Source organism: Coregonus lavaretus (genome assembly GCF_964263955.1).
Source record: "Coregonus lavaretus genome assembly, chromosome: 6".
Classification (NCBI taxonomy): domain Eukaryota; kingdom Metazoa; phylum Chordata; class Actinopteri; order Salmoniformes; family Salmonidae; genus Coregonus; species Coregonus lavaretus.
Genome location: NC_139993.1, coordinates 17,298,252 through 17,370,340, shown reverse-complemented (window position 1 = coordinate 17,370,340; position 72,089 = coordinate 17,298,252).

Sequence of the window (72,089 nt, the reverse complement as noted above, 5' to 3'; positions counted from 1 at the left end):
GACACTGTTTGAGTGAAACAAACGTGAAACATTTATTTTAGCCATTTCGCATGAAAACAGGGTCCAAAATCATTGTTTTTCGTTCAGCACTGGAAGGACAGGCGCGATCTACAATAGGCAAGGGTTTTTAAGTCTGCAAGTACGTTTCAAGCTGAGTTCCATGAACATTGTCCAAAATCATGTTTTAGGCCAAATCCCCAATGCGACCAGTTCAGCATATGACAGGAGACACTGTTTGAGTGAAACAAACGTGAAATATTTCTTTTAGCCATTTAGCATGAAAACAGGGTCCAAAATTATTGTTTTTCGTTCAGCACTGGAAGGACAGGAGCGATCTACAATAGGCAAGGGTTTTTAAGTCTGCAAGTACGTTTCAAGCTGAGTTCCATGAACATTGTCCAAAATCATGTTTTAGGCCAAATCCCCAATGCGACCAGTTCAGCATATGACAGGAGACACTGTTTGAGTGAAACAAACGTGAAATATTTATTTTAGCCATTTCGCATGAAAACAGGGTCCAAAATCATTGTTTTTCGTTCAGCACTGGAAGGACAGGCACGATCTACAATAGGCAAGGGTTTTTAAGTCTGCAAGTACGTTTCAAGCTGAGTTCCATGAACATTGTCCAAAATCATGTTTTAGGCCAAATCCCCAATGCGACCAGTTCAGCATATGACAGGAGACACTGTTTGAGTGAAACAAACGTGAAATATTTCTTTTAGCCATTTAGCATGAAAACAGGGTCCAAAATCATTGTTTTTCGTTCAGCACTGGAAGGACAGGAGCGATCTACAATAGGCAAGGGTTTTTAAGTCTGCAAGTACGTTTCAAGCTGAGTTCCATGAACATTGTCCAAAATCATGTTTTAGGCGAAATCCCCAATGCGACCAGTTCAGCATATGACAGGAGACACTGTTTGAGTGAAACAAACGTGAAATATTTATTTTAGCCATTTCGCATGAAAACAGGGTCCAAAATCATTGTTTTTCGTTCAGCACTGGAAGGACAGGCGCGATCTACAATAGGCAAGGGTTATTAAGTCTGCAAGTACGTTTCAAGCTGAGTTCCATGAACATTGTCCAAAATCATGTTTTAGGCCAAATCCCCAATGCGACCAGTTCAGCATATGACAGGAGACACTGTTTGAGTGAAACAAACGTGAAACATTTATTTTAGCCATTTCGCATGAAAACAGGGTCCAAAATCATTGTTTTTCGTTCAGCACTGGAAGGACAGGCGCAATCTACAATAGGCAAGGGTTTTTAAGTCTGCAAGTACGTTTCAAGCTGAGTTCCATGAACATTGTCCAAAATCATGTTTTAGGCCAAATCCCCAATGCGACCAGTTCAGCATATGACAGGAGACACTGTTTGAGTGAAACAAACGTGAAATATTTCTTTTAGCCATTTAGCATGAAAACAGGGTCCAAAATCATTGTTTTTCGTTCAGCACTGGAAGGACAGGAGCGATCTACAATAGGCAAGGGTTTTTAAGTCTGCAAGTACGTTTCAAGCTGAGTTCCATGAACATTGTCCAAAATCATGTTTTAGGCCAAATCCCCAATGCGACCAGTTCAGCATATGACAGGAGACACTGTTTGAGTGAAACAAACGTGAAATATTTATTTTAGCCATTTCGCATGAAAACAGGGTCCAAAATCATTGTTTTTCGTTCAGCACTGGAAGGACAGGCGCGATCTACAATAGGCAAGGGTTTTTAAGTCTGCAAGTACGTTTCAAGCTGAGTTCCATGAACATTGTCCAAAATCATGTTTTAGGCCAAATCCCCAATGCGACCAGTTCAGCATATGACAGGAGACACTGTTTGAGTGAAACAAACGTGAAATATTTATTTTAGCCATTTCGCATGAAAACAGGGTCCAAAATCATTGTTTTTCGTTCAGCACTGGAAGGACAGGCGCGATCTACAATAGGCCAGGGTTTTTAAGTCTGCAAGTACGTTTCAAGCTGAGTTCCATGAACATTGTCCAAAATCATGTTTTAGGCCAAATCCCCAATGCGACCAGTTCAGCATATGACAGGAGACACTGTTTGAGTGAAACAAACGTGAAATATTTATTTTAGCCATTTCGCATGAAAACAGGGTCCAAAATCATTGTTTTTCGTTCAGCACTGGAAGGACAGGCGCGATCTACAATAGGCAAGGGTTTTTAAGTCTGCAAGTACGTTTCAAGCTGAGTTCCATGAACATTGTCCAAAATCATGTTTTAGGCCAAATCCCCAATGTGACCAGTTCAGCATATGACAGGAGACACTGTTTGAGTGAAACAAACGTGAAATATTTCTTTTAGCCATTTAGCATGAAAACAGGGTCCAAAATCATTGTTTTTCGTTCAGCACTGGAAGGACAGGAGCGATCTACAATAGGCAAGGGTTTTTAAGTCTGCAAGTACGTTTCAAGCTGAGTTCCATGAACATTGTCCAAAATCATGTTTTAGGCCAAATCCCCAATGCGACCAGTTCAGCATATGACAGGAGACACTGTTTGAGTGAAACAAACGTGAAATATTTATTTTAGCCATTTCGCATGAAAACAGGGTCCAAAATCATTGTTTTTCGTTCAGCACTGGAAGGACAGGCGCGATCTACAATAGGCAAGGGTTTTTAAGTCTGCAAGTACGTTTCAAGCTGAGTTCCATGAACATTGTCCAAAATCATGTTTTAGGCCAAATCCCCAATGCGACCAGTTCAGCATATGACAGGAGACACTGTTTGAGTGAAACAAACGTGAAATATTTATTTTAGCCATTTCACATGAAAACAGGGTCCAAAATCATTGTTTTTCGTTCAGCACTGGAAGGACAGGCGCGATCTACAATAGGCCAGGGTTTTTAAGTCTGCAAGTACGTTTCAAGCTGAGTTCCATGAACATTGTCCAAAATCATGTTTTAGGCGAAATCCCCAATGCGACCAGTTCAGCATATGACAGGAGACACTGTTTGAGTGAAACAAACGTGAAATATTTATTTTAGCCATTTCGCATGAAAACAGGGTCCAAAATCATTGTTTTTCGTTCAGCACTGGAAGGACAGGCGCGATCTACAATAGGCAAGGGTTATTAAGTCTGCAAGTACGTTTCAAGCTGAGTTCCATGAACATTGTCCAAAATCATGTTTTAGGCCAAATCCCCAATGCGACCAGTTCAGCATATGACAGGAGACACTGTTTGAGTGAAACAAACGTGAAACATTTATTTTAGCCATTTCGCATGAAAACAGGGTCCAAAATCATTGTTTTTCGTTCAGCACTGGAAGGACAGGCGCAATCTACAATAGGCAAGGGTTTTTAAGTCTGCAAGTACGTTTCAAGCTGAGTTCCATGAACATTGTCCAAAATCATGTTTTAGGCCAAATCCCCAATGCGACCAGTTCAGCATATGACAGGAGACACTGTTTGAGTGAAACAAACGTGAAATATTTCTTTTAGCCATTTAGCATGAAAACAGGGTCCAAAATCATTGTTTTTCGTTCAGCACTGGAAGGACAGGAGCGATCTACAATAGGCAAGGGTTTTTAAGTCTGCAAGTACGTTTCAAGCTGAGTTCCATGAACATTGTCCAAAATCATGTTTTAGGCCAAATCCCCAATGCGACCAGTTCAGCATATGACAGGAGACACTGTTTGAGTGAAACAAACGTGAAATATTTATTTTAGCCATTTCGCATGAAAACAGGGTCCAAAATCATTGTTTTTCGTTCAGCACTGGAAGGACAGGCGCGATCTACAATAGGCAAGGGTTTTTAAGTCTGCAAGTACGTTTCAAGCTGAGTTCCATGAACATTGTCCAAAATCATGTTTTAGGCCAAATCCCCAATGCGACCAGTTCAGCATATGACAGGAGACACTGTTTGAGTGAAACAAACGTGAAATATTTATTTTAGCCATTTCGCATGAAAACAGGGTCCAAAATCATTGTTTTTCGTTCAGCACTGGAAGGACAGGCGCGATCTACAATAGGCCAGGGTTTTTAAGTCTGCAAGTACGTTTCAAGCTGAGTTCCATGAACATTGTCCAAAATCATGTTTTAGGCCAAATCCCCAATGCGACCAGTTCAGCATATGACAGGAGACACTGTTTGAGTGAAACAAACGTGAAATATTTATTTTAGCCATTTCGCATGAAAACAGGGTCCAAAATCATTGTTTTTCGTTCAGCACTGGAAGGACAGGCGCGATCTACAATAGGCAAGGGTTTTTAAGTCTGCAAGTACGTTTCAAGCTGAGTTCCATGAACATTGTCCAAAATCATGTTTTAGGCCAAATCCCCAATGTGACCAGTTCAGCATATGACAGGAGACACTGTTTGAGTGAAACAAACGTGAAATATTTCTTTTAGCCATTTAGCATGAAAACAGGGTCCAAAATCATTGTTTTTCGTTCAGCACTGGAAGGACAGGAGCGATCTACAATAGGCAAGGGTTTTTAAGTCTGCAAGTACGTTTCAAGCTGAGTTCCATGAACATTGTCCAAAATCATGTTTTAGGCCAAATCCCCAATGCGACCAGTTCAGCATATGACAGGAGACACTGTTTGAGTGAAACAAACGTGAAATATTTATTTTAGCCATTTCGCATGAAAACAGGGTCCAAAATCATTGTTTTTCGTTCAGCACTGGAAGGACAGGCGCGATCTACAATAGGCAAGGGTTTTTAAGTCTGCAAGTACGTTTCAAGCTGAGTTCCATGAACATTGTCCAAAATCATGTTTTAGGCCAAATCCCCAATGCGACCAGTTCAGCATATGACAGGAGACACTGTTTGAGTGAAACAAACGTGAAATATTTATTTTAGCCATTTCACATGAAAACAGGGTCCAAAATCATTGTTTTTCGTTCAGCACTGGAAGGACAGGCGCGATCTACAATAGGCCAGGGTTTTTAAGTCTGCAAGTACGTTTCAAGCTGAGTTCCATGAACATTGTCCAAAATCATGTTTTAGGCCAAATCCCCAATGCGACCAGTTCAGCATATGACAGGAGACACTGTTTGAGTGAAACAAACGTGAAATATTTATTTTAGCCATTTCGCATGAAAACAGGGTCCAAAATCATTGTTTTTCGTTCAGCACTGGAAGGACAGGCGCGATCTACAATAGGCAAGGGTTTTTAAGTCTGCAAGTACGTTTCAAGCTGAGTTCCATGAACATTGTCCAAAATCATGTTTTAGGCCAAATCCCCAATGTGACCAGTTCAGCATATGACAGGAGACACTGTTTGAGTGAAACAAACGTGAAATATTTCTTTTAGCCATTTCGCATGAAAACAGGGTCCAAAATCATTGTTTTTCGTTCAGCACTGGAAGGACAGGCGCGATCTACAATAGGCAAGGGTTTTTAAGTCTGCAAGTACGTTTCAAGCTGAGATCCATGAACATTGTCCAAAATCATGTTTTAGGCCAAATCCCCAATGCGACCAGTTCAGCATATGACAGGAGACACTGTTTGAGTGAAACAAACGTGAAATATTTATTTTTGCCATTTCGCATGAAAACAGGGTCCAAAATCATTGTTTTTCGTTCAGCACTGGAAGGACAGGAGCGATCTACAATAGGCAAGGGTTTTTAAGTCTGCAAGTACGTTTCAAGCTGAGTTCCATGAACATTGTCCAAAATCATGTTTTAGGCCAAATCCCCAATGCTACCAGTTCAGCATGTGACAGGAGACACTGTTTGAGTGAAACAAAGGTGAAATATTTATTTTAGCCATTTCGCATGAAAACAGGGTCCAAAATCATTGTTTTTCGTTCAGCACTGGAAGGACAGGCGCGATCTACAATAGGCAAGGGTTTTTAAGTCTGCAAGTACGTTTCAAGCTGAGTTCCATGAACATTGTCCAAATTATGTTTTAGGCCAAATCCCCAATGCGACCAGTTCAGCATATGACAGGAGACACTGTTTGAGTGAAACAAACGTGAAACATTTATTTTAGCCATTTCGCATGAAAACAGGGTCCAAAATCATTGTTTTTCGTTCAGCACTGGAAGGACAGGCGCGATCTACAATAGGCAAGGGTTTTTAAGTCTGCAAGTACGTTTCAAGCTGAGTTCCATGAACATTGTCCAAAATCATGTTTTAGGCCAAATCCCCAATGCGACCAGTTCAGCATATGACAGGAGACACTGTTTGAGTGAAACAAACGTGAAATATTTCTTTTAGCCATTTAGCATGAAAACAGGGTCCAAAATTATTGTTTTTCGTTCAGCACTGGAAGGACAGGAGCGATCTACAATAGGCAAGGGTTTTTAAGTCTGCAAGTACGTTTCAAGCTGAGTTCCATGAACATTGTCCAAAATCATGTTTTAGGCCAAATCCCCAATGCGACCAGTTCAGCATATGACAGGAGACACTGTTTGAGTGAAACAAACGTGAAATATTTATTTTAGCCATTTCGCATGAAAACAGGGTCCAAAATCATTGTTTTTCGTTCAGCACTGGAAGGACAGGCACGATCTACAATAGGCAAGGGTTTTTAAGTCTGCAAGTACGTTTCAAGCTGAGTTCCATGAACATTGTCCAAAATCATGTTTTAGGCCAAATCCCCAATGCGACCAGTTCAGCATATGACAGGAGACACTGTTTGAGTGAAACAAACGTGAAATATTTCTTTTAGCCATTTAGCATGAAAACAGGGTCCAAAATCATTGTTTTTCGTTCAGCACTGGAAGGACAGGAGCGATCTACAATAGGCAAGGGTTTTTAAGTCTGCAAGTACGTTTCAAGCTGAGTTCCATGAACATTGTCCAAAATCATGTTTTAGGCGAAATCCCCAATGCGACCAGTTCAGCATATGACAGGAGACACTGTTTGAGTGAAACAAACGTGAAATATTTATTTTAGCCATTTCGCATGAAAACAGGGTCCAAAATCATTGTTTTTCGTTCAGCACTGGAAGGACAGGCGCGATCTACAATAGGCAAGGGTTATTAAGTCTGCAAGTACGTTTCAAGCTGAGTTCCATGAACATTGTCCAAAATCATGTTTTAGGCCAAATCCCCAATGCGACCAGTTCAGCATATGACAGGAGACACTGTTTGAGTGAAACAAACGTGAAACATTTATTTTAGCCATTTCGCATGAAAACAGGGTCCAAAATCATTGTTTTTCGTTCAGCACTGGAAGGACAGGCGCGATCTACAATAGGCAAGGGTTTTTAAGTCTGCAAGTACGTTTCAAGCTGAGTTCCATGAACATTGTCCAAAATCATGTTTTAGGCCAAATCCCCAATGCGACCAGTTCAGCATATGACAGGAGACACTGTTTGAGTGAAACAAACGTGAAATATTTCTTTTAGCCATTTAGCATGAAAACAGGGTCCAAAATCATTGTTTTTCGTTCAGCACTGGAAGGACAGGCGCGATCTACAATAGGCAAGGGTTTTTAAGTCTGCAAGTACGTTTCAAGCTGAGTTCCATGAACATTGTCCAAAATCATGTTTTAGGCCAAATCCCCAATGCGACCAGTTCAGCATATGACAGGAGACACTGTTTGAGTGAAACAAACGTGAAATATTTATTTTAGCCATTTCACATGAAAACAGGGTCCAAAATCATTGTTTTTCGTTCAGCACTGGAAGGACAGGCGCGATCTACAATAGGCCAGGGTTTTTAAGTCTGCAAGTACGTTTCAAGCTGAGTTCCATGAACATTGTCCAAAATCATGTTTTAGGCGAAATCCCCAATGCGACCAGTTCAGCATATGACAGGAGACACTGTTTGAGTGAAACAAACGTGAAATATTTATTTTAGCCATTTCGCATGAAAACAGGGTCCAAAATCATTGTTTTTCGTTCAGCACTGGAAGGACAGGCGCGATCTACAATAGGCAAGGGTTATTAAGTCTGCAAGTACGTTTCAAGCTGAGTTCCATGAACATTGTCCAAAATCATGTTTTAGGCCAAATCCCCAATGCGACCAGTTCAGCATATGACAGGAGACACTGTTTGAGTGAAACAAACGTGAAACATTTATTTTAGCCATTTCGCATGAAAACAGGGTCCAAAATCATTGTTTTTCGTTCAGCACTGGAAGGACAGGCGCAATCTACAATAGGCAAGGGTTTTTAAGTCTGCAAGTACGTTTCAAGCTGAGTTCCATGAACATTGTCCAAAATCATGTTTTAGGCCAAATCCCCAATGCGACCAGTTCAGCATATGACAGGAGACACTGTTTGAGTGAAACAAACGTGAAATATTTCTTTTAGCCATTTAGCATGAAAACAGGGTCCAAAATCATTGTTTTTCGTTCAGCACTGGAAGGACAGGAGCGATCTACAATAGGCAAGGGTTTTTAAGTCTGCAAGTACGTTTCAAGCTGAGTTCCATGAACATTGTCCAAAATCATGTTTTAGGCCAAATCCCCAATGCGACCAGTTCAGCATATGACAGGAGACACTGTTTGAGTGAAACAAACGTGAAATATTTATTTTAGCCATTTCGCATGAAAACAGGGTCCAAAATCATTGTTTTTCGTTCAGCACTGGAAGGACAGGCGCGATCTACAATAGGCAAGGGTTTTTAAGTCTGCAAGTACGTTTCAAGCTGAGTTCCATGAACATTGTCCAAAATCATGTTTTAGGCCAAATCCCCAATGCGACCAGTTCAGCATATGACAGGAGACACTGTTTGAGTGAAACAAACGTGAAATATTTATTTTAGCCATTTCGCATGAAAACAGGGTCCAAAATCATTGTTTTTCGTTCAGCACTGGAAGGACAGGCGCGATCTACAATAGGCCAGGGTTTTTAAGTCTGCAAGTACGTTTCAAGCTGAGTTCCATGAACATTGTCCAAAATCATGTTTTAGGCCAAATCCCCAATGCGACCAGTTCAGCATATGACAGGAGACACTGTTTGAGTGAAACAAACGTGAAATATTTATTTTAGCCATTTCGCATGAAAACAGGGTCCAAAATCATTGTTTTTCGTTCAGCACTGGAAGGACAGGCGCGATCTACAATAGGCAAGGGTTTTTAAGTCTGCAAGTACGTTTCAAGCTGAGTTCCATGAACATTGTCCAAAATCATGTTTTAGGCCAAATCCCCAATGTGACCAGTTCAGCATATGACAGGAGACACTGTTTGAGTGAAACAAACGTGAAATATTTCTTTTAGCCATTTAGCATGAAAACAGGGTCCAAAATCATTGTTTTTCGTTCAGCACTGGAAGGACAGGAGCGATCTACAATAGGCAAGGGTTTTTAAGTCTGCAAGTACGTTTCAAGCTGAGTTCCATGAACATTGTCCAAAATCATGTTTTAGGCCAAATCCCCAATGCGACCAGTTCAGCATATGACAGGAGACACTGTTTGAGTGAAACAAACGTGAAATATTTATTTTAGCCATTTCGCATGAAAACAGGGTCCAAAATCATTGTTTTTCGTTCAGCACTGGAAGGACAGGCGCGATCTACAATAGGCAAGGGTTTTTAAGTCTGCAAGTACGTTTCAAGCTGAGTTCCATGAACATTGTCCAAAATCATGTTTTAGGCCAAATCCCCAATGCGACCAGTTCAGCATATGACAGGAGACACTGTTTGAGTGAAACAAACGTGAAATATTTATTTTAGCCATTTCACATGAAAACAGGGTCCAAAATCATTGTTTTTCGTTCAGCACTGGAAGGACAGGCGCGATCTACAATAGGCCAGGGTTTTTAAGTCTGCAAGTACGTTTCAAGCTGAGTTCCATGAACATTGTCCAAAATCATGTTTTAGGCCAAATCCCCAATGCGACCAGTTCAGCATATGACAGGAGACACTGTTTGAGTGAAACAAACGTGAAATATTTATTTTAGCCATTTCGCATGAAAACAGGGTCCAAAATCATTGTTTTTCGTTCAGCACTGGAAGGACAGGCGCGATCTACAATAGGCAAGGGTTTTTAAGTCTGCAAGTACGTTTCAAGCTGAGTTCCATGAACATTGTCCAAAATCATGTTTTAGGCCAAATCCCCAATGTGACCAGTTCAGCATATGACAGGAGACACTGTTTGAGTGAAACAAACGTGAAATATTTCTTTTAGCCATTTCGCATGAAAACAGGGTCCAAAATCATTGTTTTTCGTTCAGCACTGGAAGGACAGGCGCGATCTACAATAGGCAAGGGTTTTTAAGTCTGCAAGTACGTTTCAAGCTGAGATCCATGAACATTGTCCAAAATCATGTTTTAGGCCAAATCCCCAATGCGACCAGTTCAGCATATGACAGGAGACACTGTTTGAGTGAAACAAACGTGAAATATTTATTTTTGCCATTTCGCATGAAAACAGGGTCCAAAATCATTGTTTTTCGTTCAGCACTGGAAGGACAGGAGCGATCTACAATAGGCAAGGGTTTTTAAGTCTGCAAGTACGTTTCAAGCTGAGTTCCATGAACATTGTCCAAAATCATGTTTTAGGCCAAATCCCCAATGCTACCAGTTCAGCATGTGACAGGAGACACTGTTTGAGTGAAACAAAGGTGAAATATTTATTTTAGCCATTTCGCATGAAAACAGGGTCCAAAATCATTGTTTTTCGTTCAGCACTGGAAGGACAGGCGCGATCTACAATAGGCAAGGGTTTTTAAGTCTGCAAGTACGTTTCAAGCTGAGTTCCATGAACATTGTCCAAATTATGTTTTAGGCCAAATCCCCAATGCGACCAGTTCAGCATATGACAGGAGACACTGTTTGAGTGAAACAAACGTGAAACATTTATTTTAGCCATTTCGCATGAAAACAGGGTCCAAAATCATTGTTTTTCGTTCAGCACTGGAAGGACAGGCGCGATCTACAATAGGCAAGGGTTTTTAAGTCTGCAAGTACGTTTCAAGCTGAGTTCCATGAACATTGTCCAAAATCATGTTTTAGGCCAAATCCCCAATGCGACCAGTTCAGCATATGACAGGAGACACTGTTTGAGTGAAACAAACGTGAAATATTTCTTTTAGCCATTTAGCATGAAAACAGGGTCCAAAATCATTGTTTTTCGTTCAGCACTGGAAGGACAGGAGCGATCTACAATAGGCAAGGGTTTTTAAGTCTGCAAGTACGTTTCAAGCTGAGTTCCATGAACATTGTCCAAAATCATGTTTTAGGCCAAATCCCCAATGCGACCAGTTCAGCATATGACAGGAGACACTGTTTGAGTGAAACAAACGTGAAATATTTATTTTAGCCATTTCGCATGAAAACAGGGTCCAAAATCATTGTTTTTCGTTCAGCACTGGAAGGACAGGCGCGATCTACAATAGGCAAGGGTTTTTAAGTCTGCAAGTACGTTTCAAGCTGAGTTCCATGAACATTGTCCAAAATCATGTTTTAGGCCAAATCCCCAATGCGACCAGTTCAGCATATGACAGGAGACACTGTTTGAGTGAAACAAACGTGAAATATTTATTTTAGCCATTTCGCATGAAAACAGGGTCCAAAATCATTGTTTTTCGTTCAGCACTGGAAGGACAGGCGCGATCTACAATAGGCCAGGGTTTTTAAGTCTGCAAGTACGTTTCAAGCTGAGTTCCATGAACATTGTCCAAAATCATGTTTTAGGCCAAATCCCCAATGCGACCAGTTCAGCATATGACAGGAGACACTGTTTGAGTGAAACAAACGTGAAATATTTATTTTAGCCATTTCGCATGAAAACAGGGTCCAAAATCATTGTTTTTCGTTCAGCACTGGAAGGACAGGCGCGATCTACAATAGGCAAGGGTTTTTAAGTCTGCAAGTACGTTTCAAGCTGAGTTCCATGAACATTGTCCAAAATCATGTTTTAGGCCAAATCCCCAATGTGACCAGTTCAGCATATGACAGGAGACACTGTTTGAGTGAAACAAACGTGAAATATTTCTTTTAGCCATTTAGCATGAAAACAGGGTCCAAAATCATTGTTTTTCGTTCAGCACTGGAAGGACAGGAGCGATCTACAATAGGCAAGGGTTTTTAAGTCTGCAAGTACGTTTCAAGCTGAGTTCCATGAACATTGTCCAAAATCATGTTTTAGGCCAAATCCCCAATGCGACCAGTTCAGCATATGACAGGAGACACTGTTTGAGTGAAACAAACGTGAAATATTTATTTTAGCCATTTCGCATGAAAACAGGGTCCAAAATCATTGTTTTTCGTTCAGCACTGGAAGGACAGGCGCGATCTACAATAGGCAAGGGTTTTTAAGTCTGCAAGTACGTTTCAAGCTGAGTTCCATGAACATTGTCCAAAATCATGTTTTAGGCCAAATCCCCAATGCGACCAGTTCAGCATATGACAGGAGACACTGTTTGAGTGAAACAAACGTGAAATATTTATTTTAGCCATTTCACATGAAAACAGGGTCCAAAATCATTGTTTTTCGTTCAGCACTGGAAGGACAGGCGCGATCTACAATAGGCCAGGGTTTTTAAGTCTGCAAGTACGTTTCAAGCTGAGTTCCATGAACATTGTCCAAAATCATGTTTTAGGCCAAATCCCCAATGCGACCAGTTCAGCATATGACAGGAGACACTGTTTGAGTGAAACAAACGTGAAATATTTATTTTAGCCATTTCGCATGAAAACAGGGTCCAAAATCATTGTTTTTCGTTCAGCACTGGAAGGACAGGCGCGATCTACAATAGGCAAGGGTTTTTAAGTCTGCAAGTACGTTTCAAGCTGAGTTCCATGAACATTGTCCAAAATCATGTTTTAGGCCAAATCCCCAATGTGACCAGTTCAGCATATGACAGGAGACACTGTTTGAGTGAAACAAACGTGAAATATTTCTTTTAGCCATTTCGCATGAAAACAGGGTCCAAAATCATTGTTTTTCGTTCAGCACTGGAAGGACAGGCGCGATCTACAATAGGCAAGGGTTTTTAAGTCTGCAAGTACGTTTCAAGCTGAGATCCATGAACATTGTCCAAAATCATGTTTTAGGCCAAATCCCCAATGCGACCAGTTCAGCATATGACAGGAGACACTGTTTGAGTGAAACAAACGTGAAATATTTATTTTTGCCATTTCGCATGAAAACAGGGTCCAAAATCATTGTTTTTCGTTCAGCACTGGAAGGACAGGAGCGATCTACAATAGGCAAGGGTTTTTAAGTCTGCAAGTACGTTTCAAGCTGAGTTCCATGAACATTGTCCAAAATCATGTTTTAGGCCAAATCCCCAATGCGACCAGTTCAGCATGTGACAGGAGACACTGTTTGAGTGAAACAAAGGTGAAATATTTATTTTAGCCATTTCGCATGAAAACAGGGTCCAAAATCATTGTTTTTCGTTCAGCACTGGAAGGACAGGCGCGATCTACAATAGGCAAGGGTTTTTAAGTCTGCAAGTACGTTTCAAGCTGAGTTCCATGAACATTGTCCAAATTATGTTTTAGGCCAAATCCCCAATGCGACCAGTTCAGCATATGACAGGAGACACTGTTTGAGTGAAACAAACGTGAAACATTTATTTTAGCCATTTCGCATGAAAACAGGGTCCAAAATCATTGTTTTTCGTTCAGCACTGGAAGGACAGGCGCGATCTACAATAGGCAAGGGTTTTTAAGTCTGCAAGTACGTTTCAAGCTGAGTTCCATGAACATTGTCCAAAATCATGTTTTAGGCCAAATCCCCAATGCGACCAGTTCAGCATATGACAGGAGACACTGTTTGAGTGAAACAAACGTGAAATATTTCTTTTAGCCATTTAGCATGAAAACAGGGTCCAAAATTATTGTTTTTCGTTCAGCACTGGAAGGACAGGAGCGATCTACAATAGGCAAGGGTTTTTAAGTCTGCAAGTACGTTTCAAGCTGAGTTCCATGAACATTGTCCAAAATCATGTTTTAGGCCAAATCCCCAATGCGACCAGTTCAGCATATGACAGGAGACACTGTTTGAGTGAAACAAACGTGAAATATTTATTTTAGCCATTTCGCATGAAAACAGGGTCCAAAATCATTGTTTTTCGTTCAGCACTGGAAGGACAGGCACGATCTACAATAGGCAAGGGTTTTTAAGTCTGCAAGTACGTTTCAAGCTGAGTTCCATGAACATTGTCCAAAATCATGTTTTAGGCCAAATCCCCAATGCGACCAGTTCAGCATATGACAGGAGACACTGTTTGAGTGAAACAAACGTGAAATATTTCTTTTAGCCATTTAGCATGAAAACAGGGTCCAAAATCATTGTTTTTCGTTCAGCACTGGAAGGACAGGAGCGATCTACAATAGGCAAGGGTTTTTAAGTCTGCAAGTACGTTTCAAGCTGAGTTCCATGAACATTGTCCAAAATCATGTTTTAGGCGAAATCCCCAATGCGACCAGTTCAGCATATGACAGGAGACACTGTTTGAGTGAAACAAACGTGAAATATTTATTTTAGCCATTTCGCATGAAAACAGGGTCCAAAATCATTGTTTTTCGTTCAGCACTGGAAGGACAGGCGCGATCTACAATAGGCAAGGGTTATTAAGTCTGCAAGTACGTTTCAAGCTGAGTTCCATGAACATTGTCCAAAATCATGTTTTAGGCCAAATCCCCAATGCGACCAGTTCAGCATATGACAGGAGACACTGTTTGAGTGAAACAAACGTGAAACATTTATTTTAGCCATTTCGCATGAAAACAGGGTCCAAAATCATTGTTTTTCGTTCAGCACTGGAAGGACAGGCGCGATCTACAATAGGCAAGGGTTTTTAAGTCTGCAAGTACGTTTCAAGCTGAGTTCCATGAACATTGTCCAAAATCATGTTTTAGGCCAAATCCCCAATGCGACCAGTTCAGCATATGACAGGAGACACTGTTTGAGTGAAACAAACGTGAAATATTTCTTTTAGCCATTTAGCATGAAAACAGGGTCCAAAATCATTGTTTTTCGTTCAGCACTGGAAGGACAGGAGCGATCTACAATAGGCAAGGGTTTTTAAGTCTGCAAGTACGTTTCAAGCTGAGTTCCATGAACATTGTCCAAAATCATGTTTTAGGCCAAATCCCCAATGCGACCAGTTCAGCATATGACAGGAGACACTGTTTGAGTGAAACAAACGTGAAATATTTATTTTAGCCATTTCGCATGAAAACAGGGTCCAAAATCATTGTTTTTCGTTCAGCACTGGAAGGACAGGCGCGATCTACAATAGGCAAGGGTTTTTAAGTCTGCAAGTACGTTTCAAGCTGAGTTCCATGAACATTGTCCAAAATCATGTTTTAGGCCAAATCCCCAATGCGACCAGTTCAGCATATGACAGGAGACACTGTTTGAGTGAAACAAACGTGAAATATTTATTTTAGCCATTTCGCATGAAAACAGGGTCCAAAATCATTGTTTTTCGTTCAGCACTGGAAGGACAGGCGCGATCTACAATAGGCCAGGGTTTTTAAGTCTGCAAGTACGTTTCAAGCTGAGTTCCATGAACATTGTCCAAAATCATGTTTTAGGCCAAATCCCCAATGCGACCAGTTCAGCATATGACAGGAGACACTGTTTGAGTGAAACAAAGGTGAAATATTTATTTTAGCCATTTCGCATGAAAACAGGGTCCAAAATCATTGTTTTTCGTTCAGCACTGGAAGGACAGGCGCGATCTACAATAGGCAAGGGTTTTTAAGTCTGCAAGTACGTTTCAAGCTGAGTTCCATGAACATTGTCCAAATTATGTTTTAGGCCAAATCCCCAATGCGACCAGTTCAGCATATGACAGGAGACACTGTTTGAGTGAAACAAACGTGAAATATTTATTTTAGCCATTTCGCATGAAAACAGGGTCCAAAATCATTGTTTTTCGTTCAGCACTGGAAGGACAGGAGCGATCTACAATAGGCAAGGGTTTTTAAGTCTGCAAGTACGTTTCAAGCTGAGTTCCATGAACATTGTCCAAATTATGTTTTAGGCCAAATCCCCAATGCGACCAGTTCAGCATATGACAGGAGACACTGTTTGAGTGAAACAAACGTGAAACATTTATTTTAGCCATTTCGCATGAAAACAGGGTCCAAAATCATTGTTTTTCGTTCAGCACTGGAAGGACAGGCGCGATCTACAATAGGCAAGGGTTTTTAAGTCTGCAAGTACGTTTCAAGCGGAGTTCCATGAACATTGTCCAAAATCATGTTTTAGGCCAAATCCACAATGCAACCAGTTCAGCATATGACAGGAGACACTGTTTGAGTGAAACAAACGTGAAACATTTATTTTAGCCATTTCGCATGAAAACAGGGTCCAAAATCATTGTTTTTCGTTCAGCACTGGAAGGACAGGCGCGATCTACAATAGGCAAGGGTTTTTAAGTCTGCAAGTACGTTTCAAGCTGAGTTCCATGAACATTGTCCAAAATCATTTTTTAGGCCAAATCCCCAATGCGACCAGTTCAGCATATGACAGGAGACACTGTTTGAGTGAAACAAACGTGAAATATTTATTTTAGCCATTTCGCATGAAAACAGGGTCCAAAATTATTGTTTTTCGTTCAGCACTGGAAGGACAGGCGCGATCTACAATAGGCAAGGGTTTTTAAGTCTGCAAGTACGTTTCAAGCTGAGTTCCATGAACATTGTCCAAAATCATGTTTTAGGCCAAATCCCCAATGCGACCAGTTCATCATATGACAGGAGACACTGTTTGAGTGAAACAAACGTGAAATATTTATTTTAGCCATTTCGCATGAAAACAGGGTCCATAATCATTGTTTTTCGTCAGCACTGGAAGGACAGGCGCGATCTACAATAGGCAAGGGTTTTTAAGTCTGCAAGTACGTTTCAAGCTGAGTTCCATGAACATTGTCCAAAATCATGTTTTAGGCCAAATCCCCAATGCGACCAGTTCAGCATATGACAGGAGACACTGTTTGAGTGAAACAAACGTGAAATATTTATTTTAGCCATTTCGCATGAAAACAGGGTCCAAAATCATAGTTTTTTGTTCAGCACTGGAAGGACAGGCGCGATCTACAATAGGCAAGGGATTTTAAGTCTGCAAGTACGTTTCAAGCTGAGTTCCATGAACATTGTCCAAATTATGTTTTAGGCCAAATCCCCAATGCGACCAGTTCAGCATATGACAGGAGACACTGTTTGAGTGAAACAAACGTGAAACATTTATTTTAGCCATTTCGCATGAAAACAGGGTCCAAAATCATTGTTTTTCGTTCAGCACTGGAAGGACAGGCGCGATCTACAATAGGCAAGGGTTTTTAAGTCTGCAAGTACGTTTCAAGCTGAGTTCCATGAACATTGTCCAAAATCATGTTTTAGGCCAAATCCCCAATGCGACCAGTTCAGCATATGACAGGAGACACTGTTTGAGTGAAACAAACGTGAAATATTTCTTTTAGCCATTTAGCATGAAAACAGGGTCCAAAATTATTGTTTTTCGTTCAGCACTGGAAGGACAGGAGCGATCTACAATAGGCAAGGGTTTTTAAGTCTGCAAGTACGTTTCAAGCTGAGTTCCATGAACATTGTCCAAAATCATGTTTTAGGCCAAATCCCCAATGCGACCAGTTCAGCATATGACAGGAGACACTGTTTGAGTGAAACAAACGTGAAATATTTATTTTAGCCATTTCGCATGAAAACAGGGTCCAAAATCATTGTTTTTCGTTCAGCACTGGAAGGACAGGCACGATCTACAATAGGCAAGGGTATTTAAGTCTGCAAGTACGTTTCAAGCTGAGTTCCATGAACATTGTCCAAAATCATGTTTTAGGCCAAATCCCCAATGCGACCAGTTCAGCATATGACAGGAGACACTGTTTGAGTGAAACAAACGTGAAATATTTCTTTTAGCCATTTAGCATGAAAACAGGGTCCAAAATCATTGTTTTTCGTTCAGCACTGGAAGGACAGGAGCGATCTACAATAGGCAAGGGTTTTTAAGTCTGCAAGTACGTTTCAAGCTGAGTTCCATGAACATTGTCCAAAATCATGTTTTAGGCGAAATCCCCAATGCGACCAGTTCAGCATATGACAGGAGACACTGTTTGAGTGAAACAAACGTGAAATATTTATTTTAGCCATTTCGCATGAAAACAGGGTCCAAAATCATTGTTTTTCGTTCAGCACTGGAAGGACAGGCGCGATCTACAATAGGCAAGGGTTATTAAGTCTGCAAGTACGTTTCAAGCTGAGTTCCATGAACATTGTCCAAAATCATGTTTTAGGCCAAATCCCCAATGCGACCAGTTCAGCATATGACAGGAGACACTGTTTGAGTGAAACAAACGTGAAACATTTATTTTAGCCATTTCGCATGAAAACAGGGTCCAAAATCATTGTTTTTCGTTCAGCACTGGAAGGACAGGCGCGATCTACAATAGGCAAGGGTTTTTAAGTCTGCAAGTACGTTTCAAGCTGAGTTCCATGAACATTGTCCAAAATCATGTTTTAGGCCAAATCCCCAATGCGACCAGTTCAGCATATGACAGGAGACACTGTTTGAGTGAAACAAACGTGAAATATTTATTTTAGCCATTTCGCATGAAAACAGGGTCCAAAATCATTGTTTTTCGTTCAGCACTGGAAGGACAGGCGCGATCTACAATAGGCAAGGGTTTTTAAGTCTGCAAGTACGTTTCAAGCTGAGTTCCATGAACATTGTCCAAAATCATGTTTTAGGCCAAATCCCCAATGTGACCAGTTCAGCATATGACAGGAGACACTGTTTGAGTGAAACAAACGTGAAATATTTATTTTAGCCATTTCGCATGAAAACAGGGTCCAAAATCATTGTTTTTCGTTCAGCACTGGAAGGACAGGCGCGATCTACAATAGGCAAGGGTTTTTAAGTCTGCAAGTACGTTTCAAGCTGAGATCCATGAACATTGTCCAAAATCATGTTTTAGGCCAAATCCCCAATGCGACCAGTTCAGCATATGACAGGAGACACTGTTTGAGTGAAACAAAGGTGAAATATTTATTTTAGCCATTTCGCATGAAAACAGGGTCCAAAATCATTGTTTTTCGTTCAGCACTGGAAGGACAGGCGCGATCTACAATAGGCAAGGGTTTTTAAGTCTGCAAGTACGTTTCAAGCTGAGTTCCATGAACATTGTCCAAATTATGTTTTAGGCCAAATCCCCAATGCGACCAGTTCAGCATATGACAGGAGACACTGTTTGAGTGAAACAAACGTGAAATATTTATTTTAGCCATTTCGCATGAAAACAGGGTCCAAAATCATTGTTTTTCGTTCAGCACTGGAAGGACAGGAGCGATCTACAATAGGCAAGGGTTTTTAAGTCTGCAAGTACGTTTCAAGCTGAGTTCCATGAACATTGTCCAAATTATGTTTTAGGCCAAATCCCCAATGCGACCAGTTCAGCATATGACAGGAGACACTGTTTGAGTGAAACAAACGTGAAACATTTATTTTAGCCATTTCGCATGAAAACAGGGTCCAAAATCATTGTTTTTCGTTCAGCACTGGAAGGACAGGCGCGATCTACAATAGGCAAGGGTTTTTAAGTCTGCAAGTACGTTTCAAGCGGAGTTCCATGAACATTGTCCAAAATCATGTTTTAGGCCAAATCCACAATGCAACCAGTTCAGCATATGACAGGAGACACTGTTTGAGTGAAACAAACGTGAAACATTTATTTTAGCCATTTCGCATGAAAACAGGGTCCAAAATCATTGTTTTTCGTTCAGCACTGGAAGGACAGGCGCGATCTACAATAGGCAAGGGTTTTTAAGTCTGCAAGTACGTTTCAAGCTGAGTTCCATGAACATTGTCCAAAATCATTTTTTAGGCCAAATCCCCAATGCGACCAGTTCAGCATATGACAGGAGACACTGTTTGAGTGAAACAAACGTGAAATATTTATTTTAGCCATTTCGCATGAAAACAGGGTCCAAAATTATTGTTTTTCGTTCAGCACTGGAAGGACAGGCGCGATCTACAATAGGCAAGGGTTTTTAAGTCTGCAAGTACGTTTCAAGCTGAGTTCCATGAACATTGTCCAAAATCATGTTTTAGGCCAAATCCCCAATGCGACCAGTTCATCATATGACAGGAGACACTGTTTGAGTGAAACAAAGGTGAAATATTTATTTTAGCCATTTCGCATGAAAACAGGGTCCATAATCATTGTTTTTCGTCAGCACTGGAAGGACAGGCGCGATCTACAATAGGCAAGGGTTTTTAAGTCTGCAAGTACGTTTCAAGCTGAGTTCCATGAACATTGTCCAAAATCATGTTTTAGGCCAAATCCCCAATGCGACCAGTTCAGCATATGACAGGAGACACTGTTTGAGTGAAACAAACGTGAAATATTTATTTTAGCCATTTCGCATGAAAACAGGGTCCAAAATCATAGTTTTTTGTTCAGCACTGGAAGGACAGGCGCGATCTACAATAGGCAAGGGATTTTAAGTCTGCAAGTACGTTTCAAGCTGAGTTCCATGAACATTGTCCAAAATCATGTTTTAGGCCAAATCCCCAATGCGACCAGTTCAGCATATGACAGGAGACACTGTTTGAGTGAAACAAACGTGAAATATTTCTTTTAGCCATTTCGCATGAAAACAGGGTCGAAAATCATTGTTTTTCGTTCAGCACTGGAAGGACAGGCGCGATCTTCAATAGGCAAGGGTTTTTAAGTCTGCAAGTACGTTTCAAGCTGAGATCCATGAACATTGTCCAAAATCATGTTTTAGGCCAAATCCCCAATTCGACCAGTTCAGCATAAGACAGGAGACACTGTTTGAGTGAAACAAACGTGAAATATTTATTTTTGCCATTTCGCATGAAAACAGGGTCCAAAATCATTGTTTTTCGTTCAGCACTGGAAGGACAGGCGCGATCTACAATAGGCAAGGGTTTTTAAGTCTGCAAGTACGTTTCAAGCGGAGTTCCATGAACATTGTCCAAAATCATGTTTTAGGCCAAATCCACAATGCAACCAGTTCAGCATATGACAGGAGACACTGTTTGAGTGAAACAAACGTGAAACATTTATTTTAGCCATTTCGCATGAAAACAGGGTCCAAAATCATTGTTTTTCGTTCAGCACTGGAAGGACAGGCGCGATCTACAATAGGCAAGGGTTTTTAAGTCTGCAAGTACGTTTCAAGCTGAGTTCCATGAACATTGTCCAAAATCATTTTTTAGGCCAAATCCCCAATGCGACCAGTTCAGCATATGACAGGAGACACTGTTTGAGTGAAACAAACGTGAAATATTTATTTTAGCCATTTCGCATGAAAACAGGGTCCAAAATTATTGTTTTTCGTTCAGCACTGGAAGGACAGGTGCGATCTACAATAGGCAAGGGTTTTTAAGTCTGCAAGTACGTTTCAAGCTGAGTTCCATGAACATTGTCCAAAATCATGTTTTAGGCCAAATCCCCAATGCGACCAGTTCATCATATGACAGGAGACACTGTTTGAGTGAAACAAAGGTGAAATATTTATTTTAGCCATTTCGCATGAAAACAGGGTCCATAATCATTGTTTTTCGTTCAGCACTGGAAGGACAGGCGCGATCTACAATAGGCAAGGGTTTTTAAGTCTGCAAGTACGTTTCAAGCTGAGTTCCATGAACATTGTCCAAAATCATGTTTTAGGCCAAATCCCCAATGCGACCAGTTCAGCATTTGACAGGAGACACTGTTTGAGTGAAACAAACGTGAAATATTTATTTTAGCCATTTCGCATGAAAACAGGGTCCAAAATCATAGTTTTTTGTTCAGCACTGGAAGGACAGGCGCGATCTACAATAGGCAAGGGATTTTAAGTCTGCAAGTACGTTTCAAGCTGAGTTCCATGAACATTGTCCAAAATCATGTTTTAGGCCAAATCCCCAATGCGACCAGTTCAGCATATGACAGGAGACACTGTTTGAGTGAAACAAACGTGAAATATTTCTTTTAGCCATTTCGCATGAAAACAGGGTCGAAAATCATTGTTTTTCGTTCAGCACTGGAAGGACAGGCGCGATCTACAATAGGCAAGGGTTTTTAAGTCTGCAAGTACGTTTCAAGCTGAGTTCCATGAACATTGTCCAAAATCATGTTTTAGGCCAAATCCCCAATGCGACCAGTTCAGCATATGACAGGAGACGCTGTTTGAGTGAAACAAACGTGAAATATTTATTTTAGCCATTTCGCATGAAAACAGGGTCCAAAATCATTGTTTTTCGTTCAGCACTGGAAGGACAGGCGCGATCTACAATAGGCAAGGGTTTTTAAGTCTGCAAGTACGTTTCAAGCTGAGATCCATGAACATTGTCCAAAATCATGTTTTAGGCCAAATCCCCAATTCGACCAGTTCAGCATAAGACAGGAGACACTGTTTGAGTGAAACAAAGGTGAAATATTTATTTTAGCCATTTCGCATGAAAACAGGGTCCAAAATCATTGTTTTTCGTTCAGCACTGGAAGGACAGGCGCGATCTACAATAGGCAAGGGTTTTTAAGTCTGCAAGTACGTTTCAAGCTGAGTTCCATGAACATTGTCCAAAATCATGTTTTAGGCCAAATCCCCAATGCGACCAGTTCAGCATATGACAGGAGACACTGTTTGAGTGAAACAAACGTGAAATATTTATTTTAGCCATTTCGCATGAAAACAGGGTCCAAAATCATTGTTTTTCGTTCAGCACTGGAAGGACAGGAGCGATCTACAATAGGCAAGGGTTTTTAAGTCTGCAAGTACGTTTCAAGCTGAGTTCCATGAACATTGTCCAAAATCATGTTTTAGGCCAAATCCCCAATGCGACCAGTTCAGCATATGACAGGAGACACTGTTTGAGTGAAACAAACGTGAAATATTGATTTTAGCCATTTCGCATGAAAACAGGGTCCAAAATCATTGTTTTTCGTTCAGCACTGGAAGGACAGGCGCGATCTACAATAGGCAAGGGTTTTTAAGTCTGCAAGTACCTTTCAAGCTGAGTTCCATGAACATTGTCCAAAATCATGTTTTAGGCCAAATCCCCAATGCGACCAGTTCAGCATATGACAGGAGACACTGTTTGAGTGAAACAAATGTGAAATATTTATTTTAGCCATTTCGCATGAAAACAGGGTCCAAAATCATTGTTTTTCGTTCAGCACTGGAAGGACAGGCGCGATCTACAATAGGCAAGGGTTTTTAAGTCTGCAAGTACGTTTCAAGCGGAGTTCCATGAACATTGTCCAATATCATGTTTTAGGCCAAATCCACAATGCAACCAGTTCAGCATATGACAGGAGACACTGTTTGAGTGAAACAAACGTGAAATATTTCTTTTAGCCATTTCGCATGAAAACAGGGTCCAAAATCATTGTTTTTCGTTCAGCACTGGAAGGACAGGCGCGATCTACAATAGGCAAGGGTTTTTAAGTCTGCAAGTATGTTTCAAGCTGAGTTCCATGAACATTGTCCAAAATCATGATTTAGGCCAAATCCCCAATGCGACCAGTTCAGCATGCGACCAGTTCAGCATATGACAGGAGACACTGTTTGAGTGAAACAAACGTGAAATATTTATTTTAGCCATTTCGCATGAAAACAGGGTCCAAAATCATTGTTTTTCGTTCAGCACTGGAAGGACAGGAGCGATCTACAATAGGCAAGGGTTTTTAAGTCTGCAAGTACGTTTCAAGCTGAGTTCCATGAACATTGTCCAAAATCATGTTTTAGGCCAAATCCCCAATGCGACCAGTTCAGCATATGACAGGAGACACTGTTTGAGTGAAACAAACGTGAAATATTTCTTTTAGCCATTTCGCATGAAAACAGGGTCGAAAATCATTGTTTTTCGTTCAGCACTGGAAGGACAGGCGCGATCTACAATAGGCAAGGGTTTTTAAGTCTGCAAGTACGTTTCAAGCTGAGATCCATGAACATTGTCCAAAATCATGTTTTAGGCCAAATCCCCAATTCGACCAGTTCAGCATAAGACAGGAGACACTGTTTGAGTGAAACAAACGTGAAATATTTATTTTTGCCATTTCGCATGAAAACAGGGTCCAAAATCATTGTTTTTCGTTCAGCACTGGAAGGACAGGCGCGATCTACAATAGGCAAGGGTTTTTAAGTCTGCAAGTACGTTTCAAGCGGAGTTCCATGAACATTGTCCAAAATCATGTTTTAGGCCAAATCCACAATGCAACCAGTTCAGCATATGACAGGAGACACTGTTTGAGTGAAACAAACGTGAAACATTTATTTTAGCCATTTCGCATGAAAACAGGGTCCAAAATCATTGTTTTTCGTTCAGCACTGGAAGGACAGGCGCGATCTACAATAGGCAAGGGTTTTTAAGTCTGCAAGTACGTTTCAAGCTGAGTTCCATGAACATTGTCCAAAATCATTTTTTAGGCCAAATCCCCAATGCGACCAGTTCAGCATATGACAGGAGACACTGTTTGAGTGAAACAAACGTGAAATATTTATTTTAGCCATTTCGCATGAAAACAGGGTCCAAAATTATTGTTTTTCGTTCAGCACTGGAAGGACAGGCGCGATCTACAATAGGCAAGGGTTTTTAAGTCTGCAAGTACGTTTCAAGCTGAGTTCCATGAACATTGTCCAAAATCATGTTTTAGGCCAAATCCCCAATGCGACCAGTTCATCATATGACAGGAGACACTGTTTGAGTGAAACAAAGGTGAAATATTTATTTTAGCCATTTCGCATGAAAACAGGGTCCATAATCATTGTTTTTCGTTCAGCACTGGAAGGACAGGCGCGATCTACAATAGGCAAGGGTTTTTAAGTCTGCAAGTACGTTTCAAGCTGAGTTCCATGAACATTGTCCAAAATCATGTTTTAGGCCAAATCCCCAATGCGACCAGTTCAGCATTTGACAGGAGACACTGTTTGAGTGAAACAAACGTGAAATATTTATTTTAGCCATTTCGCATGAAAACAGGGTCCAAAATCATAGTTTTTTGTTCAGCACTGGAAGGACAGGCGCGATCTATAATAGGCAAGGGATTTTAAGTCTGCAAGTACGTTTCAAGCTGAGTTCCATGAACATTGTCCAAAATCATGTTTTAGGCCAAATCCCCAATGCGACCAGTTCAGCATATGACAGGAGACACTGTTTGAGTGAAACAAACGTGAAATATTTCTTTTAGCCATTTCGCATGAAAACAGGGTCGAAAATCATTGTTTTTCGTTCAGCACTGGAAGGACAGGCGCGATCTACAATAGGCAAGGGTTTTTAAGTCTGCAAGTACGTTTCAAGCTGAGTTCCATGAACATTGTCCAAAATCATGTTTTAGGCCAAATCCCCAATGCGACCAGTTCAGCATATGACAGGAGACGCTGTTTGAGTGAAACAAACGTGAAATATTTATTTTAGCCATTTCGCATGAAAACAGGGTCCAAAATCATTGTTTTTCGTTCAGCACTGGAAGGACAGGCGCGATCTATAATAGGCAAGGGATTTTAAGTCTGCAAGTACGTTTCAAGCTGAGTTCCATGAACATTGTCCAAAATCATGTTTTAGGCCAAATCCCCAATGCGACCAGTTCAGCATATGACAGGAGACACTGTTTGAGTGAAACAAACGTGAAATATTTCTTTTAGCCATTTCGCATGAAAACAGGGTCGAAAATCATTGTTTTTCGTTCAGCACTGGAAGGACAGGCGCGATCTACAATAGGCAAGGGTTTTTAAGTCTGCAAGTACGTTTCAAGCTGAGTTCCATGAACATTGTCCAAAATCATGTTTTAGGCCAAATCCCCAATGCGACCAGTTCAGCATATGACAGGAGACGCTGTTTGAGTGAAACAAACGTGAAATATTTATTTTAGCCATTTCGCATGAAAACAGGGTCCAAAATCATTGTTTTTCGTTCAGCACTGGAAGGACAGGCGCGATCTACAATAGGCAAGGGTTTTTAAGTCTGCAAGTACGTTTCAAGCTGAGATCCATGAACATTGTCCAAAATCATGTTTTAGGCCAAATCCCCAATTCGACCAGTTCAGCATAAGACAGGAGACACTGTTTGAGTGAAACAAAGGTGAAATATTTATTTTAGCCATTTCGCATGAAAACAGGGTCCAAAATCATTGTTTTTCGTTCAGCACTGGAAGGACAGGCGCGATCTACAATAGGCAAGGGTTTTTAAGTCTGCAAGTACGTTTCAAGCTGAGTTCCATGAACATTGTCCAAAATCATGTTTTAGGCCAAATCCCCAATGCGACCAGTTCAGCATATGACAGGAGACACTGTTTGAGTGAAACAAACGTGAAATATTTATTTTAGCCATTTCGCATGAAAACAGGGTCCAAAATCATTGTTTTTCGTTCAGCACTGGAAGGACAGGCGCGATCTACAATAGGCAAGGGTTTTTAAGTCTGCAAGTACGTTTCAAGCTGAGTTCCATGAACATTGTCCAAAATCATGTTTTAGGCCAAATCCCCAATGCGACCAGTTCAGCATATGACAGGAGACACTGTTTGAGTGAAACAAACGTGAAACATTTATTTTAGCCATTTCGCATGAAAACAGGGTCCAAAATCATTGTTTTTCGTTCAGCACTGGAAGGACAGGCGCGATCTACAATAGGCAAGGGTTTTTAAGTCTGCAAGTACGTTTCAAGCGGAGTTCCATGAACATTGTCCAAAATCATGTTTTAGGCCAAATCCACAATGCAACCAGTTCAGCATATGACAGGAGACACTGTTTGAGTGAAACAAACGTGAAACATTTATTTTAGCCATTTCGCATGAAAACAGGGTCCAAAATCATTGTTTTTCGTTCAGCACTGGAAGGACAGGAGCGATCTACAATAGGCAAGGGTTTTTAAGTCTGCAAGTACGTTTCAAGCTGAGTTCCATGAACATTGTCCAAAATCATGTTTTAGGCCAAATCCCCAATGCGACCAGTTCAGCATATGACAGGAGACACTGTTTGAGTGAAACAAACGTGAAATATTTATTTTAGCCATTTCGCATGAAAACAGGGTCCAAAATCATTGTTTTTCGTTCAGCACTGGAAGGACAGGCGCGATCTACAATAGGCAAGGGTTTTTAAGTCTGCAAGTACCTTTCAAGCTGAGTTCCATGAACATTGTCCAAAATCATGTTTTAGGCCAAATCCCCAATGCGACCAGTTCAGCATATGACAGGAGACACTGTTTGAGTGAAACAAACGTGAAATATTTATTTTAGCCATTTCGCATGAAAACAGGGTCCAAAATCATTGTTTTTCGTTCAGCACTGGAAGGACAGGCGCGATCTACAATAGGCAAGGGTTTTTAAGTCTGCAAGTACGTTTCAAGCTGAGTTCCATGAACATTGTCCAAAATCATGTTTTAGGCCAAATCCACAATGCGACCAGTTCAGCATATGACAGGAGACACTGTTTGAGTGAAACAAACGTGAAATATTTCTTTTAGCCATTTCGCATGAAAACAGGGTCTAAAATCATTGTTTTTCGTTCAGCACTGGAAGGACAGGTGCGATCTACAATAGGCAAGGTTTTTAAGTCTGCAAGTACGTTTCAAGCGGAGTTCCATGAACATTGTCCAATATCATGTTTTAGGCCAAATCCACAATGCAACCAGTTCAGCATATGACAGGAGACACTGTTTGAGTGAAACAAACGTGAAATATTTCTTTTAGCCATTTCGCATGAAAACAGGGTCCAAAATCATTGTTTTTCGTTCAGCACTGGAAGGACAGGCGCGATCTACAATAGGCAAGGGTTTTTAAGTCTGCAAGTACGTTTCAAGCTGAGTTCCATGAACATTGTCCAAAATCATGTTTTAGGCCAAATCCCCAATGCGACCAGTTCAGCATATGACAGGAGACACTGTTTGAGTGAAACAAACGTGAAATATTTCTTTTAGCCATTTCGCATGAAAACAGGGTCCAAAATCATTGTTTTTCGTTCAGCACTGGAAGGACAGGCGCGATCTACAATAGGCAAGGGTTTTTAAGTCTGCAAGTACGTTTCAAGCTGAGTTCCATGAACATTGTCCAAAATCATGTTTTAGGCCAAATCCCCAATGCGACCAGTTCATCATATGACAGGAGACACTGTTTGAGTGAAACAAAGGTGAAATATTTATTTTAGCCATTTCGCATGAAAACAGGGTCCATAATCATTGTTTTTCGTTCAGCACTGGAAGGACAGGCGCGATCTACAATAGGCAAGGGTTTTTAAGTCTGCAAGTACGTTTCAAGCTGAGTTCCATGAACATTGTCCAAAATCATGTTTTAGGCCAAATCCCCAATGCGACCAGTTCAGCATATGACAGGAGACACTGTTTGAGTGAAACAAACGTGAAACATTTATTTTAGCCATTTCGCATGAAAACAGGGTCCAAAATCATTGTTTTTCGTTCAGCACTGGAAGGACAGGCGCGATCTACAATAGGCAAGGGTTTTTAAGTCTGCAAGTACGTTTCAAGCGGAGTTCCATGAACATTGTCCAAAATCATGTTTTAGGCCAAATCCACAATGCAACCAGTTCAGCATATGACAGGAGACACTGTTTGAGTGAAACAAACGTGAAACATTTATTTTAGCCATTTCGCATGAAAACAGGGTCCAAAATCATTGTTTTTCGTTCAGCACTGGAAGGACAGGAGCGATCTACAATAGGCAAGGGTTTTTAAGTCTGCAAGTACGTTTCAAGCTGAGTTCCATGAACATTGTCCAAAATCATGTTTTAGGCCAAATCCCCAATGCGACCAGTTCAGCATATGACAGGAGACACTGTTTGAGTGAAACAAACGTGAAATATTTATTTTAGCCATTTCGCATGAAAACAGGGTCCAAAATCATTGTTTTTCGTTCAGCACTGGAAGGACAGGCGCGATATTCAATAGGCAAGGGTTTTTAAGTCTGCAAGTACGTTTCAAGCTGAGTTCCATGAACATTGTCCAAAATCATGTTTTAGGCCAAATCCCCAATGCGACCAGTTCAGCATATGACAGGAGACACTGTTTGAGTGAAACAAACGTGAAATATTTATTTTAGCCATTTCGCATGAAAACAGGGTCCAAAATCATTGTTTTTCGTTCAGCACTGGAAGGACAGGCGCGATCTACAATAGGCAAGGGTTTTTAAGTCTGCAAGTACCTTTCAAGCTGAGTTCCATGAACATTGTCCAAAATCATGTTTTAGGCCAAATCCCCAATGCGACCAGTTCAGCATATGACAGGAGACACTGTTTGAGTGAAACAAAGGTGAAATATTTATTTTAGCCATTTCGCATGAAAACAGGGTCCAAAATCATTGTTTTTCGTTCAGCACTGGAAGGACAGGCGCGATCTACAATAGGCAAGGGTTTTTAAGTCTGCAAGTACGTTTCAAGCTGAGTTCCATGAACATTGTCCAAAATCATGTTTTAGGCCAAATCCACAATGCGACCAGTTCAGCATATGACAGGAGACACTGTTTGAGTGAAACAAACGTGAAATATTTCTTTTAGCCATTTCGCATGAAAACAGGGTCTAAAATCATTGTTTTTCGTTCAGCACTGGAAGGACAGGTGCGATCTACAATAGGCAAGGTTTTTAAGTCTGCAAGTACGTTTCAAGCGGAGTTCCATGAACATTGTCCAATATCATGTTTTAGGCCAAATCCACAATGCAACCAGTTCAGCATATGACAGGAGACACTGTTTGAGTGAAACAAACGTGAAATATTTCTTTTAGCCATTTCGCATGAAAACAGGGTCCAAAATCATTGTTTTTCGTTCAGCACTGGAAGGACAGGCGCGATCTACAATAGGCAAGGGTTTTTAAGTCTGCAAGTATGTTTCAAGCTGAGTTCCATGAACATTGTCCAAAATCATGATTTAGGCCAAATCCCCAATGCGACCAGTTCAGCATATGACAGGAGACACTGTTTGAGTGAAACAAACGTGAAATATTTATTTTAGCCATTTCGCATGAAAACAGGGTCCAAAATCATTGTTTTTCGTTCAGCACTGGAAGGACAGGAGCGATCTACAATAGGCAAGGGTTTTTAAGTCTGCAAGTACGTTTCAAGCTGAGTTCCATGAACATTGTCCAAAATCATGTTTTAGGCCAAATCCCCAATGCGACCAGTTCAGCATATGACAGGAGACACTGTTTGAGTGAAACAAACGTGAAATATTTATTTTAGCCATTTCGCATGAAAACAGGGTCCAAAATCATTGTTTTTCGTTCAGCACTGGAAGGACAGGCGCGATCTACAATAGGCAAGGGTTTTTAAGTCTGCAAGTACGTTTCAAGCTGAGTTCCATGAACATTGTCCAAAATCATGTTTTAGGCCAAATCCCCAATGCGACCAGTTCAGCATATGACAGGAGACACTGTTTGAGTGAAACAAACGTGAAACATTTCTTTTAGCCATTTCGCATGAAAACAGGGTCCAAAATCATTGTTTTTCGTTCAGCACTGGAAGGACAGGCGCGATCTACAATAGGCAAGGGTTTTTAAGTCTGCAAGTACGTTTCAAGCTGAGTTCCATGAACATTGTCCAAAATCATGTTTTAGGCCAAATCCCCAATGAGACCAGTTCAGCATATGACAGGAGACACTGTTTGAGTGAAACAAACGTGAAATATTTCTTTTAGCCATTTAGCATGAAAACAGGGTCCAAAATCATTGTTTTTCGTTCAGCACTGGAAGGACAGGCGCGATCTACAATAGGCAAGGGTTTTTAAGTCTGCAAGTACGTTTCAAGCTGAGTTCCATGAACATTGTCCAAAATCATGTTTTAGGCCAAATCCCCAATGCGACCAGTTCAGCATATGACAGGAGACACTGTTTGAGTGAAACAAACGTGAAATATTTCTTTTAGCCATTTCGCATGAAAACAGGGTCCAAAATCATTGTTTTTCGTTCAGCACTGGAAGGACAGGCGCGATCTACAATAGGCAAGGGTTTTTAAGTCTGCAAGTACGTTTCAAGCTGAGATCCATGAACATTGTCCAAAATCATGTTTTAGGCCAAATCCCCAATGCGACCAGTTCAGCATATGACAGGAGACACTGTTTGAGTGAAACAAAGGTGAAATATTTATTTTAGCCATTTCGCATGAAAACAGGGTCCAAAATCATTGTTTTTCGTTCAGCACTGGAAGGACAGGCGCGATCTACAATAGGCAAGGGTTTTTAAGTCTGCAAGTACGTTTCAAGCTGAGTTCCATGAACATTGTCCAAAATCATGTTTTAGGCCAAATCCCCAATGCGACCAGTTCAGCATATGACAGGAGACACTGTTTGAGTGAAACAAACGTGAAATATTTATTTTAGCCATTTCGCATGAAAACAGGGTCCAAAATCATTGTTTTTCGTTCAGCACTGGAAGGACAGGCGCGATATTCAATAGGCAAGTGTTTTTAAGTCTGCAAGTACGTTTCAAGCTGAGTTCCATGAACATTGTCCAAAATCATGTTTTAGGCCAAATCCCCAATGCGACCAGTTCAGCATATGACAGGAGACACTGTTTGAGTGAAACAAACGTGAAATATTTATTTTAGCCATTTCGCATGAAAACAGCGTCCAAAATCATTGTTTTTCGTTCAGCACTGGAAGGACAGGCGCGATCTACAATAGGCAAGGGTTTTTAAGTCTGCAAGTACCTTTCAAGCTGAGTTCCATGAACATTGTCCAAAATCATGTTTTAGGCCAAATCCCCAATGCGACCAGTTCAGCATATGACAGGAGACACTGTTTGAGTGAAACAAACGTGAAATATTTATTTTAGCCATTTCGCATGAAAACAGGGTCCAAAATCATTGTTTTTCGTTCAGCACTGGAAGGACAGGCGCGATCTACAATAGGCAAGGGTTTTTAAGTCTGCAAGTACGTTTCAAGCTGAGTTCCATGAACATTGTCCAAAATCATGTTTTAGGCCAAATCCACAATGCGACCAGTTCAGCATATGACAGGAGACACTGTTTGAGTGAAACAAACGTGAAATATTTCTTTTAGCCATTTCGCATGAAAACAGGGTCTAAAATCATTGTTTTTCGTTCAGCACTGGAAGGACAGGTGCGATCTACAATAGGCAAGGTTTTTAAGTCTGCAAGTACGTTTCAAGCGGAGTTCCATGAACATTGTCCAATATCATGTTTTAGGCCAAATCCACAATGCAACCAGTTCAGCATATGACAGGAGACAATGTTTGAGTGAAACAAACGTGAAATATTTCTTTTAGCCATTTCGCATGAAAACAGGGTCCAAAATCATTGTTTTTCGTTCAGCACTGGAAGGACAGGCGCGATCTACAATAGGCAAGGGTTTTTAAGTCTGCAAGTATGTTTCAAGCTGAGTTCCATGAACATTGTCCAAAATCATGATTTAGGCCAAATCCCCAATGCGACCAGTTCAGCATATGACAGGAGACACTGTTTGAGTGAAACAAACGTGAAATATTTATTTTAGCCATTTCGCATGAAAACAGGGTCCAAAATCATTGTTTTTCGTTCAGCACTGGAAGGACAGGAGCGATCTACAATAGGCAAGGGTTTTTAAGTCTGCAAGTACGTTTCAAGCTGAGTTCCATGAACATTGTCCAAAATCATGTTTTAGGCCAAATCCCCAATGCGACCAGTTCAGCATATGACAGGAGACACTGTTTGAGTGAAACAAACGTGAAATATTTATTTTAGCCATTTCGCATGAAAACAGGGTCCAAAATCATTGTTTTTCGTTCAGCACTGGAAGGACAGGCGCGATCTACAATAGGCAAGGGTTTTTAAGTCTGCAAGTACGTTTCAAGCTGAGTTCCATGAACATTGTCCAAAATCATGTTTTAGGCCAAATCCCCAATGAGACCAGTTCAGCATATGACAGGAGACACTGTTTGAGTGAAACAAACGTGAAATATTTCTTTTAGCCATTTAGCATGAAAACAGGGTCCAAAATCATTGTTTTTCGTTCAGCACTGGAAGGACAGGAGCGATCTACAATAGGCAAGGGTTTTTAAGTCTGCAAGTACGTTTCAAGCTGAGTTCCATGAACATTGTCCAAAATCATGTTTTAGGCCAAATCCCCAATGCGACCAGTTCAGCATATGACAGGAGACACTGTTTGAGTGAAACAAACGTGAAATATTTATTTTAGCCATTTCGCATGAAAACAGGGTCCAAAATCATTGTTTTTCGTTCAGCACTGGAAGGACAGGCGCGATCTACAATAGGCAAGGGTTTTTAAGTCTGCAAGTACGTTTCAAGCTGAGATCCATGAACATTGTCCAAAATCATGTTTTAGGCCAAATCCCCAATGCGACCAGTTCAGCATATGACAGGAGACACTGTTTGAGTGAAACAAAGGTGAAATATTTATTTTAGCCATTTCGCATGAAAACAGGGTCCAAAATCATTGTTTTTCGTTCAGCACTGGAAGGACAGGCGCGATCTACAATAGGCAAGGGTTTTTAAGTCTGCAAGTACGTTTCAAGCTGAGTTCCATGAACATTGTCCAAAATCATGTTTTAGGCCAAATCCCCAATGCGACCAGTTCAGCATATGACAGGAGACACTGTTTGAGTGAAACAAACGTGAAATATTTATTTTAGCCATTTCGCATGAAAACAGGGTCCAAAATCATTGTTTTTCGTTCAGCACTGGAAGGACAGGCGCGATATTCAATAGGCAAGGGTTTTTAAGTCTGCAAGTACGTTTCAAGCTGAGTTCCATGAACATTGTCCAAAATCATGTTTTAGGCCAAATCCCCAATGCGACCAGTTCAGCATATGACAGGAGACACTGTTTGAGTGAAACAAACGTGAAATATTTATTTTAGCCATTTCGCATGAAAACAGCGTCCAAAATCATTGTTTTTCGTTCAGCACTGGAAGGACAGGCGCGATCTACAATAGGCAAGGGTTTTTAAGTCTGCAAGTACGTTTCAAGCTGAGTTCCATGAACATTGTCCAAAATCATGTTTTAGGCCAAATCCACAATGCGACCAGTTCAGCATATGACAGGAGACACTGTTTGAGTGAAACAAACGTGAAATATTTCTTTTAGCCATTTCGCATGAAAACAGGGTCTAAAATCATTGTTTTTCGTTCAGCACTGGAAGGACAGGTGCGATCTACAATAGGCAAGGTTTTTAAGTCTGCAAGTACGTTTCAAGCGGAGTTCCATGAACATTGTCCAATATCATGTTTTAGGCCAAATCCACAATGCAACCAGTTCAGCATATGACAGGAGACACTGTTTGAGTGAAACAAACGTGAAATATTTCTTTTAGCCATTTCGCATGAAAACAGGGTCCAAAATCATTGTTTTTCGTTCAGCACTGGAAGGACAGGCGCGATCTACAATAGGCAAGGGTTTTTAAGTCTGCAAGTATGTTTCAAGCTGAGTTCCATGAACATTGTCCAAAATCATGATTTAGGCCAAATCCCCAATGCGACCAGTTCAGCATATGACAGGAGACACTGTTTGAGTGAAACAAACGTGAAATATTTATTTTAGCCATTTCGCATGAAAACAGGGTCCAAAATCATTGTTTTTCGTTCAGCACTGGAAGGACAGGAGCGATCTACAATAGGCAAGGGTTTTTAAGTCTGCAAGTACGTTTCAAGCTGAGTTCCATGAACATTGTCCAAAATCATGTTTTAGGCCAAATCCCCAATGCGACCAGTTCAGCATATGACAGGAGACACTGTTTGAGTGAAACAAACGTGAAATATTTATTTTAGCCATTTCGCATGAAAACAGGGTCCAAAATCATTGTTTTTCGTTCAGCACTGGAAGGACAGGCGCGATATACAATAGGCAAGGGTTTTTAAGTCTGCAAGTACGTTTCAAGCTGAGTTCCATGAACATTGTCCAAAATCATGTTTTAGGCCAAATCCCCAATGCGACCAGTTCAGCATATGACAGGAGACACTGTTTGAGTGAAACAAACGTGAAACATTTATTTTAGCCATTTCGCATGAAAACAGGGTCCAAAATCATTGTTTTTCGTTCAGCACTGGAAGGACAGGCGCGATCTACAATAGGCAAGGGTTTTTAAGTCTGCAAGTACGTTTCAAGCTGAGTTCCATGAACATTGTCCAAAATCATGTTTTAGGCCAAATCCCCAATGCTACCAGTTCAGCATGTGACAGGAGACACTGTTTGAGTGAAACAAAGGTGAAATATTTATTTTAGCCATTTCGCATGAAAACAGGGTCCAAAATCATTGTTTTTCGTTCAGCACTGGAAGGACAGGCGCGATCTACAATAGGCAAGGGTTTTTAAGTCTGCAAGTACGTTTCAAGCTGAGTTCCATGAACATTGTCCAAAATCATGTTTTGGGCCAAATCCCCAATGAGACCAGTTCAGCATATGTCCTTCCACTGTTTGAGTGAAACAAACGTGAAATATTTATTTTAGCCATTTCGCATGAAAACAGGGTCCAAAATCATTGTTTTTCGTTCAGCACTGGAAGGACAGGCGCGATCTACAATAGGCAAGGGTTTTTAAGTCTGCAAGTACGTTTCAAGCTGAGTTCCATGAACATTGTCCAAAATCATGTTTTAGGCCAAATCCCCAATGAGACCAGTTCAGCATATGACAGGAGACACTGTTTGAGTGAAACAAACGTGAAATATTTCTTTTAGCCATTTAGCATGAAAACAGGGTCCAAAATCATTGTTTTTCGTTCAGCACTGGAAGGACAGGAGCGATCTACAATAGGCAAGGGTTTTTAAGTCTGCAAGTACGTTTCAAGCTGAGTTCCATGAACATTGTCCAAAATCATGTTTTAGGCCAAATCCCCAATGCGACCAGTTCAGCATATGACAGGAGACACTGTTTGAGTGAAACAAACGTGAAATATTTCTTTTAGCCATTTCGCATGAAAACAGGGTCCAAAATCATTGTTTTTCGTTCAGCACTGGAAGGACAGGCGCGATCTACAATAGGCAAGGGTTTTTAAGTCTGCAAGTACGTTTCAAGCTGAGATCCATGAACATTGTCCAAAATCATGTTTTAGGCCAAATCCCCAATGCGACCAGTTCAGCATATGACAGGAGACACTGTTTGAGTGAAACAAAGGTGAAATATTTATTTTAGCCATTTCGCATGAAAACAGGGTCCAAAATCATTGTTTTTCGTTCAGCACTGGAAGGACAGGCGCGATCTACAATAGGCAAGGGTTTTTAAGTCTGCAAGTACGTTTCAAGCTGAGTTCCATGAACATTGTCCAAAATCATGTTTTAGGCCAAATCCCCAATGCGACCAGTTCAGCATATGACAGGAGACACTGTTTGAGTGAAACAAACGTGAAATATTTATTTTAGCCATTTCGCATGAAAACAGGGTCCAAAATCATTGTTTTTCGTTCAGCACTGGAAGGACAGGCGCGATATTCAATAGGCAAGTGTTTTTAAGTCTGCAAGTACGTTTCAAGCTGAGTTCCATGAACATTGTCCAAAATCATGTTTTAGGCCAAATCCCCAATGCGACCAGTTCAGCATATGACAGGAGACACTGTTTGAGTGAAACAAACGTGAAATATTTATTTTAGCCATTTCGCATGAAAACAGGGTCCAAAATCATTGTTTTTCGTTCAGCACTGGAAGGACAGGCGCGATCTACAATAGGCAAGGGTTTTTAAGTCTGCAAGTACGTTTCAAGCTGAGTTCCATGAACATTGTCCAAAATCATGTTTTAGGCCAAATCCCCAATGAGACCAGTTCAGCATATGACAGGAGACACTGTTTGAGTGAAACAAACGTGAAATATTTCTTTTAGCCATTTAGCATGAAAACAGGGTCCAAAATCATTGTTTTTCGTTCAGCACTGGAAGGACAGGAGCGATCTACAATAGGCAAGGGTTTTTAAGTCTGCAAGTACGTTTCAAGCTGAGTTCCATGAACATTGTCCAAAATCATGTTTTAGGCCAAATCCCCAATGCGACCAGTTCAGCATATGACAGGAGACACTGTTTGAGTGAAACAAACGTGAAATATTTCTTTTAGCCATTTCGCATGAAAACAGGGTCCAAAATCATTGTTTTTCGTTCAGCACTGGAAGGACAGGCGCGATCTACAATAGGCAAGGGTTTTTAAGTCTGCAAGTACGTTTCAAGCTGAGATCCATGAACATTGTCCAAAATCATGTTTTAGGCCAAATCCCCAATGCGACCAGTTCATCATATGACAGGAGACACTGTTTGAGTGAAACAAAGGTGAAATATTTATTTTAGCCATTTCGCATGAAAACAGGGTCCAAAATCATTGTTTTTCGTTCAGCACTGGAAGGACAGGCGCGATCTACAATAGGCAAGGGTTTTTAAGTCTGCAAGTACGTTTCAAGCTGAGTTCCATGAACATTGTCCAAAATCATGTTTTAGGCCAAATCCCCAATGCGACCAGTTCAGCATATGACAGGAGACACTGTTTGAGTGAAACAAACGTGAAATATTTATTTTAGCCATTTCGCATGAAAACAGGGTCCAAAATCATTGTTTTTCGTTCAGCACTGGAAGGACAGGCGCGATATTCAATAGGCAAGTGTTTTTAAGTCTGCAAGTACGTTTCAAGCTGAGTTCCATGAACATTGTCCAAAATCATGTTTTAGGCCAAATCCCCAATGCGACCAGTTCAGCATATGACAGGAGACACTGTTTGAGTGAAACAAACGTGAAATATTTATTTTAGCCATTTCGCATGAAAACAGCGTCCAAAATCATTGTTTTTCGTTCAGCACTGGAAGGACAGGCGCGATCTACAATAGGCAAGGGTTTTTAAGTCTGCAAGTACCTTTCAAGCTGAGTTCCATGAACATTGTCCAAAATCATGTTTTAGGCCAAATCCCCAATGCGACCAGTTCAGCATATGACAGGAGACACTGTTTGAGTGAAACAAACGTGAAATATTTATTTTAGCCATTTCGCATGAAAACAGGGTCCAAAATCATTGTTTTTCGTTCAGCACTGGAAGGACAGGCGCGATCTACAATAGGCAAGGGTTTTTAAGTCTGCAAGTACGTTTCAAGCTGAGTTCCATGAACATTGTCCAAAATCATGTTTTAGGCCAAATCCACAATGCGACCAGTTCAGCATATGACAGGAGACACTGTTTGAGTGAAACAAACGTGAAATATTTCTTTTAGCCATTTCGCATGAAAACAGGATCTAAAATCATTGTTTTTCGTTCAGCACTAGAAGGACAGGTGCGATCTACAATAGGCAAGGTTTTTAAGTCTGCAAGTACGTTTCAAGCGGAGTTCCATGAACATTGTCCAATATCATGTTTTAGGCCAAATCCACAATGCAACCAGTTCAGCATATGACAGGAGACAATGTTTGAGTGAAACAAACGTGAAATATTTCTTTTAGCCATTTCGCATGAAAACAGGGTCCAAAATCATTGTTTTTCGTTCAGCACTGGAAGGACAGGCGGGATATACAATAGGCAAGGGTTTTTAAGTCTGCAAGTATGTTTCAAGCTGAGTTCCATGAACATTGTCCAAAATCATGATTTAGGCCAAATCCCCAATGCGACCAGTTCAGCATATGACAGGAGACACTGTTTGAGTGAAACAAACGTGAAATATTTATTTTAGCCATTTCGCATGAAAACAGGGTCCAAAATCATTGTTTTTCGTTCAGCACTGGAAGGACAGGAGCGATCTACAATAGGCAAGGGTTTTTAAGTCTGCAAGTACGTTTCAAGCTGAGTTCCATGAACATTGTCCAAAATCATGTTTTAGGCCAAATCCCCAATGCGACCAGTTCAGCATATGACAGGAGACACTGTTTGAGTGAAACAAACGTGAAATATTTATTTTAGCCATTTCGCATGAAAACAGGGTCCAAAATCATTGTTTTTCGTTCAGCACTGGAAGGACAGGCGCGATATACAATAGGCAAGGGTTTTTAAGTCTGCAAGTACGTTTCAAGCTGAGTTCCATGAACATTGTCCAAAATCATGTTTTAGGCCAAATCCCCAATGCGACCAGTTCAGCATATGACAGGAGACACTGTTTGAGTGAAACAAACGTGAAACATTTATTTTAGCCATTTCGCATGAAAACAGGGTCCAAAATCATTGTTTTTCGTTCAGCACTGGAAGGACAGGCGCGATCTACAATAGGCAAGGGTTTTTAAGTCTGCAAGTACGTTTCAAGCTGAGTTCCATGAACATTGTCCAAAATCATGTTTTAGGCCAAATCCCCAATGCGACCAGTTCAGCATATGACAGGAGACACTGTTTGAGTGAAACAAACGTGAAATATTTCTTTTAGCCATTTAGCATGAAAACAGGGTCCAAAATCATTGTTTTTCGTTCAGCACTGGAAGGACAGGAGCGATCTACAATAGGCAAGGGTTTTTAAGTCTGCAAGTACGTTTCAAGCTGAGTTCCATGAACATTGTCCAAAATCATGTTTTAGGCCAAATCCCCAATGCGACCAGTTCAGCATATGACAGGAGACACTGTTTGAGTGAAACAAACGTGAAATATTTATTTTAGCCATTTCGCATGAAAACAGGGTCCAAAATCATTGTTTTTCGTTCAGCACTGGAAGGACAGGCGCGATCTACAATAGGCAAGGGTTTTTAAGTCTGCAAGTACGTTTCAAGCTGAGTTCCATGAACATTGTCCAAAATCATGTTTTAGGCCAAATCCCCAATGCGACCAGTTCAGCATATGACAGGAGACACTGTTTGAGTGAAACAAACGTGAAATATTTCTTTTAGCCATTTCGCATGAAAACAGAGTCCAAAATCATTGTTTTTCGTTCAGCACTGGAAGGACAGGCGCGATCTACAATAGGCAAGGGTTTTTAAGTCTGCAAGTACGTTTCAAGCTGAGATCCATGAACATTGTCCAAAATCATGTTTTAGGCCAAATCCCCAATGCGACCAGTTCAGCATATGACAGGAGACACTGTTTGAGTGAAACAAACGTGAAATATTTATTTTTGCCATTTCGCATGAAAACAGGGTCCAAAATCATTGTTTTTCGTTCAGCACTGGAAGGACAGGCGCGATATTCAATAGGCAAGGGTTTTTAAGTCTGCAAGTACGTTTCAAGCTGAGTTCCATGAACATTGTCCAATATCATGTTTTAGGCCAAATCCACAATGCAACCAGTTCAGCATATGACAGGAGACACTGTTTGAGTGAAACAAACGTGAAATATTTCTTTTAGCCATTTCGCATGAAAACAGGGTCCAAAATCATTGTTTTTCGTTCAGCACTGGAAGGACAGGCGCGATCTACAATAGGCAAGGGTTTTTAAGTCTGCAAGTATGTTTCAAGCTGAGTTCCATGAACATTGTCCAAAATCATGATTTAGGCCAAATCCCCAATGCGACCAGTTCAGCATATGACAGGAGACACTGTTTGAGTGAAACAAACGTGAAATATTTATTTTAGCCATTTCGCATGAAAACAGGGTCCAAAATCATTGTTTTTCGTTCAGCACTGGAAGGACAGGAGCGATCTACAATAGGCAAGGGTTTTTAAGTCTGCAAGTACGTTTCAAGCTGAGTTCCATGAACATTGTCCAAAATCATGTTTTAGGCCAAATCCCCAATGCGACCAGTTCAGCATATGACAGGAGACACTGTTTGAGTGAAACAAACGTGAAATATTTATTTTAGCCATTTCGCATGAAAACAGGGTCCAAAATCATTGTTTTTCGTTCAGCACTGGAAGGACAGGCGCGATATTCAATAGGCAAGGGTTTTTAAGTCTGCAAGTACGTTTCAAGCTGAGTTCCATGAACATTGTCCAAAATCATGTTTTAGGCCAAATCCCCAATGCGACCAGTTCAGCATATGACAGGAGACACTGTTTGAGTGAAACAAACGTGAAATATTTATTTTAGCCATTTCGCATGAAAACAGGGTCCAAAATCATTGTTTTTCGTTCAGCACTGGAAGGACAGGCGCGATCTACAATAGGCAAGGGTTTTTAAGTCTGCAAGTACGTTTCAAGCTGAGTTCCATGAACATTGTCCAAAATCATGTTTTAGGCCAAATCCCCAATGAGACCAGTTCAGCATATGACAGGAGACACTGTTTGAGTGAAACAAACGTGAAATATTTCTTTTAGCCATTTAGCATGAAAACAGGGTCCAAAATCATTGTTTTTCGTTCAGCACTGGAAGGACAGGAGCGATCTACAATAGGCAAGGGTTTTTAAGTCTGCAAGTACGTTTCAAGCTGAGTTCCATGAACATTGTCCAAAATCATGTTTTAGGCCAAATCCCCAATGCGACCAGTTCAGCATATGACAGGAGACACTGTTTGAGTGAAACAAACGTGAAATATTTATTTTAGCCATTTCGCATGAAAACAGGGTCCAAAATCATTGTTTTTCGTTCAGCACTGGAAGGACAGGCGCGATCTACAATAGGCAAGGGTTTTTAAGTCTGCAAGTACGTTTCAAGCTGAGATCCATGAACATTGTCCAAAATCATGTTTTAGGCCAAATCCCCAATGCGACCAGTTCAGCATATGACAGGAGACACTGTTTGAGTGAAACAAAGGTGAAATATTTATTTTAGCCATTTCGCATGAAAACAGGGTCCAAAATCATTGTTTTTCGTTCAGCACTGGAAGGACAGGCGCGATCTACAATAGGCAAGGGTTTTTAAGTCTGCAAGTACGTTTCAAGCTGAGTTCCATGAACATTGTCCAAAATCATGTTTTAGGCCAAATCCCCAATGCGACCAGTTCAGCATATGACAGGAGACACTGTTTGAGTGAAACAAACGTGAAATATTTATTTTAGCCATTTCGCATGAAAACAGGGTCCAAAATCATTGTTTTTCGTTCAGCACTGGAAGGACAGGCGCGATATTCAATAGGCAAGGGTTTTTAAGTCTGCAAGTACCTTTCAAGCTGAGTTCCATGAACATTGTCCAAAATCATGTTTTAGGCCAAATCCACAATGCAACCAGTTCAGCATATGACAGGAGACAATGTTTGAGTGAAACAAACGTGAAATATTTCTTTTAGCCATTTCGCATGAAAACAGGGTCCAAAATCATTGTTTTTCGTTCAGCACTGGAAGGACAGGCGCGATCTACAATAGGCAAGGGTTTTTAAGTCTGCAAGTATGTTTCAAGCTGAGTTCCATGAACATTGTCCAAAATCATGATTTAGGCCAAATCCCCAATGCGACCAGTTCAGCATATGACAGGAGACACTGTTTGAGTGAAACAAACGTGAAATATTTATTTTAGCCATTTCGCATGAAAACAGGGTCCAAAATCATTGTTTTTCGTTCAGCACTGGAAGGACAGGAGCGATCTACAATAGGCAAGGGTTTTTAAGTCTGCAAGTACGTTTCAAGCTGAGTTCCATGAACATTGTCCAAAATCATGTTTTAGGCCAAATCCCCAATGCGACCAGTTCAGCATATGACAGGAGACACTGTTTGAGTGAAACAAACGTGAAATATTTATTTTAGCCATTTCGCATGAAAACAGGGTCCAAAATCATTGTTTTTCGTTCAGCACTGGAAGGACAGGCGCGATATACAATAGGCAAGGGTTTTTAAGTCTGCAAGTACGTTTCAAGCTGAGTTCCATGAACATTGTCCAAAATCATGTTTTAGGCCAAATCCCCAATGCGACCAGTTCAGCATATGACAGGAGACACTGTTTGAGTGAAACAAACGTGAAACATTTATTTTAGCCATTTCGCATGAAAACAGGGTCCAAAATCATTGTTTTTCGTTCAGCACTGGAAGGACAGGCGCGATCTACAATAGGCAAGGGTTTTTAAGTCTGCAAGTACGTTTCAAGCTGAGTTCCATGAACATTGTCCAAAATCATGTTTTAGGCCAAATCCCCAATGCGACCAGTTCAGCATATGACAGGAGACACTGTTTGAGTGAAACAAACGTGAAATATTTCTTTTAGCCATTTAGCATGAAAACAGGGTCCAAAATCATTGTTTTTCGTTCAGCACTGGAAGGACAGGAGCGATCTACAATAGGCAAGGGTTTTTAAGTCTGCAAGTACGTTTCAAGCTGAGTTCCATGAACATTGTCCAAAATCATGTTTTAGGCCAAATCCCCAATGCGACCAGTTCAGCATATGACAGGAGACACTGTTTGAGTGAAACAAACGTGAAATATTTATTTTAGCCATTTCGCATGAAAACAGGGTCCAAAATCATTGTTTTTCGTTCAGCACTGGAAGGACAGGCGCGATCTACAATAGGCAAGGGTTTTTAAGTCTGCAAGTACGTTTCAAGCTGAGTTCCATGAACATTGTCCAAAATCATGTTTTAGGCCAAATCCCCAATGCGACCAGTTCAGCATATGACAGGAGACACTGTTTGAGTGAAACAAACGTGAAATATTTCTTTTAGCCATTTCGCATGAAAACAGAGTCCAAAATCATTGTTTTTCGTTCAGCACTGGAAGGACAGGCGCGATCTACAATAGGCAAGGGTTTTTAAGTCTGCAAGTACGTTTCAAGCTGAGATCCATGAACATTGTCCAAAATCATGTTTTAGGCCAAATCCCCAATGCGACCAGTTCAGCATATGACAGGAGACACTGTTTGAGTGAAACAAACGTGAAATATTTATTTTTGCCATTTCGCATGAAAACAGGGTCCAAAATCATTGTTTTTCGTTCAGCACTGGAAGGACAGGCGCGATATTCAATAGGCAAGGGTTTTTAAGTCTGCAAGTACGTTTCAAGCTGAGTTCCATGAACATTGTCCAATATCATGTTTTAGGCCAAATCCACAATGCAACCAGTTCAGCATATGACAGGAGACACTGTTTGAGTGAAACAAACGTGAAATATTTCTTTTAGCCATTTCGCATGAAAACAGGGTCCAAAATCATTGTTTTTCGTTCAGCACTGGAAGGACAGGCGCGATCTACAATAGGCAAGGGTTTTTAAGTCTGCAAGTATGTTTCAAGCTGAGTTCCATGAACATTGTCCAAAATCATGATTTAGGCCAAATCCCCAATGCGACCAGTTCAGCATATGACAGGAGACACTGTTTGAGTGAAACAAACGTGAAATATTTATTTTAGCCATTTCGCATGAAAACAGGGTCCAAAATCATTGTTTTTCGTTCAGCACTGGAAGGACAGGCGCGATCTACAATAGGCAAGGGTTTTTAAGTCTGCAAGTATGTTTCAAGCTGAGTTCCATGAACATTGTCCAAAATCATGATTTAGGCCAAATCCCCAATGCGACCAGTTCAGCATATGACAGGAGACACTGTTTGAGTGAAACAAACGTGAAATATTTATTTTAGCCATTTCGCATGAAAACAGGGTCCAAAATCATTGTTTTTCGTTCAGCACTGGAAGGACAGGAGCGATCTACAATAGGCAAGGGTTTTTAAGTCTGCAAGTACGTTTCAAGCTGAGTTCCATGAACATTGTCCAAAATCATGTTTTAGGCCAAATCCCCAATGCGACCAGTTCAGCATATGACAGGAGACACTGTTTGAGTGAAACAAACGTGAAATATTTATTTTAGCCATTTCGCATGAAAACAGGGTCCAAAATCATTGTTTTTCGTTCATCACTGGAAGGACAGGCGCGATATACAATAGGCAAGGGTTTTTAAGTCTGCAAGTACGTTTCAAGCTGAGTTCCATGAACATTGTCCAAAATCATGTTTTAGGCCAAATCCCCAATGCGACCAGTTCAGCATATGACAGGAGACACTGTTTGAGTGAAACAAACGTGAAACATTTATTTTAGCCATTTCGCATGAAAACAGGGTCCAAAATCATTGTTTTTCGTTCAGCACTGGAAGGACAGGCGCGATCTACAATAGGCAAGGGTTTTTAAGTCTGCAAGTACGTTTCAAGCTGAGTTCCATGAACATTGTCCAAAATCATGTTTTGGGCCAAATCCCCAATGAGACCAGTTCAGCATATGTCCTTCCACTGTTTGAGTGAAACAAACGTGAAATATTTATTTTAGCCATTTCGCATGAAAACAGGGTCCAAAATCATTGTTTTTCGTTCAGCACTGGAAGGACAGGCGCGATCTACAATAGGCAAGGGTTTTTAAGTCTGCAAGTACGTTTCAAGCTGAGTTCCATGAACATTGTCCAAAATCATGTTTTAGGCCAAATCCCCAATGAGACCAGTTCAGCATATGACAGGAGACACTGTTTGAGTGAAACAAACGTGAAATATTTCTTTTAGCCATTTAGCATGAAAACAGGGTCCAAAATCATTGTTTTTCGTTCAGCACTGGAAGGACAGGAGCGATCTACAATAGGCAAGGGTTTTTAAGTCTGCAAGTACGTTTCAAGCTGAGTTCCATGAACATTGTCCAAAATCATGTTTTAGGCCAAATCCCCAATGCGACCAGTTCAGCATATGACAGGAGACACTGTTTGAGTGAAACAAAGGTGAAATATTTATTTTAGCCATTTCGCATGAAAACAGGGTCCAAAATCATTGTTTTTCGTTCAGCACTGGAAGGACAGGCGCGATCTACAATAGGCAAGGGTTTTTAAGTCTGCAAGTACGTTTCAAGCTGAGTTCCATGAACATTGTCCAAAATCATGTTTTGGGCCAAATCCCCAATGAGACCAGTTCAGCATATGTCCTTCCACTGTTTGAGTGAAACAAACGTGAAATATTTATTTTAGCCATTTCGCATGAAAACAGGGTCCAAAATCATTGTTTTTCGTTCAGCACTGGAAGGACAGGCGCGATCTACAATAGGCAAGGGTTTTTAAGTCTGCAAGTACGTTTCAAGCTGAGTTCCATGAACATTGTCCAAAATCATGTTTTAGGCCAAATCCCCAATGCGACCAGTTCAGCATATGACAGGAGACACTGTTTGAGTGAAACAAACGTGAAATATTTCTTTTAGCCATTTCGCATGAAAACAGGGTCTAAAATCATTGTTTTTCGTTCAGCACTGGAAGGACAGGTGCGATCTACAATAAGCAAGGTTTTTAAGTCTGCAAGTACGTTTCAAGCGGAGTTCCATGAACATTGTCCAATATCATGTTTTAGGCCAAATCCACAATGCAACCAGTTCAGCATATGACAGGAGACACTGTTTGAGTGAAACAAACGTGAAATATTTCTTTTAGCCATTTCGCATGAAAACAGGGTCCAAAATCATTGTTTTTCGTTCAGCACTGGAAGGACAGGCGCGATCTACAATAGGCAAGGGTTTTTAAGTCTGCAAGTATGTTTCAAGCTGAGTTCCATGAACATTGTCCAAAATCATGATTTAGGCCAAATCCCCAATGCGACCAGTTCAGCATATGACTGGAGACACTGTTTGAGTGAAACAAACGTGAAATATTTATTTTAGCCATTTCGCATGAAAACAGGGTCCAAAATCATTGTTTTTCGTTCAGCACTGGAAGGACAGGAGCGATCTACAATAGGCAAGGGTTTTTAAGTCTGCAAGTACGTTTCAAGCTGAGTTCCATGAACATTGTCCAAAATCATGTTTTAGGCCAAAACCCCAATGCGACCAGGTCAGCATATGACAGGAGACACTGTTTGAGTGAAACAAACGTGAAATATTTATTTTAGCCATTTCGCATGAAAACAGGGTCCAAAATCATTGTTTTTCGTTCAGCACTGGAAGGACAGGCGCGATATACAATAGGCAAGGGTTTTTAAGTCTGCAAGTACGTTTCAAGCTGAGTTCCATGAACATTGTCCAAAATCATGTTTTAGGCCAAATCCCCAATGCGACCAGTTCAGCATATGACAGGAGACACTGTTTGAGTGAAACAAACGTGAAACATTTATTTTAGCCATTTCGCATGAAAACAGGGTCCAAAATCATTGTTTTTCGTTCAGCACTGGAAGGACAGGCGCGATCTACAATAGGCAAGGGTTTTTAAGTCTGCAAGTACGTTTCAAGCTGAGTTCCATGAACATTGTCCAAAATCATGTTTTAGGCCAAATCCCCAATGCGACCAGTTCAGCATATGACAGGAGACACTGTTTGAGTGAAACAAACGTGAAATATTTCTTTTAGCCATTTAGCATGAAAACAGGGTCCAAAATCATTGTTTTTCGTTCAGCACTGGAAGGACAGGAGCGATCTACAATAGGCAAGGGTTTTTAAGTCTGCAAGTACGTTTCAAGCTGAGTTCCATGAACATTGTCCAAAATCATGTTTTAGGCCAAATCCCCAATGCGACCAGTTCAGCATATGACAGGAGACACTGTTTGAGTGAAACAAACGTGAAATATTTATTTTAGCCATTTCGCATGAAAACAGGGTCCAAAATCATTGTTTTTCGTTCAGCACTGGAAGGACAGGCGCGATCTACAATAGGCAAGGGTTTTTAAGTCTGCAAGTACGTTTCAAGCTGAGTTCCATGAACATTGTCCAAAATCATGTTTTAGGCCAAATCCCCAATGCGACCAGTTCAGCATATGACAGGAGACACTGTTTGAGTGAAACAAACGTGAAATATTTATTTTAGCCATTTCGCATGAAAACAGGGTCCAAAATCATTGTTTTTCGTTCAGCACTGGAAGGACAGGCGCGATCTACAATAGGCCAGGGTTTTTAAGTCTGCAAGTACGTTTCAAGCTGAGTTCCATGAACATTGTCCAAAATCATGTTTTAGGCCAAATCCCCAATGCGACCAGTTCAGCATATGACAGGAGACACTGTTTGAGTGAAACAAACGTGAAATATTTATTTTAGCCATTTCGCATGAAAACAGGGTCCAAAATCATTGTTTTTCGTTCAGCACTGGAAGGACAGGCGCGATCTACAATAGGCAAGGGTTTTTAAGTCTGCAAGTACGTTTCAAGCTGAGATCCATGAACATTGTCCAAAATCATGTTTTAGGCCAAATCCCCAATGCGACCAGTTCAGCATATGACAGGAGACACTGTTTGAGTGAAACAAACGTGAAATATTTATTTTTGCCATTTCGCATGAAAACAGGGTCCAAAATCATTGTTTTTCGTTCAGCACTGGAAGGACAGGCGCGATCTACAATAGGCAAGGGTTTTTAAGTCTGCAAGTACGTTTCAAGCTGAGTTCCATGAACATTGTCCAAAATCATGTTTTAGGCCAAATCCCCAATGCGACCAGTTCAGCATATGACAGGAGACACTGTTTGAGTGAAACAAACGTGAAACATTTATTTTAGCCATTTCGCATGAAAACAGGGTCCAAAATCATTGTTTTTCGTTCAGCACTGGAAGGACAGGCGCGATCTACAATAGGCAAGGGTTTTTAAGTCTGCAAGTACGTTTCAAGCGGAGTTCCATGAACATTGTCCAAAATCATGTTTTAGGCCAAATCCACAATGCAACCAGTTCAGCATATGACAGGAGACACTGTTTGAGTGAAACAAACGTGAAACATTTATTTTAGCCATTTCGCATGAAAACAGGGTCCAAAATCATTGTTTTTCGTTCAGCACTGGAAGGACAGGCGCGATCTACAATAGGCAAGGGTTTTTAAGTCTGCAAGTACGTTTCAAGCTGAGTTCCATGAACATTGTCCAAAATCATTTTTTAGGCCAAATCCCCAATGCGACCAGTTCAGCATATGACAGGAGACACTGTTTGAGTGAAACAAACGTGAAATATTTATTTTAGCCATTTCGCATGAAAACAGGGTCCAAAATTATTGTTTTTCGTTCAGCACTGGAAGGACAGGCGCGATCTACAATAGGCAAGGGTTTTTAAGTCTGCAAGTACGTTTCAAGCTGAGTTCCATGAACATTGTCCAAAATCATGTTTTAGGCCAAATCCCCAATGCGACCAGTTCATCATATGACAGGAGACACTGTTTGAGTGAAACAAAGGTGAAATATTTATTTTAGCCATTTCGCATGAAAACAGGGTCCATAATCATTGTTTTTCGTTCAGCACTGGAAGGACAGGCGCAATCTACAATAGGCAAGGGTTTTTAAGTCTGCAAGTACGTTTCAAGCTGAGTTCCATGAACATTGTCCAAAATCATGTTTTAGGCCAAATCCCCAATGCGACCAGTTCAGCATATGACAGGAGACACTGTTTGAGTGAAACAAACGTGAAATATTTATTTTAGCCATTTCGCATGAAAACAGGGTCCAAATTCATAGTTTTTTGTTCAGCACTGGAAGGACAGGCGCGATCTACAATAGGCAAGGGATTTTAAGTCTGCAAGTACGTTTCAAGCTGAGTTCCATGAACATTGTCCAAAATCATGTTTTAGGCCAAATCCCCAATGCGACCAGTTCAGCATATGACAGGAGACACTGTTTGAGTGAAACAAACGTGAAATATTTATTTTAGCCATTTCGCATGAAAACAGGGTCGAAAATCATTGTTTTTCGTTCAGCACTGGAAGGACAGGCGCGATCTACAATAGGCAAGGGTTTTTAAGTCTGCAAGTACGTTTCAAGCTGAGTTCCATGAACATTGTCCAAAATCATGTTTTAGGCCAAATCACCAATGCGACCAGTTCAGCATATGACAGGAGACGCTGTTTGAGTGAAACAAACGTGAAATATTTATTTTAGCCATTTCGCATGAAAACAGGGTCCAAAATCATTGTTTTTCGTTCAGCACTGGAAGGACAGGCGCGATCTACAATAGGCAAGGGTTTTTAAGTCTGCAAGTACCTTTCAAGCTGAGTTCCATGAACATTGTCCAAAATCATGTTTTAGGCCAAATCCCCAATGCGACCAGTTCAGCATATGACAGGAGACACTGTTTGAGTGAAACAAACGTGAAACATTTATTTTAGCCATTTCGCATGAAAACAGGGTCCAAAATCATTGTTTTTCGTTCAGCACTGGAAGGACAGGCGCGATCTACAATAGGCAAGGGTTTTTAAGTCTGCAAGTACCTTTCAAGCTGAGTTCCATGAACATTGTCCAAAATCATGTTTTAGGCCAAATCCCCAATGCGACCAGTTCAGCATATGACAGGAGACACTGTTTGAGTGAAACAAACGTGAAACATTTATTTTAGCCATTTCGCATGAAAACAGGGTCCAAAATCATTGTTTTTCGTTCAGCACTGGAAGGACAGGCGCGATCTACAATAGGCAAGGGTTTTTAAGTCTGCAAGTACGTTTCAAGCTGAGTTCCATGAACATTGTCCAAAATCATGTTTTAGGCCAAATCCCCAATGCGACCAGTTCAGCATATGACAGGAGACACTGTTTGAGTGAAACAAACGTGAAATATTTCTTTTAGCCATTTAGCATGAAAACAGGGTCCAAAATCATTGTTTTTCGTTCAGCACTGGAAGGACAGGAGCGATCTACAATAGGCAAGGGTTTTTAAGTCTGCAAGTACGTTTCAAGCTGAGTTCCATGAACATTGTCCAAAATCATGTTTTAGGCCAAATCCCCAATGCGACCAGTTCAGCATATGACAGGAGACACTGTTTGAGTGAAACAAACGTGAAATATTTATTTTAGCCATTTCGCATGAAAACAGGGTCCAAAATCATTGTTTTTCGTTCAGCACTGGAAGGACAGGCGCGATCTACAATAGGCAAGGGTTTTTAAGTCTGCAAGTACGTTTCAAGCTGAGTTCCATGAACATTGTCCAAAATCATGTTTTAGGCCAAATCCCCAATGCGACCAGTTCAGCATATGACAGGAGACACTGTTTGAGTGAAACAAACGTGAAATATTTATTTTAGCCATTTCGCATGAAAACAGGGTCCAAAATCATTGTTTTTCGTTCAGCACTGGAAGGACAGGCGCGATCTACAATAGGCCAGGGTTTTTAAGTCTGCAAGTACGTTTCAAGCTGAGTTCCATGAACATTGTCCAAAATCATGTTTTAGGCCAAATCCCCAATGCGACCAGTTCAGCATATGACAGGAGACACTGTTTGAGTGAAACAAACGTGAAATATTTATTTTAGCCATTTCGCATGAAAACAGGGTCCAAAATCATTGTTTTTCGTTCAGCACTGGAAGGACAGGCGCGATCTACAATAGGCAAGGGTTTTTAAGTCTGCAAGTACGTTTCAAGCTGAGATCCATGAACATTGTCCAAAATCATGTTTTAGGCCAAATCCCCAATGCGACCAGTTCAGCATATGACAGGAGACACTGTTTGAGTGAAACAAACGTGAAATATTTATTTTTGCCATTTCGCATGAAAACAGGGTCCAAAATCATTGTTTTTCGTTCAGCACTGGAAGGACAGGCGCGATCTACAATAGGCAAGGGTTTTTAAGTCTGCAAGTACGTTTCAAGCTGAGTTCCATGAACATTGTCCAAAATCATGTTTTAGGCCAAATCCCCAATGCGACCAGTTCAGCATATGACAGGAGACACTGTTTGAGTGAAACAAACGTGAAACATTTATTTTAGCCATTTCGCATGAAAACAGGGTCCAAAATCATTGTTTTTCGTTCAGCACTGGAAGGACAGGCGCGATCTACAATAGGCAAGGGTTTTTAAGTCTGCAAGTACGTTTCAAGCGGAGTTCCATGAACATTGTCCAAAATCATGTTTTAGGCCAAATCCACAATGCAACCAGTTCAGCATATGACAGGAGACACTGTTTGAGTGAAACAAACGTGAAACATTTATTTTAGCCATTTCGCATGAAAACAGGGTCCAAAATCATTGTTTTTCGTTCAGCACTGGAAGGACAGGCGCGATCTACAATAGGCAAGGGTTTTTAAGTCTGCAAGTACGTTTCAAGCTGAGTTCCATGAACATTGTCCAAAATCATTTTTTAGGCCAAATCCCCAATGCGACCAGTTCAGCATATGACAGGAGACACTGTTTGAGTGAAACAAACGTGAAATATTTATTTTAGCCATTTCGCATGAAAACAGGGTCCAAAATTATTGTTTTTCGTTCAGCACTGGAAGGACAGGCGCGATCTACAATAGGCAAGGGTTTTTAAGTCTGCAAGTACGTTTCAAGCTGAGTTCCATGAACATTGTCCAAAATCATGTTTTAGGCCAAATCCCCAATGCGACCAGTTCATCATATGACAGGAGACACTGTTTGAGTGAAACAAAGGTGAAATATTTATTTTAGCCATTTCGCATGAAAACAGGGTCCATAATCATTGTTTTTCGTTCAGCACTGGAAGGACAGGCGCAATCTACAATAGGCAAGGGTTTTTAAGTCTGCAAGTACGTTTCAAGCTGAGTTCCATGAACATTGTCCAAAATCATGTTTTAGGCCAAATCCCCAATGCGACCAGTTCAGCATATGACAGGAGACACTGTTTGAGTGAAACAAACGTGAAATATTTATTTTAGCCATTTCGCATGAAAACAGGGTCCAAATTCATAGTTTTTTGTTCAGCACTGGAAGGACAGGCGCGATCTACAATAGGCAAGGGATTTTAAGTCTGCAAGTACGTTTCAAGCTGAGTTCCATGAACATTGTCCAAAATCATGTTTTAGGCCAAATCCCCAATGCGACCAGTTCAGCATATGACAGGAGACACTGTTTGAGTGAAACAAACGTGAAATATTTATTTTAGCCATTTCGCATGAAAACAGGGTCGAAAATCATTGTTTTTCGTTCAGCACTGGAAGGACAGGCGCGATCTACAATAGGCAAGGGTTTTTAAGTCTGCAAGTACGTTTCAAGCTGAGTTCCATGAACATTGTCCAAAATCATGTTTTAGGCCAAATCCCCAATGCGACCAGTTCAGCATATGACAGGAGACGCTGTTTGAGTGAAACAAACGTGAAATATTTATTTTAGCCATTTCGCATGAAAACAGGGTCCAAAATCATTGTTTTTCGTTCAGCACTGGAAGGACAGGCGCGATCTACAATAGGCAAGGGTTTTTAAGTCTGCAAGTACCTTTCAAGCTGAGTTCCATGAACATTGTCCAAAATCATGTTTTAGGCCAAATCCCCAATGCGACCAGTTCAGCATATGACAGGAGACACTGTTTGAGTGAAACAAACGTGAAACATTTATTTTAGCCATTTCGCATGAAAACAGGGTCCAAAATCATTGTTTTTCGTTCAGCACTGGAAGGACAGGCGCGATCTACAATAGGCAAGGGTTTTTAAGTCTGCAAGTACCTTTCAAGCTGAGTTCCATGAACATTGTCCAAAATCATGTTTTAGGCCAAATCCCCAATGCGACCAGTTCAGCATATGACAGGAGACACTGTTTGAGTGAAACAAACGTGAAACATTTATTTTAGCCATTTCGCATGAAAACAGGGTCCAAAATCATTGTTTTTCGTTCAGCACTGGAAGGACAGGCGCGATCTACAATAGGCAAGGGTTTTTAAGTCTGCAAGTACGTTTCAAGCTGAGTTCCATGAACATTGTCCAAAATCATGTTTTAGGCCAAATCCCCAATGCGACCAGTTCAGCATATGACAGGAGACACTGTTTGAGTGAAACAAACGTGAAATATTTCTTTTAGCCATTTAGCATGAAAACAGGGTCCAAAATCATTGTTTTTCGTTCAGCACTGGAAGGACAGGAGCGATCTACAATAGGCAAGGGTTTTTAAGTCTGCAAGTACGTTTCAAGCTGAGTTCCATGAACATTGTCCAAAATCATGTTTTAGGCCAAATCCCCAATGCGACCAGTTCAGCATATGACAGGAGACACTGTTTGAGTGAAACAAACGTGAAATATTTATTTTAGCCATTTCGCATGAAAACAGGGTCCAAAATCATTGTTTTTCGTTCAGCACTGGAAGGACAGGCGCGATCTACAATAGGCAAGGGTTTTTAAGTCTGCAAGTACGTTTCAAGCTGAGTTCCATGAACATTGTCCAAAATCATGTTTTAGGCCAAATCCCCAATGCGACCAGTTCATCATATGACAGGAGACACTGTTTGAGTGAAACAAAGGTGAAATATTTATTTTAGCCATTTCGCATGAAAACAGGGTCCATAATCATTGTTTTTCGTTCAGCACTGGAAGGACAGGCGCAATCTACAATAGGCAAGGGTTTTTAAGTCTGCAAGTACGTTTCAAGCTGAGTTCCATGAACATTGTCCAAAATCATGTTTTAGGCCAAATCCCCAATGCGACCAGTTCAGCATATGACAGGAGACACTGTTTGAGTGAAACAAACGTGAAATATTTATTTTAGCCATTTCGCATGAAAACAGGGTCCAAAATCATAGTTTTTTGTTCAGCACTGGAAGGACAGGCGCGATCTACAATAGGCAAGGGATTTTAAGTCTGCAAGTACGTTTCAAGCTGAGTTCCATGAACATTGTCCAAAATCATGTTTTAGGCCAAATCCCCAATGCGACCAGTTCAGCATATGACAGGAGACACTGTTTGAGTGAAACAAACGTGAAATATTTATTTTAGCCATTTCGCATGAAAACAGGGTCGAAAATCATTGTTTTTCGTTCAGCACTGGAAGGACAGGCGCGATCTACAATAGGCAAGGGTTTTTAAGTCTGCAAGTACGTTTCAAGCTGAGTTCCATGAACATTGTCCAAAATCATGTTTTAGGCCAAATCCCCAATGCGACCAGTTCAGCATATGACAGGAGACGCTGTTTGAGTGAAACAAACGTGAAATATTTATTTTAGCCATTTCGCATGAAAACAGGGTCCAAAATCATTGTTTTTCGTTCAGCACTGGAAGGACAGGCGCGATCTACAATAGGCAAGGGTTTTTAAGTCTGCAAGTACCTTTCAAGCTGAGTTCCATGAACATTGTCCAAAATCATGTTTTAGGCCAAATCCCCAATGCGACCAGTTCAGCATATGACAGGAGACACTGTTTGAGTGAAACAAACGTGAAACATTTATTTTAGCCATTTCGCATGAAAACAGGGTCCAAAATCATTGTTTTTCGTTCAGCACTGGAAGGACAGGCGCGATCTACAATAGGCAAGGGTTTTTAAGTCTGCAAGTACCTTTCAAGCTGAGTTCCATGAACATTGTCCAAAATCATGTTTTAGGCCAAATCCCCAATGCGACCAGTTCAGCATATGACAGGAGACACTGTTTGAGTGAAACAAACGTGAAACATTTATTTTAGCCATTTCGCATGAAAACAGGGTCCAAAATCATTGTTTTTCGTTCAGCACTGGAAGGACAGGCGCGATCTACAATAGGCAAGGGTTTTTAAGTCTGCAAGTACGTTTCAAGCTGAGTTCCATGAACATTGTCCAAAATCATGTTTTAGGCCAAATCCCCAATGCGACCAGTTCAGCATATGACAGGAGACACTGTTTGAGTGAAACAAACGTGAAATATTTCTTTTAGCCATTTAGCATGAAAACAGGGTCCAAAATCATTGTTTTTCGTTCAGCACTGGAAGGACAGGAGCGATCTACAATAGGCAAGGGTTTTTAAGTCTGCAAGTACGTTTCAAGCTGAGTTCCATGAACATTGTCCAAAATCATGTTTTAGGCCAAATCCCCAATGCGACCAGTTCAGCATATGACAGGAGACACTGTTTGAGTGAAACAAACGTGAAATATTTATTTTAGCCATTTCGCATGAAAACAGGGTCCAAAATCATTGTTTTTCGTTCAGCACTGGAAGGACAGGCGCGATCTACAATAGGCAAGGGTTTTTAAGTCTGCAAGTACGTTTCAAGCTGAGTTCCATGAACATTGTCCAAAATCATGTTTTAGGCCAAATCCCCAATGCGACCAGTTCAGCATATGACAGGAGACACTGTTTGAGTGAAACAAACGTGAAATATTTATTTTAGCCATTTCGCATGAAAACAGGGTCCAAAATCATTGTTTTTCGTTCAGCACTGGAAGGACAGGCGCGATCTACAATAGGCCAGGGTTTTTAAGTCTGCAAGTACGTTTCAAGCTGAGTTCCATGAACATTGTCCAAAATCATGTTTTAGGCCAAATCCCCAATGCGACCAGTTCAGCATATGACAGGAGACACTGTTTGAGTGAAACAAACGTGAAATATTTATTTTAGCCATTTCGCATGAAAACAGGGTCCAAAATCATTGTTTTTCGTTCAGCACTGGAAGGACAGGCGCGATCTACAATAGGCAAGGGTTTTTAAGTCTGCAAGTACGTTTCAAGCTGAGATCCATGAACATTGTCCAAAATCATGTTTTAGGCCAAATCCCCAATGCGACCAGTTCAGCATATGACAGGAGACACTGTTTGAGTGAAACAAACGTGAAATATTTATTTTTGCCATTTCGCATGAAAACAGGGTCCAAAATCATTGTTTTTCGTTCAGCACTGGAAGGACAGGCGCGATCTACAATAGGCAAGGGTTTTTAAGTCTGCAAGTACGTTTCAAGCTGAGTTCCATGAACATTGTCCAAAATCATGTTTTAGGCCAAATCCCCAATGCGACCAGTTCAGCATATGACAGGAGACACTGTTTGAGTGAAACAAACGTGAAACATTTATTTTAGCCATTTCGCATGAAAACAGGGTCCAAAATCATTGTTTTTCGTTCAGCACTGGAAGGACAGGCGCGATCTACAATAGGCAAGGGTTTTTAAGTCTGCAAGTACGTTTCAAGCGGAGTTCCATGAACATTGTCCAAAATCATGTTTTAGGCCAAATCCACAATGCAACCAGTTCAGCATATGACAGGAGACACTGTTTGAGTGAAACAAACGTGAAACATTTATTTTAGCCATTTCGCATGAAAACAGGGTCCAAAATCATTGTTTTTCGTTCAGCACTGGAAGGACAGGCGCGATCTACAATAGGCAAGGGTTTTTAAGTCTGCAAGTACGTTTCAAGCTGAGTTCCATGAACATTGTCCAAAATCATTTTTTAGGCCAAATCCCCAATGCGACCAGTTCAGCATATGACAGGAGACACTGTTTGAGTGAAACAAACGTGAAATATTTATTTTAGCCATTTCGCATGAAAACAGGGTCCAAAATTATTGTTTTTCGTTCAGCACTGGAAGGACAGGCGCGATCTACAATAGGCAAGGGTTTTTAAGTCTGCAAGTACGTTTCAAGCTGAGTTCCATGAACATTGTCCAAAATCATGTTTTAGGCCAAATCCCCAATGCGACCAGTTCATCATATGACAGGAGACACTGTTTGAGTGAAACAAAGGTGAAATATTTATTTTAGCCATTTCGCATGAAAACAGGGTCCATAATCATTGTTTTTCGTTCAGCACTGGAAGGACAGGCGCAATCTACAATAGGCAAGGGTTTTTAAGTCTGCAAGTACGTTTCAAGCTGAGTTCCATGAACATTGTCCAAAATCATGTTTTAGGCCAAATCCCCAATGCGACCAGTTCAGCATATGACAGGAGACACTGTTTGAGTGAAACAAACGTGAAATATTTATTTTAGCCATTTCGCATGAAAACAGGGTCCAAAATCATAGTTTTTTGTTCAGCACTGGAAGGACAGGCGCGATCTACAATAGGCAAGGGATTTTAAGTCTGCAAGTACGTTTCAAGCTGAGTTCCATGAACATTGTCCAAAATCATGTTTTAGGCCAAATCCCCAATGCGACCAGTTCAGCATATGACAGGAGACACTGTTTGAGTGAAACAAACGTGAAATATTTATTTTAGCCATTTCGCATGAAAACAGGGTCGAAAATCATTGTTTTTCGTTCAGCACTGGAAGGACAGGCGCGATCTACAATAGGCAAGGGTTTTTAAGTCTGCAAGTACGTTTCAAGCTGAGTTCCATGAACATTGTCCAAAATCATGTTTTAGGCCAAATCCCCAATGCGACCAGTTCAGCATATGACAGGAGACGCTGTTTGAGTGAAACAAACGTGAAATATTTATTTTAGCCATTTCGCATGAAAACAGGGTCCAAAATCATTGTTTTTCGTTCAGCACTGGAAGGACAGGCGCGATCTACAATAGGCAAGGGTTTTTAAGTCTGCAAGTACCTTTCAAGCTGAGTTCCATGAACATTGTCCAAAATCATGTTTTAGGCCAAATCCCCAATGCGACCAGTTCAGCATATGACAGGAGACACTGTTTGAGTGAAACAAACGTGAAATATTTATTTTAGCCATTTCGCATGAAAACAGGGTCCAAAATCATTGTTTTTCGTTCAGCACTGGAAGGACAGGCGCGATCTACAATAGGCAAGGGTTTTTAAGTCTGCAAGTACGTTTCAAGCTGAGTTCCATGAACATTGTCCAAAATCATGTTTTAGGCCAAATCCCCAATGCGACCAGTTCAGCATATGACAGGAGACACTGTTTGAGTGAAACAAACGTGAAATATTTATTTTAGCCATTTCGCATGAAAACAGGGTCTAAAATCATTGTTTTTCGTTCAGCACTGGAAGGACAGGTGCGATCTACAATAGGCAAGGTTTTTAAGTCTGCAAGTACGTTTCAAGCGGAGTTCCATGAACATTGTCCAATATCATGTTTTAGGCCAAATCCACAATGCAACCAGTTCAGCATATGACAGGAGACACTGTTTGAGTGAAACAAACGTGAAATATTTCTTTTAGCCATTGCGCATGAAAACAGGGTCCAAAATCATTGTTTTTCGTTCAGCACTGGAAGGACAGGCGCGATCTACAATAGGCAAGGGTTTTTAAGTCTGCAAGTATGTTTCAAGCTGAGTTCCATGAACATTGTCCAAAATCATGATTTAGGCCAAATCCCCAATGCGACCAGTTCAGCATATGACTGGAGACACTGTTTGAGTGAAACAAACGTGAAATATTTATTTTAGCCATTTCGCATGAAAACAGGGTCCAAAATCATTGTTTTTCGTTCAGCACTGGAAGGACAGGAGCGATCTACAATAGGCAAGGGTTTTTGAGTCTGCAAGTACGTTTCAAGCTGAGTTCCATGAACATTGTCCAAAATCATGTTTTAGGCCAAATCCCCAATGCGACCAGGTCAGCATATGACAGGAGACACTGTTTGAGTGAAACAAACGTGAAATATTTATTTTAGCCATTTCGCATGAAAACAGGGTCCAAAATCATTGTTTTTCGTTCAGCACTGGAAGGACAGGCGCGATATACAATAGGCAAGGGTTTTTAAGTCTGCAAGTACGTTTCAAGCTGAGTTCCATGAACATTGTCCAAAATCATGTTTTAGGCCAAATCCCCAATGCGACCAGTTCAGCATATGACAGGAGACACTGTTTGAGTGAAACAAACGTGAAATATTTCTTTTAGCCATTTAGCATGAAAACAGGGTCCAAAATCATTGTTTTTCGTTCAGCACTGGAAGGACAGGAGCGATCTACAATAGGCAAGGGTTTTTAAGTCTGCAAGTACGTTTCAAGCTGAGTTCCATGAACATTGTCCAAAATCATGTTTTAGGCCAAATCCCCAATGCGACCAGTTCAGCATATGACAGGAGACACTGTTTGAGTGAAACAAACGTGAAATATTTATTTTAGCCATTTCGCATGAAAACAGGGTCCAAAATCATTGTTTTTCGTTCAGCACTGGAAGGACAGGCGCGATCTACAATAGGCAAGGGTTTTTAAGTCTGCAAGTACGTTTCAAGCTGAGTTCCATGAACATTGTCCAAAATCATGTTTTAGGCCAAATCCCCAATGCGACCAGTTCAGCATATGACAGGAGACACTGTTTGAGTGAAACAAACGTGAAATATTTATTTTAGCCATTTCGCATGAAAACAGGGTCCAAAATCATTGTTTTTCGTTCAGCACTGGAAGGACAGGCGCGATCTACAATAGGCCAGGGTTTTTAAGTCTGCAAGTACGTTTCAAGCTGAGTTCCATGAACATTGTCCAAAATCATGTTTTAGGCCAAATCCCCAATGCGACCAGTTCAGCATATGACAGGAGACACTGTTTGAGTGAAACAAACGTGAAATATTTATTTTAGCCATTTCGCATGAAAACAGGGTCCAAAATCATTGTTTTTCGTTCAGCACTGGAAGGACAGGCGCGATCTACAATAGGCAAGGGTTTTTAAGTCTGCAAGTACGTTTCAAGCTGAGATCCATGAACATTGTCCAAAATCATGTTTTAGGCCAAATCCCCAATGCGACCAGTTCAGCATATGACAGGAGACACTGTTTGAGTGAAACAAACGTGAAATATTTATTTTTGCCATTTCGCATGAAAACAGGGTCCAAAATCATTGTTTTTCGTTCAGCACTGGAAGGACAGGCGCGATCTACAATAGGCAAGGGTTTTTAAGTCTGCAAGTACGTTTCAAGCTGAGTTCCATGAACATTGTCCAAAATCATGTTTTAGGCCAAATCCCCAATGCGACCAGTTCAGCATATGACAGGAGACACTGTTTGAGTGAAACAAACGTGAAACATTTATTTTAGCCATTTCGCATGAAAACAGGGTCCAAAATCATTGTTTTTCGTTCAGCACTGGAAGGACAGGCGCGATCTACAATAGGCAAGGGTTTTTAAGTCTGCAAGTACGTTTCAAGCGGAGTTCCATGAACATTGTCCAAAATCATGTTTTAGGCCAAATCCACAATGCAACCAGTTCAGCATATGACAGGAGACACTGTTTGAGTGAAACAAACGTGAAACATTTATTTTAGCCATTTCGCATGAAAACAGGGTCCAAAATCATTGTTTTTCGTTCAGCACTGGAAGGACAGGCGCGATCTACAATAGGCAAGGGTTTTTAAGTCTGCAAGTACGTTTCAAGCTGAGTTCCATGAACATTGTCCAAAATCATTTTTTAGGCCAAATCCCCAATGCGACCAGTTCAGCATATGACAGGAGACACTGTTTGAGTGAAACAAACGTGAAATATTTATTTTAGCCATTTCGCATGAAAACAGGGTCCAAAATTATTGTTTTTCGTTCAGCACTGGAAGGACAGGCGCGATCTACAATAGGCAAGGGTTTTTAAGTCTGCAAGTACGTTTCAAGCTGAGTTCCATGAACATTGTCCAAAATCATGTTTTAGGCCAAATCCCCAATGCGACCAGTTCATCATATGACAGGAGACACTGTTTGAGTGAAACAAAGGTGAAATATTTATTTTAGCCATTTCGCATGAAAACAGGGTCCATAATCATTGTTTTTCGTTCAGCACTGGAAGGACAGGCGCAATCTACAATAGGCAAGGGTTTTTAAGTCTGCAAGTACGTTTCAAGCTGAGTTCCATGAACATTGTCCAAAATCATGTTTTAGGCCAAATCCCCAATGCGACCAGTTCAGCATATGACAGGAGACACTGTTTGAGTGAAACAAACGTGAAATATTTATTTTAGCCATTTCGCATGAAAACAGGGTCCAAAATCATAGTTTTTTGTTCAGCACTGGAAGGACAGGCGCGATCTACAATAGGCAAGGGATTTTAAGTCTGCAAGTACGTTTCAAGCTGAGTTCCATGAACATTGTCCAAAATCATGTTTTAGGCCAAATACCCAATGCGACCAGTTCAGCATATGACAGGAGACACTGTTTGAGTGAAACAAACGTGAAATATTTCTTTTAGCCATTTCGCATGAAAACAGGGTCGAAAATCATTGTTTTTCGTTCAGCACTGGAAGGACAGGCGCGATCTACAATAGGCAAGGGTTTTTAAGTCTGCAAGTACGTTTCAAGCTGAGTTCCATGAACATTGTCCAAAATCATGTTTTAGGCCAAATCCCCAATGCGACCAGTTCAGCATATGACAGGAGACGCTGTTTGAGTGAAACAAACGTGAAATATTTATTTTAGCCATTTCGCATGAAAACAGGGTCCAAAATCATTGTTTTTCGTTCAGCACTGGAAGGACAGGCGCGATCTACAATAGGCAAGGGTTTTTAAGTCTGCAAGTACGTTTCAAGCTGAGTTCCATGAACATTGTCCAAAATCATGTTTTAGGCCAAATCCCCAATGCGACCAGTTCAGCATATGACAGGAGACACTGTTTGAGTGAAACAAACGTGAAATATTTATTTTAGCCATTTCGCATGAAAACAGGGTCCAAAATCATTGTTTTTCGTTCAGCACTGGAAGGACAGGCGCGATATTCAATAGGCAAGGGTTTTTAAGTCTGCAAGTACGTTTCAAGCTGAGTTCCATGAACATTGTCCAAAATCATGTTTTAGGCCAAATCCCCAATGCGACCAGTTCAGCATATGACAGGAGACACTGTTTGAGTGAAACAAACGTGAAACATTTATTTTAGCCATTTCGCATGAAAACAGGGTCCAAAATCATTGTTTTTCGTTCAGCACTGGAAGGACAGGCGCGATATTCAATAGGCAAGGGTTTTTAAGTCTGCAAGTACGTTTCAAGCTGAGTTCCATGAACATTGTCCAAAATCATGTTTTAGGCCAAATCCCCAATGCGACCAGTTCAGCATATGACAGGAGACACTGTTTGAGTGAAACAAACGTGAAACATTTATTTTAGCCATTTCGCATGAAAACAGGGTCCAAATCATTGTTTTTCGTTCAGCACTGGAAGGACAGGCGCGATCTACAATAGGCAAGGGTTTTTAAGTCTGCAAGTACGTTTCAAGCGGAGTTCCATGAACATTGTCCAAAATCATGTTTTAGGCCAAATCCACAATGCAACCAGTTCAGCATATGACAGGAGACACTGTTTGAGTGAAACAAACGTGAAACATTTATTTTAGCCATTTCGCATGAAAACAGGGTCCAAAATCATTGTTTTTCGTTCAGCACTGGAAGGACAGGAGCGATCTACAATAGGCAAGGGTTTTTAAGTCTGCAAGTACGTTTCAAGCTGAGTTCCATGAACATTGTCCAAAATCATGTTTTTGGCCAAATCCCCAATGCGACCAGTTCAGCATATGACAGGAGACACTGTTTGAGTGAAACAAACGTGAAATATTTATTTTAGCCATTTCGCATGAAAACAGGGTCCAAAATCATTGTTTTTCGTTCAGCACTGGAAGGACAGGCGCGATCTACAATAGGCAAGGGTTTTTAAGTCTGCAAGTACGTTTCAAGCGGAGTTCCATGAACATTGTCCAAAATCATGTTTTAGGCCAAATCCACAATGCAACCAGTTCAGCATATGACAGGAGACACTGTTTGAGTGAAACAAACGTGAAACATTTATTTTAGCCATTTCGCATGAAAACAGGGTCCAAAATCATTGTTTTTCGTTCAGCACTGGAAGGACAGGAGCGATCTACAATAGGCAAGGGTTTTTAAGTCTGCAAGTACGTTTCAAGCTGAGTTCCATGAACATTGTCCAAAATCATGTTTTAGGCCAAATCCCCAATGCGACCAGTTCAGCATATGACAGGAGACACTGTTTGAGTGAAACAAACGTGAAATATTTATTTTAGCCATTTCGCATGAAAACAGGGTCCAAAATCATTGTTTTTCGTTCAGCACTGGAAGGACAGGCGCGATATTCAATAGGCAAGGGTTTTTAAGTCTGCAAGTACGTTTCAAGCTGAGTTCCATGAACATTGTCCAAAATCATGTTTTAGGCCAAATCCCCAATGCGACCAGTTCAGCATATGACAGGAGACACTGTTTGAGTGAAACAAACGTGAAATATTTATTTTAGCCATTTCGCATGAAAACAGGGTCCAAAATCATTGTTTTTCGTTCAGCACTGGAAGGACAGGCGCGATCTACAATAGGCAAGGGTTTTTAAGTCTGCAAGTACCTTTCAAGCTGAGCTCCATGAACGTTGTCCAAAATCATGTTTTAGGCCAAATCCCCAATGCGACCAGTTCAGCATATGACAGGAGACACTGTTTGAGTGAAACAAACGTGAAATATTTATTTTAGCCATTTCGCATGAAAACAGGGTCCAAAATCATTGTTTTTCGTTCAGCACTGGAAGGACAGGCGCGATCTACAATAGGCAAGGGTTTTTAAGTCTGCAAGTACGTTTCAAGCTGAGTTCCATGAACATTGTCCAAAATCATGTTTTAGGCCAAATCCCCAATGCGACCAGTTCAGCATATGACAGGAGACACTGTTTGAGTGAAACAAACGTGAAATTTTTATTTTAGCCATTTCGCATGAAAACAGGGTCTAAAATCATTGTTTTTCGTTCAGCACTGGAAGGACAGGTGCGATCTACAATAGGCAAGGTTTTTAAGTCTGCAAGTACGTTTCAAGCGGAGTTCCATGAACATTGTCCAATATCATGTTTTAGGCCAAATCCACAATGCAACCAGTTCAGCATATGACAGGAGACACTGTTTGAGTGAAACAAACGTGAAATATTTCTTTTAGCCATTTCGCATGAAAACAGGGTCCAAAATCATTGTTTTTCGTTCAGCACTGGAAGGACAGGCGCGATCTACAATAGGCAAGGGTTTTTAAGTCTGCAAGTATGTTTCAAGCTGAGTTCCATGAACATTGTCCAAAATCATGATTTAGGCCAAATCCCCAATGCGACCAGTTCAGCATATGACAGGAGACACTGTTTGAGTGAAACAAACGTGAAATATTTATTTTAGCCATTTCGCATGAAAACAGGGTCCAAAATCATTGTTTTTCGTTCAGCACTGGAAGGACAGGAGCGATCTACAATAGGCAAGGGTTTTTAAGTCTGCAAGTACGTTTCAAGCTGAGTTCCATGAACATTGTCCAAAATCATGTGTTAGGCCAAATCCCCAATGCGACCAGTTCAGCATATGACAGGAGACACTGTTTGAGTGAAACAAACGTGAAATATTTATTTTAGCCATTTCGCATGAAAACAGGGTCCAAAATCATTGTTTTTCGTTCAGCACTGGAAGGACAGGCGCGATATACAATAGGCAAGGGTTTTTAAGTCTGCAAGTACGTTTCAAGCTGAGTTCCATGAACATTGTCCAAAATCATGTTTTAGGCCAAATCCCCAATGCGACCAGTTCAGCATATGACAGGAGACACTGTTTGAGTGAAACAAACGTGAAACATTTATTTTAGCCATTTCGCATGAAAACAGGGTCCAAAATCATTGTTTTTCGTTCAGCACTGGAAGGACAGGCGCGATCTACAATAGGCAAGGGTTTTTAAGTCTGCAAGTACGTTTCAAGCTGAGTTCCATGAACATTGTCCAAAATCATGTTTTAGGCCAAATCCCCAATGCGACCAGTTCAGCATATGACAGGAGACACTGTTTGAGTGAAACAAACGTGAAATATTTCTTTTAGCCATTTAGCATGAAAACAGGGTCCAAAATCATTGTTTTTCGTTCAGCACTGGAAGGACAGGAGCGATCTACAATAGGCAAGGGTTTTTAAGTCTGCAAGTACGTTTCAAGCTGAGTTCCATGAACATTGTCCAAAATCATGTTTTAGGCCAAATCCCCAATGCGACCAGTTCAGCATATGACAGGAGACACTGTTTGAGTGAAACAAACGTGAAATATTTATTTTAGCCATTTCGCATGAAAACAGGGTCCAAAATCATTGTTTTTCGTTCAGCACTGGAAGGACAGGCGCGATCTACAATAGGCAAGGGTTTTTAAGTCTGCAAGTACGTTTCAAGCTGAGTTCCATGAACATTGTCCAAAATCATGTTTTAGGCCAAATCCCCAATGCGACCAGTTCAGCATATGACAGGAGACACTGTTTGAGTGAAACAAACGTGAAATATTTATTTTAGCCATTTCGCATGAAAACAGGGTCCAAAATCATTGTTTTTCGTTCAGCACTGGAAGGACAGGCGCGATCTACAATAGGCAAGGGTTTTTAAGTCTGCAAGTACGTTTCAAGCTGAGTTCCATGAACATTGTCCAAAATCATGTTTTAGGCCAAATCCCCAATGTGACCAGTTCAGCATATGACAGGAGACACTGTTTGAGTGAAACAAACGTGAAACATTTATTTTAGCCATTTCGCATGAAAACAGGGTCCAAAATCATTGTTTTTCGTTCAGCACTGGAAGGACAGGCGCGATCTACAATAGGCAAGGGTTTTTAAGTCTGCAAGTACGTTTCAAGCTGAGTTCCATGAACATTGTCCAAAATCATGTTTTAGGCCAAATCCCCAATGCGACCAGTTCAGCATATGACAGGAGACACTGTTTGAGTGAAACAAACGTGATATATTTCTTTTAGCCATTTAGCATGAAAACAGGGTCCAAAATCATTGTTTTTCGTTCAGCACTGGAAGGACAGGAGCGATCTACAATAGGCAAGGGTTTTTAAGTCTGCAAGTACGTTTCAAGCTGAGTTCCATGAACATTGTCCAAAATCATGTTTTAGGCCAAATCCCCAATGCGACCAGTTCAGCATATGACAGGAGACACTGTTTGAGTGAAACAAACGTGAAATATTTATTTTAGCCATTTCGCATGAAAACAGGGTCCAAAATCATTGTTTTTCGTTCAGCACTGGAAGGACAGGCGCGATCTACAATAGGCAAGGGTTTTTAAGTCTGCAAGTACGTTTCAAGCTGAGTTCCATGAACATTGTCCAAAATCATGTTTTAGGCCAAATCCCCAATGCGACCAGTTCAGCATATGACAGGAGACACTGTTTGAGTGAAACAAACGTGAAATATTTATTTTAGCCATTTCGCATGAAAACAGGGTCCAAAATCATTGTTTTTCGTTCAGCACTGGAAGGACAGGCGCGATCTACAATAGGCAAGGGTTTTTAAGTCTGCAAGTACGTTTCAAGCTGAGTTCCATGAACATTGTCCAAAATCATGTTTTAGGCCAAATCCCCAATGTGACCAGTTCAGCATATGACAGGAGACACTGTTTGAGTGAAACAAACGTGAAATATTTCTTTTAGCCATTTCGCATGAAAACAGGGTCCAAAATCATTGTTTTTCGTTCAGCACTGGAAGGACAGGCGCGATCTACAATAGGCAAGGGTTTTTAAGTCTGCAAGTACGTTTCAAGCTGAGATCCATGAACATTGTCCAAAATCATGTTTTAGGCCAAATCCACAATGCGACCAGTTCAGCATATGACAGGAGACACTGTTTGAGTGAAACAAACGTGAAATATTTATTTTTGCCATTTCGCATGAAAACAGGGTCCAAAATCATTGTTTTTCGTTCAGCACTGGAAGGACAGGCGCGATCTACAATAGGCAAGGGTTTTTAAGTCTGCAAGTACCTTTCAAGCTGAGTTCCATGAACATTGTCCAAAATCATGTTTTAGGCCAAATCCCCAATGCGACCAGTTCAGCATATGACAGGAGACACTGTTTGAGTGAAACAAACGTGAAACATTTATTTTAGCCATTTCGCATGAAAACAGGGTCCAAAATCATTGTTTTTCGTTCAGCACTGGAAGGACAGGCGCGATCTACAATAGGCAAGGGTTTTTAAGTCTGCAAGTACGTTTCAAGCGGAGTTCCATGAACATTGTCCAAAATAATTTTTTAGGCCAAATCCCCAATGCGACCAGTTCAGCATATGACAGGAGACACTGTTTGAGTGAAACAAACGTGAAATATTTATTTTAGCCATTTCGCATGAAAACAGGGTCCAAAATTATTGTTTTTCGTTCAGCACTGGAAGGACAGGCGCGATCTACAATAGGCAAGGGTTTTTAAGTCTGCAAGTACGTTTCAAGCTGAGTTCCATGAACATTGTCCAAAATCATGTTTTAGGCCAAATCCCCAATGCGACCAGTTCATCATATGACAGGAGACACTGTTTGAGTGAAACAAACGTGAAATATTTATTTTAGCCATTTCGCATGAAAACAGGGTCCATAATCATTGTTTTTCGTTCAGCACTGGAAGGACAGGCGCGATCTACAATAGGCAAGGGTTTTTAAGTCTGCAAGTACGTTTCAAGCTGAGTTCCATGAACATTGTCCAAAATCATGTTTTAGGCCAAATCCCCAATGCGACCAGTTCAGCATATGACAGGAGACACTGTTTGAGTGAAACAAACGTGAAATATTTATTTGAGCCATTTCGCATGAAAACAGGGTCCAAAATCATAGTTTTTTGTTCAGCACTGGAAGGACAGGCGCGATCTACAATAGGCAAGGGATTTTAAGTCTGCAAGTACGTTTCAAGCTGAGTTCCATGAACATTGTCCAAAATCATGTTTTAGGCCAAATCCCCAATGCGACCAGTTCAGCATATGACAGGAGACACTGTTTGAGTGAAACAAACGTGAAATATTTCTTTTAGCCATTTCGCATGAAAACAGGGTCCAAAATCATTGTTTTTCGTTCAGCACTGGAAGGACAGGCGCGATCTACAATAGGCAAGGGTTTTTAAGTCTGCAAGTACGTTTCAAGCTGAGATCCATGAACATTGTCCAAAATCATGTTTTAGGCCAAATCCCCAATGCGACCAGTTCAGCATAAGACAGGAGACACTGTTTGAGTGAAACAAACGTGAAATATTTATTTTTGCCATTTCGCATGAAAACAGGGTCCAAAATCATTGTTTTTTGTTCAGCACTGGAAGGACAGGCGCGATCTACAATAGGCAAGGGTTTTTAAGTCTGCAAGTACGTTTCAAGCTGAGTTCCATGAACATTGTCCAAAATCATGTTTTAGGCCAAATCCCCAATGCTACCAGTTCAGCATGTGACAGGAGACACTGTTTGAGTGAAACAAACGTGAAACATTTATTTTAGCCATTTCGCATGAAAACAGGGTCCAAAATCATTGTTTTTCGTTCAGCACTGGAAGGACAGGCGCGATCTACAATAGGCAAGGGTTTTTAAGTCTGCAAGTACGTTTCAAGCTGAGTTCCATGAACATTGTCCAAAATCATGTTTTAGACCAAATCCCCAATGCGACCAGTTCAGCATATGACAGGAGACACTGTTTGAGTGAAACAAACGTGAAATATTTATTTTAGCCATTTCGCATGAAAACAGGGTCCAAAATCATTGTTTTTCGTTCAGCACTGGAAGGACAGGCGCGATCTACAATAGGCAAGGGTTTTTAAGTCTGCAAGTACGTTTCAAGCGGAGTTCCATGAACATTGTCCAAAATCATGTTTTAGGCCAAATCCCCAATGCGACCAGTTCAGCATATGACAGGAGACACTGTTTGAGTGAAACAAACGTGAAACATTTATTTTAGCCATTTCGCATGAAAACAGGGTCCAAAATCATTGTTTTTCGTTCAGCACTGGAAGGACAGGCGCGATCTAACATAGGCAAGGGTTTTTAAGTCTGCAAGTACGTTTCAAGCTGAGTTCCATGAACATTGTCCAAAATCATTTTTTAGGCCAAATCCCCAATGCGACCAGTTCAGCACATGACAGGAGACACTGTTTGAGTGAAACAAACGTGACATATTTATTTTAGCCATTTCGCATGAAAACAGGGTCCAAAATTATTGTTTTTCGTTCAGCACTGGAAGGACAGGCGCGATCTACAATAGGCAAGGGTTTTTAAGTCTGCAAGTACGTTTCAAGCTGAATTCCATGAACATTGTCCAAAATCATGTTTTAGGCCAAAACCCCAATGCGACCAGTTCATCATATGACAGGAGACACTGTTTGAGTGAAACAAAGGTGAAATATTTATTTTAGCCATTTCGCATGAAAACAGGGTCCATAATCATTGTTTTTCGTTCAGCACTGGAAGGACAGGCGCGATCTACAATAGGCAAGGGATTTTAAGTCTGCAAGTACGTTTCAAGCGGAGTTCCATGAACATTGTCCATAATCATGTTTTAGGCCAAATCCACAATGCAACCAGTTCAGCATATGACAGGAGACACTGTTTGAGTGAAACAAACGTGAAACATTTCTTTTAGCCATTTCGCATGAAAACAGGGTCCAAAATCATTGTTTTTCGTTCAGCACTGGAAGGACAGGCGCGATCTACAATAGGCAAGGGTTTTTAAGTCTGCAAGTACGTTTCAAGCTGAGTTCCATGAACATTGTCCAAAATCATGTTTTAGGCCAAATCCCCAATGCGACCAGTTCAGCATATGACAGGAGACACTGTTTGAGTGAAACAAACGTGAAATATTTATTTTAGCCATTTCGCATGAAAACAGGGTCCAAAATCATTGTTTTTCGTTCAGCACTGGAAGGACAGGCGCGATCTACAATAGGCAAGGGTTTTTAAGTCTGCAAGTACGTTTCAAGCTGAGTTCCATGAACATTGTCCAAAATCATGTTTTAGGCCAAATCCCCAATGCGACCACTTCATCATATGACAGGAGACACTGTTTGAGTGAAACAAAGGTGAAATATTTATTTTAGCCATTTCGCATGAAAACAGGGTCCATAATCATTGTTTTTCGTTCAGCACTGGAAGGACAGGCGCGATCTACAATAGGCAAGGGTTTTTAAGTCTGCAAGTACGTTTCAAGCTGAGTTCCATGAACATTGTCCAAAATCATGTTTTAGGCCAAATCCCCAATGCGACCAGTTCAGCATATGACAGGAGACACTGTTTGAGTGAAACAAACGTGAAATATTTATTTTAGCCATTTCGCATGAAAACAGGGTCCAAAATCATTGTTTTTCGTTCAGCACTGGAAGGACAGGCGCGATCTACAATAGGCAAGGGTTTTTAAGTCTGCAAGTACGTTTCAAGCTGAGTTCCATGAACATTGTCCAAAATCATGTTTTAGGCCAAATCCCCAATGCGACCAGTTCAGCATATGACAGGAGACACTGTTTGAGTGAAACAAACGTGAAATATTTCTTTTAGCCATTTCGCATGAAAACAGGGTCCAAAATCATTGTTTTTCGTTCAGCACTGGAAGGACAGGCGCGATCTACAATAGGCAAGGGATTTTAAGTCTGCAAGTACGTTTCAAGCTGAGTTCCATGAACATTGTCCAAAATCATGTTTTAGGCCAAATCCCCAATGCGACCAGTTCAGCATATGACAGGAGACACTGTTTGAGTGAAACAAACGTGAAATATTTCTTTTAGCCATTTCGCATGAAAACAGGGTCCAAAATCATTGTTTTTCGTTCAGCACTGGAAGGACAGGCGCGATCTACAATAGGCAAGGGTTTTTAAGTCTGCAAGTACGTTTCAAGCTGAGTTCCATGAACATTGTCCAAAATCATGTTTTAGGCCAAATCCCCAATGCTACCAGTTCAGCATGTGACAGGAGACACTGTTTGAGTGAAACAAACGTGAAATATTTATTTTAGCCATTTCGCATGAAAACAGGGTCCAAAATCATTGTTTTTCGTTCAGCACTGGAAGGACAGGCGCGATCTACAATAGGCAAGGGATTTTAAGTCTGCAAGTACGTTTCAAGCTGAGTTCCATGAACATTGTCCAAAATCATGTTTTAGGCCAAATCCCCAATGCGACCAGTTCAGCATATGACAGGAGACACTGTTTGAGTGAAACAAACGTGAAATATTTCTTTTAGCCATTTCGCATGAAAACAGGGTCGAAAATCATTGTTTTTCGTTCAGCACTGGAAGGACAGGCGCGATCTACAATAGGCAAGGGTTTTTAAGTCTGCAAGTACGTTTCAAGCTGAATTCCATGAACATTGTCCAAAATCATGTTTTAGGCCAAAACCCCAATGCGACCAGTTCATCATATGACAGGAGACACTGTTTGAGTGAAACAAAGGTGAAATATTTATTTTAGCCATTTCGCATGAAAACAGGGTCCATAATCATTGTTTTTCGTTCAGCACTGGAAGGACAGGCGCGATCTACAATAGGCAAGGGATTTTAAGTCTGCAAGTACGTTTCAAGCGGAGTTCCATGAACATTGTCCATAATCATGTTTTAGGCCAAATCCACAATGCAACCAGTTCAGCATATGACAGGAGACACTGTTTGAGTGAAACAAACGTGAAACATTTCTTTTAGCCATTTCGCATGAAAACAGGGTCCAAAATCATTGTTTTTCGTTCAGCACTGGAAGGACAGGCGCGATCTACAATAGGCAAGGGTTTTTAAGTCTGCAAGTACGTTTCAAGCTGAGTTCCATGAACATTGTCCAAAATCATGTTTTAGGCCAAATCCCCAATGCGACCAGTTCAGCATATGACAGGAGACACTGTTTGAGTGAAACAAACGTGAAATATTTATTTTAGCCATTTCGCATGAAAACAGGGTCCAAAATCATTGTTTTTCGTTCAGCACTGGAAGGACAGGCGCGATCTACAATAGGCAAGGGTTTTTAAGTCTGCAAGTACGTTTCAAGCTGAGTTCCATGAACATTGTCCAAAATCATGTTTTAGGCCAAATCCCCAATGCGACCACTTCATCATATGACAGGAGACACTGTTTGAGTGAAACAAAGGTGAAATATTTATTTTAGCCATTTCGCATGAAAACAGGGTCCATAATCATTGTTTTTCGTTCAGCACTGGAAGGACAGGCGCGATCTACAATAGGCAAGGGTTTTTAAGTCTGCAAGTACGTTTCAAGCTGAGTTCCATGAACATTGTCCAAAATCATGTTTTAGGCCAAATCCCCAATGCGACCAGTTCAGCATATGACAGGAGACACTGTTTGAGTGAAACAAACGTGAAATATTTATTTTAGCCATTTCGCATGAAAACAGGGTCCAAAATCATTGTTTTTCGTTCAGCACTGGAAGGACAGGCGCGATCTACAATAGGCAAGGGTTTTTAAGTCTGCAA